General features: G+C 35.4%; 4 protein-coding genes across 5 annotated transcripts; all 4 read right to left on the bottom strand.

Moving 5' to 3' along the window:
• Positions 1-42,655: 42,655 nt before the first annotated feature.
• Positions 42,656-50,564, bottom strand: LOC141592255 (uncharacterized). Its single transcript, XM_074412860.1, has 9 exons — positions 50,128-50,564; positions 48,284-48,345; positions 46,456-46,510; positions 46,233-46,331; positions 46,063-46,149; positions 45,509-45,625; positions 45,306-45,398; positions 43,644-43,674; positions 42,656-43,128 (listed from the first exon to the last, which is right to left on the bottom strand). Exons 1-9 carry the CDS (start codon positions 50,233-50,235, stop codon positions 42,935-42,937), a joined length of 846 nt encoding a protein of 281 aa, XP_074268961.1. The 5' UTR covers positions 50,236-50,564; the 3' UTR covers positions 42,656-42,934.
• A 13,839-nt stretch (positions 50,565-64,403) lies between these two features.
• On the bottom strand, positions 64,404-67,642 carry LOC141592254 (protein WHAT'S THIS FACTOR 1, chloroplastic). 2 transcript variants are annotated; one of them, XM_074412858.1, is made up of 2 exons: positions 66,110-67,642; positions 64,404-65,630 (listed from the first exon to the last, which is right to left on the bottom strand). In XM_074412858.1, exon 1 carries the CDS (start codon positions 67,605-67,607, stop codon positions 66,369-66,371), a length of 1,239 nt encoding a protein of 412 aa, XP_074268959.1. In that variant the 5' UTR covers positions 67,608-67,642; the 3' UTR covers positions 64,404-65,630; positions 66,110-66,368. The 2 variants fall into 2 exon arrangements, with proteins under 2 accessions (XP_074268959.1, XP_074268960.1); XM_074412859.1 differs by having other exon boundaries at positions 66,276-67,642.
• Positions 64,788-65,285, bottom strand: LOC141590170 (uncharacterized). Its single transcript, XM_074410778.1, has one exon. The coding sequence runs from the start codon at positions 65,283-65,285 to the stop codon at positions 64,788-64,790; it is 498 nt and encodes a 165-aa protein (XP_074266879.1).
• Positions 67,643-68,893: 1,251 nt separating the features above from the next.
• On the bottom strand, positions 68,894-71,028 carry LOC141592252 (uncharacterized). Its single transcript, XM_074412857.1, has 3 exons — positions 70,662-71,028; positions 69,578-70,113; positions 68,894-69,200 (listed from the first exon to the last, which is right to left on the bottom strand). The coding sequence occupies exons 1-3, from the start codon at positions 70,824-70,826 to the stop codon at positions 69,110-69,112; spliced, it is 792 nt and encodes a 263-aa protein (XP_074268958.1). The 5' UTR covers positions 70,827-71,028; the 3' UTR covers positions 68,894-69,109.
• Between the last annotated feature and the right edge of the window lie 1,061 nt (positions 71,029-72,089).

Below are 72,089 nucleotides of genomic sequence, written 5' to 3'. Positions count from 1 at the left end.
GCTGGTGGTTTGTTTTCTTCCTGATTTCTCCACGGCTGAAGTACTAGAAATACTCGGTGTGCTCTGCAAGCTGGCTCTAGCTAAGACATCTTCCTCCAACCTGATTGCGGCAGCTGCCTTCTCCTGAACTGCTTCGAAACTAAGACATGGATGCATGGTTAACTGCTTGTATAGGTCAGAGTCGTGGTGGAGGCCTCTTCTGAAGACTTCTACTGCTGTTGAGACATCACACTCTCGAACTGCTACCTTCTCATTGTTGTACCTAGTATTGTATTCTCCAATGCTCTCTCCTGCCCCCTGGACGATTATGTATAAGTCTCCTGCGTGCTTCTGTGGCTTTCTGCTGCTTGCGAACTGTTGAGTAAATGCGTTCACCAATTCAGCAAATGTAGATATCGATCTGTTGGGCAGGCTTACAAACCATCGAAGTACTGGTCCTGTTAGGGTGGACCCGAACCCTTTGCACATGCAAGCCTCCTTGACTTGCCCTATAGCTGTTACCGTCATCATTTTCTGCTTATACTGGCTGATATGATCAAAGGGATCTGCTATGTCGTCGAAGAGAGGCATATTCGGATTTGTAAATCCCTTTGGCATGGCTGTGATAGATATAGTGTCCACGAATGGTGAGTCGGCGTAACTGTCTAGAGCTGCTTTCTCGAGTGGAGGTGGTAGCCCTGGAACCCTGCTCAGCATCTCCTTTAGTTCCAAGTACTGCTGATTAGTTATATTGGCTGAATCTGGGGTCCGCCTGTCAGCTGTCTGCATATTTCCTCCTGATCCGGGTTCTTGAAGATTCTGATAAGCTCCGGCAGCCAGGGGGGTTGTGGTAACGATTGTCCCCTGCTGCTAGTTCACTTGCTGGTTTGAATCGGATCCTGCTACTGTGTGTCGATTCGATTGTGGTAGGATGGCGATGGGGAGGCCACCTGTTTGTATCCCTACGCAGCTAGCTGGCTGCCAGCTATCTGGTGTGAGGTATCCTAACCCTCGCGGGGTTATTCTTCCATCTGACGGTATCGTAGCTAAATCCAATCTTGTAATTATTTCGGCTGGTATCTGCCTGCTGCCTGATGCTCCTTGTGTCAGATCTACCAAGGGAGATCTCCCTTCACCTGTCATGTTCGCTGGAGTGTTGGACTGCTGCTTTAGGAGATCAATTTGTGCCTAGAGCTCTCTGTCTCTCCTTCTTACCTCAGCATCTGCTCTCCTTTGGTCTTCTCTCATGTTTTCCATAGCTTTCTGAAGATTTTCCACGCCGGCGAGCAGGATTTGCGTGGGACTGCGTGGCGGAGTGACGCCTGAGCTTGATGTTCCTTTGTCTGATCTGGTCTGAGCTGAGATAACAGGGGTCTTAGGAGGTAAAGAGGCTTTTGTTGTCGGTATGACTCTTAAGGTATGTCCGGGAGCCTGCGTGGCCACTGTTGACGTTGGATTTTGAGTGGATGGTGGTGGTGGCGATGGATGCCTGCTCCCTGACATGGCTTCAGATGCTTGCTTATCCATTGTGTATCTAGAATATCAACGATTGACGACCACAATGCCCCACGGTGGGCGCCAAACTGTTTGGGTAATTTTACCCAAATCGATTAATTAGGGTCAATGTAGTCTATATTCGTTGGTTGGATGTATGTTCGTTCGTACGTTGTTAAGTAAATAGGAAAATAAAGTGCGTAATGTAAATTGACACGTAAGATTTTGGTGACGCGGAAAACCCAATGTGGGAACAACCGCGGGAGGGACGGTACCCTGCCAAGTATTGCACTATATGAATAGGAGGATGATTACAATGGTAACGTTTATGCTAATCTTGCTGGCGCTAGGTGTCAAGCGTGCAAGATCTTAGATGGGTGTATATTTGTAAATAATATGCCGTGGCTTCAATGTAGATGTGTAAGTGCGGTTGTCTTGAGTATGATGTTGAATGTCTTCTTGATTTCCTTCCTTGGCTATTTATAGGGTAAGAACCCTAGATATGTCCTACCTCGAATATGGAAAGGGAATATTATTTCCATAAGGACTTCTTTCCAAACCCGGACTCCTTTGCCAATTCTCCCCGATCTCCCTAACTTCTCCCTGACACTCCTTTCCTTAACACGGGCACCTTCTATGGCGGGCTCTTGATCCTTCTCAAGCCCATTTCCCCTTTTCCTGACCGCGGGCTCCCTTCCTCCTCATCATTCTTCCATAATCTTTATTTCATCAAATGGCCTTCTTTATTATGCTATTTTTAGCCCAAACAACATATATATTAAAAGCATTCAGCTTTTGATCCTTGGTGAAGACTACAACGATGAACTCAATCATCTTGTCGTGGTCATAGTAGGGAGCGTCATGAATAGAAGAACCCAAATTAGCCCAAACCCTTGTATCATCGTTGGTTGCAGCAGTGAGGACAGATAGTTCTATCCAGCGCTTAGTGAATGGGCTGCACACATATAAAATACCGTAGATGGGACTACGATGCACAATTTGGGCATATGTAAACAAGGCTTCGAGTAAGACAATATCACCACAAGTGCCCTTTAAATCAACATTCCGCAGTATCCTTGTTACTGATAAGATTATAAAGGAGGGAGTATTTCAAAAGATAATTGTATTGATAATAATGTAATTCTAATGATAACAATACATGTATTTATAGAATCATCAACCCAAACCCTAATACTCTAAACCCTAATGATAACCGACCTTAATGGGCCTAATATCCTAATACCCTCCCACAATCATAAAGACAGTACATAGTACGAACTTTACGATTGGTGAATACAAAGAAAAAAAAAGAAATTATCATCTATTCTTCTTCATTAAAGATATGTATCTCCGTAAGGCTGGTAAACAAGTATATCATAAAGGGAATTGTATTATTGAGTTATTAACAATAGAATGAACGATATTTATAATCGTCATTGCTCATTCATGGACAACTTTTACTCTTTCACGGACTTTTTACCATTATGTTTCCTTACCTTACCCCTTCTTCTAAAAAAACAAATTCTTTTTAACTCTCTTCCCCCCAAAACTCATCAAATTCGATTCAAATAATTCAATTAGGATACTAGCTCTCTTGTTAAGCAACTAATAATCCTGATTTAATTAAGTATGTATGAATGACATTAAAATAGGGAGATTTAGTTAATTATGGTTAATAAATTAGAGTTTATAAACTTTTGTGTTAATGAAAATTAAGAACATAGGAATGCCAAAGGGCGGCTGGGATGGAAAGGGAAGGGGTGGAGTTCGGAGCGAGGCATGTGGTGGCCGACATCAGAAGGCGAGGGTGAGGGACGACAGGATGTGGATGATTTGATTCTGGCCAGAGGGAGGCGACATGAAGGGAGGCGATGATTGTGGCGTGAGGCATGGGTTCGTGGTGTCGGCCGGTCGGAGGTGGTGCGGCGGTTCTGGTTGTGGTGAACATTGATGGTGGGTGGTGGTGGACTGGTGGTTGGTGGGTGGTTTTGGAGTGAGTAATTTTAAAGGTTTATTGAAATTGCTACAAAGTGATAAATGAGATTTAAAAGTAAAGGTATAATGGTCATTTATGTCCATGATTGAGTAAATCATATTCATGAATGACCATGACCCTTTATAATATCTTACAAGAACCCTAATTATTACCAAAACCCTAGTAACAGCCGTTGTAACGTAGCCGTCACTCGATACCTTATACTAAACCCTAGATTCCCTAGCAGTTAACCCCAACAGGGGGAATACCATAAAACAGATAATCTTTATAATTAACTGGTTTTAGAGACGGAATGAAGTCAAAAGACGAGGAAATATCCATATAATCTTCGTCATTAACAATTGGCAAGCAATGCACCCGTCTACGAGACCGGAAGATCAACAACTGAGGTGAAGGACAAAGAGGAGGACGAGGAGTAATATTATATTATGGAACTAGATAAACAAAGACGATTTAATAAGACGGTTAAATCTAAGCAAGATTTCAATCAATACATCATTAGTTGATTTAACCAACAATGGTAAATTTGAGTAAGTCGAGATCTTCGAACACCAAGATAATTTCCGCCTTTTTATTGGCGAGGATTACATGATTGTCATGTAAACTTGATAATAAACTACAAGTATATTTGCTAATCTAATTGCACAACTAGAGCTTAATGATATGATGCCATATCATGAAAGCTTAATCCCCTATATATATATATATATATATATATATATATATATATATATATATATATATATATATATATATATATATATATATATATATATATATATATATATATATATATACTAAAAGATTAACACATCTCTAAAAGTTTCCGCTTAATTTTCCCGCCTAAGTGACACTATATAATAAAATATTTGCCTTCTATTTAATTGATCTCACTATCTATATTTACTCTTATTAGAAAATTTACCTCCTAATTTTAACGGTAATTATGGTTATAATCCTCCTATATACAAAGAGAATAAAATTTCTCTAAAGTTTTCTTTCCAGAGTGCTCAAGCTTAAGGCTCCGTTTGGCAAGACATTTCAGGTACCTGTTTTGACTGAAGTAGTTTTTTTGAGAAAAATTTTAGGTAGTTTATTTTTCTGAAAGTGTTTGGCAGGTAGCTTATTTGCCCTATTTGCCCAAATAAGATACCCAAATAAGCTACCTGAAATGACATACTACCTAGAGTAGCATTTCACATTTCAGGTACCTGATTCTTGGTAATATTACCTTTTTACCCTTCCAATTTATAATATAAATAATTATTATATCCTTTTACGTCATTTTACCAAAATAAGCTACTTTTTCAGTTAGTTTGCCAAACATTTTTTTATACAATCAGTCACCTCATCAGCTCCTAATTTTCAGTTACCTTATCAGCTACCTTTCTAGATTTCAGGTAGCTTTTCAGTTTCCAGGTACCTTATCAGGTTTCAGCTACCTATTCAGTTCGTTTTACCAAACAGAGCCTAAATATGGAAATAAATTAGATTTTCATTCATTAAACTAATTTTTCATTAAAAATAATATTTTCATCATCAAATTTAAAAATATAATCTTTTAACTAAAATAATACAAAATTGGCATAAAACTATAAACGACTACTATAAATAAACATAAATTATTACAGTATTAGATACAGTCTTCACTGAAATATTGCCACTATGGGAAAACTGGTATGGTGGATTTATAGCAAGCCTGACAGTTTATGGGTTAAATGGGTTCACCAAATATACTTGCGAGGAGAGTCTTGGTCAAATCGCCTTCCTAAGACTCATATATGAGTGGGAATTGGAAGGCCATTTGTAATACTAGGGATTTGTTCAAAAATGGGTATGCTAATGGAGTATGGCTTGCTGATCAGAAAGATTATAGTGTTAGGTCTGGGTACGGATAAGACATAAAGAACCTAAAGTAGGTTGGGCAAAGCTAGTGTGGAATAAGAGGGCTATGCCTAAGCACGGTTTTCTGAATTGGCTTATCCTCAGGAATGCACACAATGTCAAAGATAGACTGTTTAGGATTGGAGTTAGCGCAGATGATAAGTGTTGTATCTGCAATACTGATAAGGAAACTGTCACTCACATATTCCAGCAGTACAGGTATACTAAAGAGATCGTGGCTGAAGTCTGTGTATGGCTTAATATTCCTACACCTCAGGGTAATGGAATAATATGGCTGGGTAGGAGGAACTGGCCACAAGTGAAGAGAGACATTGCATTGCAGTCTTTATGGCTGTGTATTGCGCTATTTGGCAGCAGAGGAATGCAACAATATTGGATGGTGTGTTAATGAGACCTGGTATTTGACTTCACAATGCAAATCCCTAATGAGAATCAGGCTGATGAACCAGATGAATAGAGTTATACTTCCTAGAGATAGAGAACGGTGATAACGGGGTAGAGGTCGTCGTACCCGATCAAACAATTTACTCAACTAGTAAAGGGTAGTCGAGGTCGAACCACAAGGAGCAAGGGTGATTACTAATTGTTTAAATTCTTATGCTTAGCTGAGTCGACAATAAAAGATGAGGTTGTTATACTAATGCTACCTAAGACAAAATGAAATACAAACTAAACAAAAGAAAGGTGAATGAGCAAGAAAGAAGGACAAGTTGTAATTCAAATGATTAAAAGGCCTAGAACTCGGTTCTCCCACAACAATTCATAATTCCACATATTGATTCCCTAGGCTAATCGTTTAGGTAAACGGGCAAGGAGGAGATGACTCTAATTCGCCTAAGACCCCCCTCTCGGGTTCGAAATAGGACACTAGCACTACCCACCAACCCCCCTCTCGGGTTCGAAGGTCGGAATCCCTAACTCAACACCCGACAACCCCAAAAACATGCATATTTCCAAGGTGGTCAAGAACTTGGTCAAGGTCATTAGGTACTCATCGTATTCCAGGTCATCCCACTCCTCCTCTCGGAGGTCGATTTCAAACGCTAAACGGGAGGTACTCTCCCTTGGTTCTCCCTTTCGGTCTCAACCTAGGTTAGCAATAGGGTCAAATTCCGGGTACCCGATTCCCAACCTAACCAACTCTCGTTGGTGGACAAGGGTCACAAATCAACATTACCCAAAAAATGGCCCATAAACAAATCAATCCTCTAGTCTACCCTTACCAATCTCCCCAACAATTAGCCTTTATGTGAATCAATTAATGAAATTACTCATGTTGGGTTAAACCGAGTCCTAGTGAAAGACTACTCACTACTCATTACTAATCTAACACAAGACACATAACTAACTACTCTAAACATGGTATTACACAAAATAAACTTATAAAGATTAAAACTTTAACTAATCTAATGACTAAATATGAATAAACTAACACTAAATATATATGGTAAGAGGATTAAAGACTAAAACTTTAACTAATTAAAGTAACTAAACTAATTAAATACATAACAATAATTAAATAACAATAAGAGAAAGAGAGAAGAAATGATACCAAACTTAGAGGAAAATTGTATATATGAGATGAAATTAGTCTTATAAACCCAAAAGATTACATCTTGAATCACTAATTGATCTATTTTTAAACTAAATTTGAGTGTGTTTATGAGGAAAATACCTAAAACTAACTATTCCTACTATTCCTGTTCGTGCTCTCTACCAAGAACCCAAAAACAAAAGTGAGAGCTGCTCTCTCCTTCCGTTTTCTCTGCCCGAACAAAGAAACAAACAAAAAGGAAGGCCCCTTGACTTGTGGTGCTAGTCGCGTTTTTATGTGAATGCTAGAGACAAAAGTTGGGCTTTGCTTTTGTTCACTTGTTGCTAAGAAATCTTGGACATGTAGAGGCCCACATCAACATGCCACAATCCACACCCACAAATAATTAGCATCTGAATTCCACTTGATGGTTCCATTCGGCTTTCTTTCACTCGGTTTTCTTCGACATGGTACCTACAAGTCAAATAGATAGAAGCAGTACCAAAATCTCGACAAATAATATAGATTGACATTTATTAACATAAACAACTAATATTCTATTTTATTATAAATTGAGTGAATAATGTTATAGTCGAGTCACTAATTTGACAAAATAAGAGATAAAATGTGAGGTAAAAAACGAGTAAAATTGAGTGTTATCAAACGGATTCAAAACATCCTAATGTAATCTGTGTTAAATTATGATGTATCTTGTAACATTGGTTTGAGCTTAATGAGAATTACTTACATTTCACACAAAAAAAACTATTACAGTATTACCCTTATTATTAACTTCGGGACGAAAAAAAAATTAATTAAAAGAATTTTATATAATTAAAATATTTTCATAAAAAATACATGATAAGGCTAAAGTCGTATCACCAAATCAAAGTAAATCTATCTCAAGACTAACAAGAATAGCTAGTGGTAAGACAGGTATCGAATCCACAGGGAGGCGGTAAAAAATAAGCCTGTAAATATCTAAATTGTCTAAAGGTAACCGTTTTCTGGGGGTTTGTTTTGTTGTTTATCTAACCAACTAATTGCGAGTAATAAAAAAAGGTTTAAACAATGATATTAAAAGTCTAGGATTTCCGGTTCACTAGGTCAATTATATGGGGTCTATTAATCAATTGCTAGATCTACCAAGTTGTCTAAGGTCATAAGATCGGTCGACTCTATTATGCCCTTTAGATCGATTCTAACATGCGGTCGCTATAATTAGATACAATCTATTTGATTATCGCAGCCTATATTAATTCTAACCCGGTCGGTGAAAGGATTAATTCGCTACACTAATTAGCATCTCAGGCCTAAGTTAATTAACTAAAATAAGAACAATAATCAAACGGCAACTTAAACGATTTCACTAACAATTAATCAATTTCCCCTTTCTAATTAACCTAGATCCTCTTCATCCTAGATGAGGAATTTAGCTACTCATGACTAAAGCAATAACAACAATAATAATAATTGAAGACACGATTAAGAACATGAAATAAGAACAATAATTGAATAACATAAACTTGAATGATTAATTGTTGAAGAAAGATTAGTACCGTAGCAAGGAAAGATTGAAGCTAGAGAGAGTATTCAGCCGTATGAAAGAAAAATAAAGCGTAACCTAAATAAAAACGTACGAGTCTCTAATTTATAATACAAATAACTGTTTTAGGAAAATCTGGAAAATAATCTGCCAGAGAGGTTCCTCGATCGAGCCTGAGGTGACTCGATCGAGGACGATTGCTCGATCGAGCCTCATGGGACTCGGTCGAGGAACCAGCTTCACATACCGTTTCTTCGTTTCTTTCACTTCTAGCCTTCATGCTACCTTGTTCCTCGTGCCATGCTTCGTGTATTCTACTATGCCATCTCTGCTACGCTCATCTTAGCTTGATTATCCTCATAATGCGTCATTTCTACATTGAAACACAAAATAGCGTCAGTATCGACAATTCAATGAAATAAGGCATATAAATGATATAAAGGAACGAAAACGGTACGTAAAATGGTATGAAAGGAGCTATAAAAGTATATATAAAAGTGATACATCAAACTCCCCAAAACCAACCCTTTGCTTGTCTTCAAGCAAAGCAATCAAACCAACCAAAGGACAACAAACAAATGGTGAATGAATAACTCAGAGCAAATGTCTAGGCACATGCAAATCCCAGCTATCCACATCTATAACAAAGTAATGACCAAAAATTGTGCCAATAAAAAAAAATCAAATACACGGGTAACAGATTAACGCAGCTCTTACTCAAGATGTGACATGATACCGACACTCAGCCAAATGCTTTTCAACCTTGCAAGACAATTTTGTTGGATTCTCGCGGTTTCACTCATGCACTCTAAAGGGGTGAGATATATGTAAGATAGAAAGAATAAAGACACTCACTCAACTTATGAAACATGCATGCAATCTAATGTTATAGAAGATTCTCCAACTAGTGCGCATTCACAATACAGACCAAGTACATGTATCAAGGACAGAATGTTGGTAAAGTGGCATGGGTATAGAAGTGGCTTGTGCAAAAGCACGTATGGATATGTGAGGCTCAGACGGTAGTTGCAGCGCTAAACCAATAGTCAAATCTAATAATAAATGTAAAAATCATCCAACTGGAGAAATTATCTCAACTTTGACAACATATGAGAGAATGAAAAGGCTCTACAAATCTATATATATATATATATATATAAAAGAGAGTTTTTTCGAGCGATTCTAGAGCGTCCACATCATCAACAATTAATTTAGGAAAGTTTCATAAATAATATTTTCCACATAAAAAATAAAGTGGAGAATCTTTTAATTATTATAATATCTATATTTCCTATTTTATATTCATGAGAAATTTCTAATTTTTATATAAAAACTTTGACATTTCATTTGACAAACAAATGTTGTTATAAAAATTATGAAGATTATATAATTAGATTCGTGGTAAAAAATGCTTTCATTAGAGTATAGATTTCATATGATTTGCACATACGAGTATTAAAGATGGTGTACTTCTTTTAATATGTTATATGTCCCACATCGAAAAACAATGTTAATGTGGTGATTATAATAAGTATAAATTATAACATTGTCCCACATCGAAAGATTAACATAAGGTGGGTGATCCTATGATTATAAATAGGAGTCATCATTGGAACCTATATACCAACCAAAAACCTTTTGAGTCTCTTAAGTATTGTTTTAGAGAGCTCTTAAGAGTTTATATCATTATCTTCACAGTATGATATATACATATTTTTTTTATATTATGTATTATATTCAAGTGATGTTTATAATCTTTATATAAAAACTTATATATCTCATTTGCCAAAAAAGTATTATAAAAAAATGTACGATATTAATAAATAGTACTCCCCCCATTCAAGACCAAATACAACATTTTCATTTACACACTTGCCAAGACACAATTACAACGTAAATATCTTTAAGTTTACATTATAAAAAATTTAAAAATTTGATATTCTCATTGTACTTTATAAGTGAATCAAATAAGATCCTACATGACCATATTTTGTCTTACATATTGCAAGGAATCGTAAAGATTCTATTCGTTCATGAATAGTGTAAAAAAGGAATGTTGTATTTGGTCTTGAATCGAGGGAGTATAGTATTTGCTCATTATTATTAACCCGAGTTAGATGTCGAATTATGTGCGAAACAGATGGTGTATTTCTAAGTATGTTATTTGTCCCACATTGAAAAATATGTTGCTGTGGTGAATATATTACGTATAAATAATAGAATTGTCCCACATCGAAAGTTTAGCATATGATTATAAATCGAAGGCATCCTTAGAACCTAAATACCAACCCAAAACCTTCTAAGTCTCTTAAGCATTGTCTTGGAGAGCTCTTAAGAGTTTATATCATTATCTCCACGATATGATATATATGTTTTATATTATGTCAAAGTGATGTTTATAATTTTTGTATAAAAACTTATGCATCTCATTTAGCAAAAAAGTAACATAATTTTTTTTTTTTTTGAAAAATTATATAATTAGAATCGTGGTAAGTAAATGCTAACATTAGAATATAGTATCATATTATTTGCACATATTTGTTTGTCCCACATTGAAAAATAATGTAGATGTGGTAAATATACTACATATAAATAGTTGAATTGTCCCACATTAGAAGATTATCATGAGGTGAGGTATCACATGATTATAAATATGAGTTATATTTGAAACTTAGGGGTATCAACCCAAAATCTTTTGAATCGCTTAAAAATTATCTTAGAGAGTTCTTATAGGAGTTTGTATTAATGAAAAACCTTAGTTACAACAATACCATACAAATATTAATCACGTAAATATTTATAAAAGCGATTATATATTACTATATTAGTGATATTATAATGTTTATTTTAAGACAATCGATAGTATAATAATTTTATTTAAGATAAAATCATAATAAAAAAATAAAATGGGTGCTAAATATACATAAATTGGTTATTAATGTGTCATATAATGATAATCTCTGCACTAAATAGAAAATTTAAGAATTATAATAAAATCAAGTGCTGCATAAAAAGATCTTGAATCTACAAACAAATCAATAATGAGCTTTTTTTACTTTGATAAATAGAAGAATTAAATCTTTTTAACTTTCAAATATAGGTAATATTATGCCTCATTACATTTGAGTAACTATAACACATCATAATTTTTAACCATTAATAAAAATCGCACCAGAAAAAGAAAATATTTTGCATTTTTTTATACATTTTATTGCTCCCTCAGTTACATCTTAAAAGTCGTGTTAGGAAAAAAAAATGTAATTTAAATTATATCATTTGTACATATTTTAATTGTGACAAAAAATGGAAAAGATCGTACGAATATAAATAGATAGTATAGTATTTTCTCATTATTATTAAACCGGGCTGGATATCGAAATAGGTGCAAAAAAGATGGTGTACTTTTTCGTGTGTTATTTGTCCCACATTGAAAAATAATGCAGGTGTGGTAAATATACTACATATAAATATTTGAATTGTCCCACATCAGAAAATTATCATAAGGTTGGGTGATCTTAAAAATTAATTTAGGAAAGTATCATAAATAATATTTTTTGATGTAAAAAATAAAGTAGAGAAGCTTTTAATTATTATAATATATATTTCCTATATTATATTCAAGTGATGTTTCTAATTTTTATATAAAAAAATTTACATTTCATTTGGCAAAAAAATATCGTTAGGAAAATTATGAAAATAACATAATTTGACTGGTGGTAAAAATGATATCATTTGCGTATAAATTTCATATAATTTGTATATATATATATATATATATATATATATATATATATATAAAATTGTGTATTTCTTAGTATGTTATATGTCTCACATTGAAAAATAATGTAGGATTATATAAAAATAATATAATTGTCCCACATTGAAAGATTAACATAAGATGCAGTGGTCTTATGATTATAAATATGAGGCATCCAACCTAACATCTTTTGCGTCTCTTAAATAAGATGTTTTGACTTTTGATCTATCTAAATAAATGATAAGACATAAGATGTAAATATTAAGACCTTATAACCAATTTTTGTTTACTAAGTTAATTACCCCGTTGCAACGCACGGGCATCCAAACTAGTATGCATTAGACTCCAGTAATTACCACTCACAACCTCCTAACAAAACTTAATGAAGCAAGAATTTCTTTTTTCTTTTTATTTTTCTTCTCTTTTTTTTTTCTTTTTGTGCTTTTTTTTTCGAATTCTTTTTTTTTTTTTTTTCATTACTTCATAATATTTCTCTTTTCAACATAGGAGGTCACACAATTGCTACAAAAAGATAGCTACTACCCACATGACAATAAAAGTCCCAATCCAACCAAAGCAGCTATAACAATAAAGACTCAAGCAACTGCGACTGTCCCGAAAAAGGTAGGCAAATTCTGGAATGTAGCTAAGAAATAGGATATAAAATGGCTACATGGTTCAAACGGGCTAACAAAAACTGGGTAATGTATGGCATATTTGAACAAAAAGAACCATCTTTCCTCATGTACTCAATTATATGAACGCGCAAAAGCTAAGAAACTAATGTCACATTTATGCAATTTGATGTTACATATTCCACAAGGAGACCACACTCTTCAGCCTAAATAACAATGAGACCGGTTTATTGATGTTCCCGGCCTATGAAGCTCTAAAGACCTCAGAAATTTAAGTGGTTTACCAACAAAATAAAGTCAAATCTACTCCGCATAAGGCATATTGTGACGGTCAAGACTTGAGTAAAGAGGTTTGTTCATCATAGCTAACGGGTCAAAACAATGTACATGGACAACTAGATGGGATTCAAATGCAAAGACAAAGCAAATTATCATCATTGTTAAACAATTCACCAAGACTCGACTCAAAATAAATAAAACATGTTTTTTGTATTTTATAAATTTTTCAATTTTTTTTTACACACAACAATAAAATAAACACAACAATAAATAAATACTCTCCCCCAAACCTAAATGTCACAGTGTCCTCATTGTGACGCTTACAGCTTAGCAATCACACAGAAATCCAGCAACCTATGGGACACAACTAACAAAGGGAAGAGGGAAAACAAGAAATGCAATAAAACAACAAAAAAAAACAGGAAAGATAATACCAGCTGTAATGCAGTAGCCTCCCCCAAACCAACTGGAAAGTGAGGGATGTAGTGACTAGCTGTCACTACTGGGCTCCATCATCATTATCAAAGTTGGCTTCATCGAAGCCATCAATCTCAGCCTACAAAGACAGCAGCTCAGGATCAGAACGACCAGCTCGTCTAACACGGCCTCTAGAACGGCCACCTCCCGGGATAGCTGTAGCGAAAGTAGAAGCTCCAAACTGACCAAACTGTCCACGCTGAGATAAAGGGACACCGACATCCTCGGTAAAAACAGAAGAAGGCTGATGGGGACGGACTGGAGTGTAGAAAGGACGACCCAAAGCACCATAATCAGTACTAAACTGTCCAAACTCAGCAGGAGTCACTCCATAAAGGTGGAAGACACGTCTATCATCACCGGGTGTGGTGTAATAGCTAGGAGAAACGCCCGTGTACTGTCCCCCTCGCAGCAAGATTCATAGCCTCCATCTGCTCCCACATACGCCGCTCAGTCAATGCGGTGGTAATGCCCTCATGAATCCTCACCTCTCTCGTAAGGACTGGATCAAAATGATAGCCCTGGGTAGGATAGGCTGTAGGAGGTGGAGAAGGAGGAGTAGGCTGGTAAGAACCAGGTAAGTGGGTGGCAGACTGACGACGTCTCCGACGCCCACCAGTGGTTGTAGTAGTATTGGAACTGGAAAAAGTGACCAAGAGGTCCTATGGGATCAGATAAGTGACAGGTGGGGGTCTCTCCCTAGCTGTACTCTCCTCAAGAGGATCCACAGCTGGCAATCGGTCACAAGGCAAAAGCATATAAGAGTGACCCCAGACTTTCCAATAATGATCATTCACGTTCCTAATGTCAATGTAGGAGACATCACAGCGCAAGTGGTCGTCATCAGCTAAGGGCTCATGGTCATCCATAGGCTCGTAAGGGTTACCCCCCCCCCCCCCCCCCGAAAATCACATACAACCCGAGCAATCCTAGTGATGAGGGCACCACAATCTAGATCCCCATATCTCCCGATCAAACGGTCAAAGGCTGAGCACACAAGAGCAGGGGGAGAAAACTGGAATGTCCTCTCCTGAAATGGGTTCAGGTAACTAGCAAGAATCAAGACCTCTATGGTAGAGGCCTTGCTCTTGTAGTACCTCCCGTAAAGCAAGTAGCTCAAATACCGTAGAAAAAATCGAAGACAAACATGTTGGACATCCAACAAAGACATACTACTAACATCTGCATCCGCATAGCCAGTAAACAAGAGAAAATATCGGATTGCAGACATCCCACTGGCATTATATAAATCCCTCTCAGTGTGCTTATCAATCCCCAGGATTTCTGAAAGACGGTCAAAAGTCAAAGACCGTTCCACATTAAGCAACCTAAACCGAATAAGGTGGTCACTGGGGAAGTAGGCATATGAGCTCAAAAACTCAAGAGTCGGGGCAGGATAAGACAACTCGTGAAGCAGAAAAAGACCCTGTAAACCAATCTCAACGAACATGCCTAACATAATATCATCAATCTTCAAAGTTCTTAAAATTTTCCTATCCACACATCTAGTAGCACTCATGGATTTAGTCATCAAAAACTCGAACCTGTCCCTATGTTCCTTGTCACGGAACTCAACAAAAGGATAATCATCAAAAGGTGATAAGTCCTCCTCCTCGGAAGACTCCACTACCTCCGGTTGACGAATGGGAGCGCTCCTCTCCCGTGTCCTCTTGTTTTCTTGCCTAGTAGAAGATATTATCTGCAAAATAGACAAGTATACAATCATACCCCAACTAAGAAGCAAAAACAGACCCGTTTTTTGGCAAATATGGGTCGAAAAATCGATTTTTAAGACCGAAAATCACAATTAAACCATCCAAAAAGCTAGGGGATCATGATTATATATCAAATAATGAAGATTCCAAGAATAATAACACAATTTCTAACCAATTTAATGCATAAATTCAACCCGGATTTTGAAGAACCCGAATTCCCAAATTAGCAAATTAGGCATTTAATTCAACAAATAAAGGGCTAAAAAGCAAGGAAATAGCAATTGTATATAAGCAATGTAAGATTCAAAGCAATAAACCCAAGATTTAAGCAAGAGATTTCAGATTTTCCGGGACAATAAGAGAGCAAATCGGGACTTATGTTAGCAAATAGAGCAATGAAATTGCAAAAATAAGCACAATAGATTGATGTAATCACTTAATAAGCAAACAAACACAAGTTTTATGTGAGATTTGATGATGATTGATGATGAATTAAGAGAGAAAGAGGGATATGGCAGTCGAGATATGCAAGAAGAGTGACGGAATGAAGAAAAGAATTGGAATTATTAAGAACAAATAAAGCATAAAAACGGCTTGGAAAAAAATCGCGGAACCCGGTTCAACTTGGTGCCTCGATCGAGCCTGAGGTGACTCAATCGGGGACGATTGCTCGATCGAGCCTCATGGGACTCGATCGAGGAACCAGCTTCACAGACTGTTTCTTTGTTTCTTTCACTTCTAGCCTTCATGCTATCTCGTTCCTCGTGCCATGCTTCGTGTATTCTACTATGCCATCTCCGCTACGCTCATCTTAGCTTGATTATCCTCATAATGCGTCATTTCTGCATTGAAACACAAAATAGCGGCAGTATCGACAATTCAATGAAATAAGACATATAAATGATATAAAGGCACGAAAACGGTATGTAAAATGGTATGAAAGGAGCTATAAAAGTATATATAAAAGTGATACATCAATACACTTCAAGAAATTACTCATTTCTCTTTATTATTTCAAGAAAATTCATTAGGTATAAATCTAAAATCTATAAGTAATACAGTAAAAAATTTAAAGTTCTATATATACCGCGCATTTGCGCGGGATCTATATTAGTTTATTAACAAGACATTACAACCTATATATAATACAATGGTTCTAGGTTAATGAGAATTACAAAATACTCCATCCGTCCCGTTCATTTGTTTACCTTTTTTATTCTTTATGAAAAGTATTTTAATCAAAGGTAAACAAATGACTGGAACTAGTATAGACCCGTGCAATATATGCACGGTATATATAGTTTTTTAGTTTTTTTTAGAGTATTATTTATAAATTTGAAATTGACAATTTATTTTTCATGTTTCATTTCATTAGATTTTGATTTGAAAAACTAAAATTAAAATCTTAAGAAGTCATGAATTTGAGTATTTTTAATGAAAATTTTTCTTTTACCGAGAAAATAATGATGTTATTTTGTAATTTTTTTACTAATAACATATTTTTTAGCCGCAACTTCTTAAAATGTCAATGAAATTTTATCGTAACATTTTTTTTAAGAACTTCTTTATCACAAAAAGGCTGGAGATAAATTTGTGAGAAATGTAAAATATTGAATCTTATAAATATTTACATTTAAAAAATTATGCCTATTTATAATTCATCATATGATTCATATCTATAGTATATGCTAAAAATATAAAACCCATTTTAGGAAATATTTTTATTCGGGAAAAATAGGAGTTTCACCTATTCATTTATTAAATAGGGGATTGAGGGAGTACAAAATATGGAAACGGTTACAAAGATTATTAACTTGTAAAAACAATAGGAAAGAATATCACTAAATACTAGTTTCCTTAGCATATTCTCCGTTCAATTCATAATATTATTATTATATAGTTTTAGATTAGATATATAAAAAATCACAATATTTTTATTATACTATTAGGAAAGTAATTATATTATACTCCAGTTTCATCTTTTTTTCCAACTTTTTAATTTAGGAAAAAACTTCAATTTTAAGAGTGTAGTCATATCATAAATTAAAAAGTTGAAAAAAGATGAAACTGAAAAGACAACTTTCCTTAATATGATCGGCTCTATAAAGATTTATACAACTATTAAGTTATCGAGCCAAGCTCGAGCTGCTCATTGTTGGAAATGATGGCTTGCTAAAGTACTTTTCAACAAATGCCCCTGTTTGTTTGACATCCCACATCGGTGGAATATTGCTTCCACCCTTGGCTTATATATGAACTAGTTCTCTATTGGTCAAGTGAGTGGAGCAAAGGGGTTTTTGTTGTAAGTCTTGGGCCTGTGGGTTTGGGTCCAAACACACGCGCGCGTGCCGGTCCGGCCCGGCTCGAGCTCGGGCTCGGGTTTGGGTTTGGGTAGAGCACCTGTGTATGTTGAATTAGTCAGTCAATGAGACTGTTAGTGCCTGCGATTAAGGAGATTAATCCGTTGCTCTATTTTTGCTATAAATAGAGCAACCTGTTTCACTTCTAAAAATACAATTCAACACTCTCCTCTTTCTCTTATTTCAATTTCCGACATTATATATTTATGGGTAAAGTATGTCTTCGTTCCATAGCTCCTGGCCTTAAGTGAGCAAGTCTAGGCGTTGCAGTGTCAAACCTTGAGGAACTACCGGTGTTTGCTGATCGCCACCACGGTCGCGCTGAAATAGTTTTCAAGGCAGAGGTCTTCTTACCTCGTCGCTGCAAATCGGTTCTAATTTCTGATCTCTTTCTTTCATTGTTAATGCACTTCGTGATAACAATTTGAAAGAAGGCCTCGTTCGTGATATTGCTTATGCAGTTAGTAGACTGAGTCGTTATACACATAACCCTAGTAGTGAACATTGGACTGCTCTGCGTCGTTTACTAAAATACCTAAAAGGAACATCTGTTTTATGTTTGCATTATAGTAAATTTACTGTTGTGTTGGAAGGATATTGTGATGCAAATTGGGTTTCAGGTAACGATGAGATCTGTTCTACTAGTGGTTATGTCTTCACCATGGGTGGAGGTGCTATATCGTGGAAGTCTACTAAACAGACTTGTATTACATGCTCTACCATGGAGTCGGAGTTCATAGCTCTTGAGTTGGCAGGACAAGATGTTGATTGGTTGAAAAAGCTATTGGCAGATGTACTAGTGTGAGGAGGACAACAGAGTCCGGTCTCCTTACAATGTGACTCACAAGCAGCTATTGGTGCTGCTAAGAATAGTGTCTATAATGCGAAGAAACGACACATTCGAATCAGACATGCTGCAGTTAGACAACTCCTTGATAATGGAGTTATCGCTTTGGACTATGTGAAGTCCGAAAGCAATTTGGTTGACTCCTTCACTAAGGGGTTGACTAGGATATTAGTTGCCAAAACGTTGAGGGGAATGAGGCTTAAGTCCTTAAGTCAAGAGTGACTAGGTCTCAAGCTTCTATTCCTATGGCGATGTATGATTCATAGCCTTAAACGGTGGTGCTTTTGAGACGCACTTGATGAATTGTACACCGGGTTGGATTTATGTCCTTAATGGCTCGTGTAAGAAGTGCTATTGAGAAGCACTTGAGCCACCTACCTAGGTGTGATGATCATAAAGACTATGAGAAGTCTTGTGAACACATCTATAAGAACCGAGGTAAACGCATGGCTTTAAAGAGCGCGTTGCACTTTGAAATCGCGGAACGATCATATTTTGAAGGTATGATATGTGTTGTGGGGGTATAAACCGTAGCTCAGTTAGGAATTCAAATCGCAAGATATTCTAAGTTGTTTCCTCATTTCACTAAAGTGTCAATTCAAATCGAAAGATATTGATACCGAAGTATCCAATCCTTCCTTTACCCAGGAATTTCTTCCTCTCTTTCTCTTCGCCATCAGTGGGGGATTGTTGGAAATGATGTCTTGCTAAAGCAATTTTCAACAAATGCCTCTGTTTGCTTGACATCCCACATCGGTGGAATATTGCTTCCACCCTTGGCTTATATATCAACTAGTTCTCTATTGGTCAAGTGAGTGGACCAAAGGGGATTTTGTTGTAAGTCTTGGGCCTGTGGGTTTGGGTCCAAACACACGCGTGCGCCGGCCCGGCCCGGCTCGAGCTCGGGCTCGGGTTTGGGTAGAGCACCTGCGGTACGGGCCTTGGCCCACTTTTACTCTTTTGGGCTCGTGTGTGTAATGGGCTGTCTACATTCTTTCTGGTGGTTGTGTGTGTTGAATAAGTCAGTCAATAAGACTGTTAGTGCCTGCGATTAAGGAGATTAATCTGCCCCCCACTAAGTCGGTCTTGACTGTTGCTTTTGTGGAGCGGTTTTGATGTGTTGTTGCTCTATTTTTGCTATAAATAGAGCAACCTGTTTCACTTCTAAAAATACAATTCAACACTCTCCTCTTTCTCTTATTTCAATTTCTGACATTATATATTTCTGGGTAAAGTATGTCTTCGTTCCATAGCTCCTGGCCTTGAGTGGGCAAGTCTAGGCGTTGCAGTGTCAAACATTTGGGAACTACCGGTGTTTGCTGATCGCCACCACGGTCGCGCCGAAATAGTTTTCAAGGCAGAGGCCTTCTTACCTCGTCGCTGCAAATCGGTTCTAATTTCTTATCTCTTTCTTTCATTGTTATTGTACTTCGTGATAACACTCACGAACTTTCTCGTCTCATTATCACCCATAGTAACAAATAGCTTGATAGTAATGAAAGTAATATTATAATAACATTAATAATGAAAATAATATAAATGTGTATTATAATTTGCTTGATAAATTATATCTTAATCATAATTTTAAGAGTAATTGCCGGGTGTGTTTGTTGTAAGAAAGTGATGATATGTGTGGTGTTATAACTTATAAGTCTTCAAAAGTTTATTAATGAAATTCACATTTCACCCAAAAAAAAAATTATTATGAAACGACTATGCAAACAATGATTATCTAGTTGTGATTGAATGTTGAAATAGGAAGTTCAACTTATCCTAGTGAGTAGTGACGAATCTATGGACTTTAAAGATAATGACATCATGCTAACGTACTTTCAATATATAGTTGAATAAATAAATAAGTTTAGAGACGGAATATCCTAGCCGAAAAGGGTGACGGTCTCCATGTGTAAATCATATACAACCAGGGTGACGTTTGAAAATTTCGAAAGTTTTTTAGTTAAAATTTTCGAATTTTTTCAAGGTCCCCTTATAATATTACCCTTTCGCCGCGTACTTAAAATCCTGGCTCCGCCATTGTATACTACTAACATTTTGCCAGACAACAAAGCTTCCAATGCTAAACTGAGTACCAACTTTGAGACATCCTTCATTTGTGAGGGTCATATATCTCTTGATAAGGGGATAAGTGCTCTCGGGATAATCCAACGGCGGAAGGGGAATAACATCACACTGGTAAGGCCTATGAAAAGGGTCATATGAAAAAATGTCACTGTCACCATTCAATAGAAACAGTCCATTACGGAACACGACACTGCGTCCTGCACCATCAGCTGCGAAAGTGAACTCACAAGGAAACGGTACCCAGAATACGCGCCAATCATCAATATCAGAACCAGAGTCAAAAACGTATATATTCAGAAAATCCTGCTGTTTATCCTTGATGAAGACTACAACCGTGTACCCAATCTTGTCGAGGTCATAGTAGGGAGCGTCATGAATGGAACCCAGAGTAGCCCAAACCCTAGTATTATGTCCGTGTGGCTCTTGTCGTAAGTAGTAACAAGTGAAGCCAACACGAATTAGATTATCGCTGGTTGCAGCAGGGAGTGCAGGTAGTTCTGCCCAGCGGTTAGTGAACGGACTGCACACATAAAAAATATCGTACGTGGGACTACCATATAACTTGGCATCTTTAAACGTGGCTTCTAGTAAGACGAAACCACCACAAGTGCCCTTTAACTCGACATTCCGCAGGATCCTCGTTAACCCAGTAGGGGGATTACAATGGGGATAATTGTTATAGTTAACTGCGCTTAGAGACGGAATGAAATCAAAAGACGAGGCAATATCCACATAATCATCGTCATGAACTAGTGGCAAGCAAAGCACCTGTCTACGCCAAGGCCGGTACAGCAACATCTGAGGTGAAGGAGGAGTAGTAATATGATGGAAGTCGACAAACATGGACGAGTCAATAAGACGACAAAATCTCTTACACACACATCTGAGTTGTAAAAGTAACTTGACAGGCAGCTTAACCAAGATTTCAATCAATACATCAGTAAATTTAAACAATGGTGAACTCGAGAAAGTCGAGACCTTCGAACATGAAGAATATCTCCGTCGCCTTTTCATTGCTGCGGATTCCATGCTTGTAATGTAATGTAAATTTGCTAATAAACTAGATTAATAAATAAAAACTACTACTAAACCCTAATTGCACCCAGAGCTTAATGATACGATGCTATATATATTTGCTAATCTAATCCAATATATACACACAATCTATATTTATCAATCTATCAATCTATCAATCTATCAATCTATCAATCTTAATAAAGGAAGCTTTTTTCGAGCGCTTACAGAGAATCCAATTTTTATGAACTACTAAATAATAACTAAAAACTTAATAAATCATAAAATTAATTGTTAATTAGTCTAATATGAGTACCGTTTATTAATCACAAGGGATGGTATCTTGGGTTATTGTATTTCAATTGGACAAGGATTGTTTAAGATAAAACTTCTTTTTACTGATGGTAGACGTTTTCAATTATAAGTGTTTAATGTAGTTATAATATAGGAGTAATAGTTAGTGGTTTAGTCTTCCAAGGAATTTTATATTTTTTTTGTTTACAAATCCTAACTCAATCCAATTACTCTCTTTTCTAAGGAGTATAAATATAGAGCTTTTAGATTCCCTTCCGTCCATGATAAATTTTGATATTGATATTTATGTTTTTGGTTTTAATAATCATGGAGATTAATTTGTCTTTCAATATTATAGTTGTTTTTATTATTTTTTAAACGGATTATAAGATATACATGTCAATTTTGTCATGTATACGGTTAAATTGGGCATCTATTTTATTTATTGTACTTTTGTGTATTTACATTCTCATAAACGCGCGAATTGTTTATAGTGTGAATTATACTAATCAATTTATCCTTATTATGGTCAGGTTATTGTGTAAGCGGCAACAGGAGATGAATAGAATAAACAAAATATAAAGTGAAAAGGTATTTTATGATGATGTTTGCATATTTATTGTCTATTATTTGCGTTAAAAATAAATTACGCTTAGTTGGTTGGATTCTTCACTTTAATTTTTAATTCTTTAATTATTCACAAGTTCTAGAAAGAGACAACTTTTTCTATAAAAAATCAATTATTTACTATTGAAATAAAAGAAAATTTATTATACAAATGAATAGTCTTGTGAAACCGTCTTACATAATGATTACTGTTAATTATTTGAGATGTACCTAGGATTAGCGGTTTATCACTCCATAGTATATTGACTTTGATGTAATAATTTAGCTCACATAACATTATATGTACTTTATTTTTCCTTAATTTGCATGTTATTTCCCACACATCTAGGCATCTCCTACTACTATAAATTTCACGTCTTTTGCTTTACCATTAATTTATACAACACTATCTATAATGTGCTTTGTGTTTATAGTACTCTGTATACGAGAAGTCACGTAAATTCCTTACTTCAACAATGACAAAAGCAAACGAGAGACCAAATATATGGCAGAGCATATAAAAAACTCGCTGAAAAGCGAGTCGGAAAGATGGACGTTGCTAGCTGAAAGAAGCATACCCTTAGCCGGCCAAACTCATAGAGTCATAGTCATATTCAACGGAGTATTTGTTAATTTAAAAATACATTTATCTCATATTGTGAAACTGGAATTGTTTGATTTAAGTTCAGAAAAGTAAGCTTCGACCAGTTCAGTTCAACTTCTATATAACTTCTATATTTTCAGTTTAGCAAAATTAAGTCCAAGAACGGGACAGTAAAGTATTATTACATCATAATCATACGATATAGAGTATAAAACACTTGAAATTGACATAGAACTCCTAGCTAGGATAACTTTAGACCGTAAATAAATAGGAGAATAAAAATTATTACATTATAAAACAAAAACATTTACACTTATTTTCATAACATCTTTCACGGAAAAATATTTCAAGAATAAAACATATAGACTTCAAAAAACAAGGTCAAAGTGTCGTCTTAGAGACCGCAATAAAGCAAATGGGATAAAAATAAGTTTGTGAAGGGAGTATTTGTGATCAGATTTGAGTTGTCGGACATCACTAGAAATTGATAATTGATCAAGCACTTTATTTAGAGATAAGCTACATCTAAATTATCAAAGTTAATAATAGATGAAACACTTTGTTAAGAGATTAAAGTCAGTCGGCTTCTTTTTCCATGCTAATTTGATTGTAGGTTTACACGGCTACACACGTTTTTTTTAATGGTGTCTTATGTTCTTCGTACGGAGAAACATTCCTTTAGTTGGAAACTTCATAGAAAAAAATAATATTTAATTACTATATCATCTTTTAGTCAAATTTAAAATAATAAGTCTTTTTTGACGAGTCAAGTATTACCCAGATGGGTTGATAAAGCAAAAAGTAAAGTGTTTAATATCCGTCACAAATGGGAATTTATGAATTAAAACTACGTTAGTCTATTATTTCCGGTATTTTTTTCAAATTTGGAATCTCTCACATCGCTCAAAAACGTACTTGAAAAGTTTGATTCTTTATAATCGCTCGAGAAAGGAAGGGCGGAAGTATACAATTAGTTTGATGACAGTTATGTTGCAAATTAAGTTAGTATAAATATCACCGGATACTTTATATTCTATGCACCTTTTTATTTTGAAGGAGAAAAGGTGTATTACACTATTACTCAGTATTTCAAAGAATATAAAGAAGCCGACTTAAAAGTCAGTGGAAAAAATGTTAACAATGAGTTAAGAATCAAATCTATCAAAACCCAGGTAAGTCATACGCCGTAACAGGCAAAAAGATTATACCTTCGAATGTATAACAATATCATACAATTATAAATCTAATTGACCTTATGTCAAAACCAAATTAAACTGAGCCAATTGGCTCTATTCTTTTGGACTTAATTTCACTTATTTTAATTCAGTTAAGCTCTATTCAGTTCAATTTCAGCTTCATTAATTTCAATTCAGTTCATCTCTTAACCCAGTTCAGTTCAACTTCATTCAGTTCAGCTCTGCTCTTTTCGGCTGAATTAACAGAGCCTTATATATATATGTGTATAATTTTTTAGTTATGCTTTAATTATTGGGAGCCTAATACAAATTGGCCCGTGCATCGCAATATCAATATCAATATCAATATCAATATCAATATCTATCTATATTAATTCAAATAAAGATTCACAGGCTTTGTTTATCGGCACAATGTAGTTCAATTTTTTATGCACAAACATACACTGATTTATGAAAAATCAATATCAATATCTATCTATATTAATAAAGGAAGCTTTTTTCGAGCGATTACATAGACTCCACCTTTTATGAACTACCTATGATAAATCTATTAGTTATATTTTATTATTTTACAATTTAAGAATAATATATGAATTTCACCTAAACTTATGCAAGCTTAACACTAACACATTTACCCAAACGATAGAGTTTAGCACCAACACATTCACCCAAATGATAAGAGTTTGTATAAACGAATATTTCAAGAATGTGACTATAATAGAATAGCTTTTATTTTAACAAAAATAAATAAATAAATAAATAAATAGACTATTCTAAATAGCTATACTCCGTATATGGTTTATTTTGGGTAGGACACAATGTGTTTATGTATATATAAATGCTTCTCACGGGGAACTCATGGTAGACTTTAACACAATTATTATTTGTCTTTCTGCTTAGTAATCTCATTTTCTATATTACGTGTACAGGATGTTGGTTACGATGTTTTTACTAATGAATTTCTTTTGTTATGTTGATAGGACAAACTATAAAGACGTTAAATTTGGTTTATAGAGACGTGATCAGTCAATAATATTGTAAGTGGACTATCAATCTGCCTACTTAATTCATTCGCTTTTTTTTATAATATCCACGATGCGATTCTGACGTTGTATCGATGATAAGAAACGCGGTATTTTTGTTTCTTTGGCAGGTAAATAATCCCAAACCAATGCATATAGTTAATAGTGCACCATCAAAGCTTTCCTAAAATAAAAAATAAGATCTCTAGAAGAGGATATGTTTATAGCACGTAATAACCGATTGTTCAAGTTCGTAATTTTGATATTTTGATGTATTGGATCTCACATCTATATTTCAGGTAGCATGGTGCAAAATCATCGTAAATGAATACATGTTCAACACTTTATCGATATGTAGTTTTATTTAGACCAAACCCTATGAGGATCTGAGCATAGATGAAATCGATACTTAAGAGTATTAGTCTAGGTCTCTTTAATCAATATGAGCGTAAAAATAACAACTTAGTCTAAGGTTTCCTTTTTCTACTATCATTCATAAACTACGCTTTGCATGAACTTAGCTCATTGTACATTGTATAAATCTTTATATTTTGGATAATATTAAACAATAACACGACTGTGAACTCTTGGGTGTCTTTTGCATCGAACAAACATGAAAAGGACAAAACACTCTTAAATATTTTTAAATAATACTCTATATGAATTTCATTATGAGATGAATATTGTCTAATTTAACTAAAACTAAAATAGCATAAAGTTGATTCATTATCTGGACAAGTTGAGCGTGTTGCATTATTTAACTTCTAGATATGATTATAATCCAAATAATATAATAATCAAAAAGTTATTCAAATAATCAGCCTTTAACTATAATTGATTAACTTAACGTAAGAATTTAAGAGACAAAGATTTGCCTGTAAAGCATTGATTTTTGTTACTTTGGTGACAATGTGCTATTAACAATATGAAGTGTGTATTAATATGTAGTATACATTAGTGATTTAACAAAGATTTGTCGTGAGGAGATGCAAAATTTAAGGGTAAACGTGATAAGAAAATAGAGAAATCAGAATTTTTGATTAAAAACTCAAAAATTATTCATCAGGTACTCAGGTTAGATCAATTGTTTATGGCCTGGGCATTAATAAGAGACTAAAGGGGTTTAAAAAGTTAGGGAGTATATTGTATTACAGTGTATTATTTTGTAGAGATTGGTTGATATAACAAGTAAATTAATGAGATTTAGATAATAAAAATAGAAAGAATAACAAGACTTTCCGCAAAACGATAAGCTTTTGGCATTCATAAAGAGCTTCAATTTGCGGCGGGATATGTCGTACCATAAATCGAAACATTGAAGGTTATGTAACAGAACACAAATGATTGTTACACACGTTAGACAAGTTTAACGGAGTATAGCGGGAGCCGGGAGGTATGAGCAAGAGTCTGACATATGTTTATATTATACACCTCATGACCTCACTACACTATAGAACATTATGAATAGGCCTATCACTACCTAGCAAAATAATTTTTTTATTTTTTATTTTTTGCATATAATGTATTGCGAGCCTTTAAAGGAAACTTAAGCAAGACGATATTATTTCTAGGCCCGTGCATCACACGGGCATTAAATCTAGTATATATATATAAAAGAGAGTTTTTTCGAGCGATCTGAGAGCGTCCACATCATCAAAAATCAATTTAGGAAAGTATAATTTTTGATGTAAAAAATAAAGTGGAAAATCTTTTAATTATTATAATATGTATATTTCTTAAATTATATTCAAGTGATATTTCCAATTTTTATATCAAACTTTTACATTTCATTTGGCAAAAAAAATATCGTTAAAAAAATTATGAAAATAATATAATTAGCTTTGTGGTAAAAAATGCTATTATTAGAGTATAAATTTCATATTATTTGCACATATTAAAGATGGTGTACTTCTTAATATGTAAAATTGTGTAATTTTTAGTATGTTTTGTCCCACATTGGAAAATAACGTAGGTGTGGTGAATATACTACATATAAATAGTAGAATTGTCCCACATCGAAAGATTAGTATAAGGTGATGTGATCCTATGATTATAAATAGGAGGCATATTTGGAACTTATGTATCCACCCAAAATTTGTTGAGTCTCATAAATATTGTTTTAAAGAGCTCTTAAAATTTTCTATCATTATCTACGATATGATATAAAAAATAAAGTGGAAATCGTTGAGAAATACCCGGGAAAGAGTTAAGAACATGAACAAGAAAATCAAAAAAATACAAAACAACAGGTTTTACTAATGGTAGTCTTCTGACACAGTACAAAACTAAAGATTTTACTAATGGTTGTCTTCTGAATGCAATAATAAAGCGTTAATGAGTCGTTATATATACGATGTAGAGATCCCTATCTAATTAATGATCGAGACTAAGTGGTTTTACCTTTAAAGAAAAATAATATGTATACACTAGTGGGTTTTTTAAGAAGAGACATGTAATTCTTAGTATGTTATATCTTTCACATTGAAAAATAATGTAGGTATGATGAACATACTATGTCTAAATAATTAAATTATACATCTCACATCGAAAGAATAGTATACGGTAGAGTGATTTTATAAATATAAATATGAGGGATCCTTGAAACTTAGATATTAACCCAAATTTTTTTGATATTAAAAATATACTTTTTAGTATGTTATATGTCCCACATTGAAAAATACTGTAGGTGTGTGAATATATTATGTATAAATAATAGAACTGTCTCATATATATACATTTTCTATATTATATTAAAGTGATGTTTATAATTTTGATATAAAAACTTTATATTTCAATTAACAAAAAAATATCGTATGAAAATTATATAATTAGATTGTGACAAAAAAATGTTATCATTAGATTGTAGATTTTATTGTCATTTCTCATTATTAAATCGGGTTGATGTCAAAGTAGGTACAAAAAAAATGGTGTATTTAGTATGTTATTTGTCCTACATTGAAAAGTAATGTAAGTGTGGTGAATATACTATGTATAAATATTAGAATTGTCCTACATCGGAAGATTACCATAAAGCAAAGTTATCTTATGATTATAAATAGAAGTCATAACCCAAATTTTTTTTATTCTCTTAAGTATTGTCAGAGAGAGCTCTTAAAAGAGTTTGTATTACTGTCTCTAGAATAATGATCTCTAACCTAAGTTAATCTTTGGAAAATCTTTTAGTTAATATATATAATATATACTCTGTATTTTTTATTTAATATTCAAGTGGTAATCTGGGAAAGAAAAAGGTGAACACATGGGTACCATTTGTAGAAACTAAAAATTAGGGGTACCATGTGTAATCTATCAAAATTCAAAGTTACCATGAGAAATTTCCAATATTATAATGATATAGTAGTTAATTAAATTTTCATTTAAAAGAGAGAGAAATCTGTACCAATAAAACAATAAAAGTGGTATTGTTTTTTAACTTTTATTTTATTGTCACGCTATCAAACTTAACGTCCATTTAACAACCTTTACATTAGAGGGTACTATGGGAAAAAAAAAGGAACCTCAAGGGTACCATAGGCAGATTCTTAAAAGTATGGGTAACATGAAAAATCTGACAAAATTAAGGGGTACCACGGGAAATTTCCGTATCTCAATTATGATAAAAAAAATTGAAGAAAAACAAAATACAAATATTAATGGAGAGTACTTGATCATATTATTAAATTTAAATATAACTATTAGATAAATGAGTAGCAATTGTCCGTATTCGGTATTCAGGATCTGCTTGGATGTCGAACTAAGTGCCAAAAAAATGGTGTAACTTTGAGTATGATATTTGTCCCACATTGAAAAATAATGCAGATTTGATGAATATATACTACGTATAAATAGTAGAATTGTCCCACATCCGAAAAGTAATCCAAGTTTGGTGAATATATTACTTATAAATAGTAGAATTGTACCACACCAAAAGATTAGTATAAGGTGGAGTGATTATATGATTATAAATAAGTTAACCCACGTATATATTAATCCTTTATTTTTTTTTAAAGAGATATTTTAATAATATGTAAACATATCATTAGACATAGTCTCACATAGAATATAAATATTAAACCCTTATAACGTTTTTTTTTTTTGCATTATAAATAAGTTAATTACCCCGTTGCAACGCACAAACACTCAAACTAAGTTAATGTCGAACATTATTAATGGAGAGTACTTGATCATAGTATTAAATTTAAATATAAATATTAGATATAATGAGTAGTAATTGTCCGTATTCGGTATTCGGGATCTGGTTGGATGTCGAACTAAGTGCAAAAAAAATGGTGTAATTCTGAGTATGATATTTGTCCCACATTGAAAAACAATGCAGGTTTGATGAATATATACTACGTAAGTACGTATAAATAGTAAAATTATCCCACATCAGAAAAATAATCGAAGTTTGGTGAATATATTACTTATAAATAGTAGAACTGTACCACACCAAAATATTAGTATAAGGCGGAGTGATTATATGATTATAAATAAGTTAACCCACGTATATATATTAACCCTTTATTTTTTTTTGCAACTCATGGGCATTCAAACTAAGTTAATGTCGGAACATTATTAATGAAAAGTACTTGATCATAGTATTAAATTTAAATATAACTATTAGATATAATTAGTAGCAATTGTCCGTATTCGGTATTCGGGATCTGGTTGGATGTCGAACTAAATAATGCAAAAAAGATGGTGTAATTATGAGTATGTTATTTGTCCTACATTGAAAAACAATGCAGGTTTGATGAATATATAGTACGTATAAATAGTAGAATTGTCCCACATCAGAAATATAATCTAAGTTTGGTGAATATTACTTATAAATAGTACAATTGTCACACATAAGAAGATTAATATAAGGTGGGGTGATTATAAATAACAGTTAACCCACGTATATATTAATCTTTTATTTTTTTGGAAAGAATATTTTAATAATATGTAAGCAAATCATTAGACATAAAATGTGAACATTAAACCCTTATAAAATTTTTTTTTGTATTATAAATAAGTTAATTATCCCGTTGCAACGCACGGGCATTCAAACTAGTTCATAATACTATCTAGTTTTATATTAGATGTATAGAAATTCATACTCCGTATAATACTTGTAATCAATATATATAACTAAAGGAGGCTTTTTTTTTCTAATTATACTATTAGCATTAGAATTAGGAGATAATTAATTATTTACAATTTTTCTATTATAATTAGAAATATAGTTTTCCTATTAGAAATGAGAATTAATTAATTATTTTACAACTTTCCTATTAGAAATAGGAAATAAATTAACAATTTATTAAGGCTTTTTTTTCCTAATTATACTATTAGCATTAGAATTAGGAGATAATAATTATTTAAAAATTTTCTATTATAGTTAGGAATATGATTTTCCTATTAGAAATGAGAATTAACTAATTATTTTACAATTTTATTATTAGAAACAGGAAATAAATTAATTATCTACAATTTATTAATATTAAAAAAATTATTCATTAGTATTTGTTCACTTTTTATTAAATTAGAAAGAAAAAAACCTTTGATATATTTATAATATCCAATTTTATAACAACTTTCGATTAAAAAAATGAGGTAGTATGAGGCTAAAAGGCCCTAGGCCGAACTGGGTTGTGACAAATGTGCATGCATAATACATAGTACATGGAATTAACTCATGTAAAGAGTAAAATGAACGCTGAAATATAACCCTACGTCTTTTGTTATTGCTAATGTCATATTTAATTATACATAATATGAAGTTTATTTTTCAAATGTCATATGTATTTCTCCTACTAATTTTAAAGTTATTTCCCTCACAATACACTTCAACTTCTATTGAAAATTTATTATTATATTATTTACATTCATTTGTCATTATATAAAAGTATATTAATAAAAATTTAAATAAGATTTTCACAAATTATTGATAAGTACAAAGTTTGATATCTATTTTTCAAGGAGTATTAAAAGATAAGAAAGTTGCTGCTAATTTGCGAATCGAAATATCATATTATGACGAATGAGTAAATGTTTTGAAAAACTTTATTGTGCGATTGTTTTACAATTTAAAGTAAAAATGGTACCACGAGTAATAAAATAGATTTGAATGAGGCTTGAAGGTAAATTAGATACACTTATTATAGAAATATGTATAAGGTTAAGATTCAATTCAAGCAACGATCAACATTAAAAAAGGGTAAGAGTAGTCTTTCCGTAACATAGTGAAGACCGTCTCTATCAAGCTTTTCTTCTGACAAATTTACATGCATAAAAAACAATACTATTCAATTATATGAAGCAAACTAATTATTGTTGATGCTATATATTGTTTTTTTTTTGTTCTTGTGTAAATTGAGCACATCATTATTATAATTTAGGGAGAGATACAAATTGGGGGAAGGGCGAGGCATATTCGTCATGCATAATACGATGCTTTAACCACCTTTAGGCAAAAATATAAAAATAAATGAAAAAATTTAAACCTAAAAGGGGTCACGTACTTGCCAAATCTTCTATAGTTCGCTGCCGCATTAATATTCTCATGAAATTTATGACATTTATTTCATATTAATAAAAAAAAAATGATTATACTACTTCGTACAATTTGTGATTTATAACTTTTAGCTAACTTATTTGAACTTGCTTAAATTTATATATTTTAAGTGAAAAATATTAATTATAAATATGAAGAATACTAATTATAAATATGATAAAGATAAAGTTTCATCTTTAATTTCCTCAGAGATAAAAAAAACTCAATTTTTATTTCCCTATAATATATTAATTAAAGGTCATAATGTAAATCAGGAAATTACACCACAATCTACTATTTCAATTTGTCGATGATCAACACTCAAAATAGCACATTTGTTATTTAAATAGTGTAAAATGCTTTAAAAAATGTTCAATCTGTCATTATTAAACAAAACCTAAGTTTCTGCATTTTTTTTTGTCATGTTCAACTTAATCTTTACGGGATGTAAAAATGATGAAGTTCAAAAAGCAGCAATTAGTTTTCTGTTAGTTTGATGGACTTTTAAAGAGAGAGTTGAAAGCTTTGCATTTTAGACCGTTTTATGTGTGAACCGAAAGGATTAAGTAGTGGGCTAAAGGTTGTTTCGAGTGGGAATGATGATTGCGACGAGTTGGTTAACTAAAGTTTTATTTTGCGGGTAAATTAGTGGGGTGGAGGGAGGGTGCATTTGTGGAGGGTGATGAGTTTAACGAGGATAGTACTGATAATAAATAAGGTTATTTATCATCAAAATATCGCTTGCATTAAAACATATAGATAACATGAATAATAACAAGAAACCTCAAAAGATCATACTGATAAACTTAATCTTGATCCCATCAATCCAAATTAAAGTAAAATCTTAATTCTAACAACATTGTCGGGAGCAAGGGTTAGTTTCCATTGGATTGTGGATTTTTCTAGAAGTAGGGGTTTAGTTTTTCACTTGGTTGGATAAATTTGAGAGAAGTTTCGAAGATAAGGATCGATCTTTCAAGAGATGAGATTGTTTTAGATCATGTGTGTGAATAGGGAAGAAAAATAGGGGTCTGCGTAAAGAATTTTGTTTCAAATGAGAAGATGGGGGCCAAGACTATTGTTATAGGGGGTGTCATAAGCAGCCCCAACCATGTAGTATTGCGTTGGAATTTGGTTCACATTCAAAGGTACGTTTATAGTTTGACCGGGAGATATAACATTTAACTACCTGTAAATGTTTTTACGTAACTACCATTTGACCCAACAATGATTAAATTATGGTTGTTATTCTAAAGAGTGAAATTTGTTGCATCATTGAGTTGATTATGCAAAGTATATATTATTGTTTCATTGACCAATTGAAAAACAAACATGTATTAATGAACAAAATCTAAAAACTACCAGTCTCAAGTATCATATATATAAACTTCATATTGGTTTTATTTTCCTAAAAAAACAACATTGTCGAGAGCAAGTGTTAGTTTTCATTGGATGGTGGATTTTTCTAGAAGTAGGGGTTTAGTTTTTCACTTTGTTGGATAAATTTGAGATAAGTTTCGGAGACAAGGATCGATCTTTCAAGGGATGGGATTGTTTTAGATCATGTGTGTGAATATGGAAGAAAAATAGGGGTCTGCGTGAAAGATTTTGTTTCAAATGAGAAGATGGGGGCCAAGACTATTGTTATAGAAAGGGGGGGAGGGCATAGGCAGCCCTAGCCATGTAGTATTGCGTCGGAATTTGGTTCACATTCAAACGTACTTCTATAGTTTGACCGGGAGATATAACATTTTAACTACCTCTAAATATTTTTACATAATTACAATTTGATACAACAATGATTAAATTATGGTTGTTATACGAAAGGATATTTGTTGCATCATTGAGTTGACTATGCAGAGTAGATATTATTGATTTTTCCTTGACCAATTGAAAAACAAACAGGTATTAATGAACAAAATCTAAAAACTCCAGTCTCAAGTATCATATATATAAACTTCATATTGGTTTTATTTTCCTAAAAAAAACAACATTGTCAAGAGCAAGTGTTAGTTTTCATTGGATGGTGGATTTTTCTAGAAGTGGGGATTTAGTTTTTTACTTGGTTGGATAAATTTGAGATAAGTTTCGGAGACAAGGATCGATCTTTCAAGGGATGAGATTGTTTTAGATCATGTGTGTGAATAGGGAAGAAAAATAGGGGTCTGCGTGAAAGATTTTGTTTCAAATGAGAAGATGGAGGCCAAGGGGGGGCATAGCCAGCCCTAGCCATGTAGTATTGCGTCGGAATTTGGTTCACATTCAAACATACTTCTATAGTTTGACCGGGAGATATAACATTCTAACTACCTCTAAATGTTTTTACATGATTACAATTTGATACAACAATGATTAAATTATGGTTGTTATACGAAAGGATATTTGTTGCATCATTGAGTTGACTATGCAGAGTAGATATTATTGTTTTCCTTGACCAATTGAAAAACAAACAGGTATTGATGAACAAATTCTAAAAACTATCGGTCAAGTATCATATATATATATATATATATATATATATATATATATATATATATATATATATATATATATATATATATATATATATATATATATATATATATATATATATAAACTTCATATTGGTTTTATTTTCCTCAAAAAAAGTATTTTATTAATCAAACACTCTTTTATTCTTAAGTCAATATTATGTTAACGAGAATTATTTGTTGGTCATGCGGCAGACATAAAATCTTAGACATGAACGATGTACTATATATATGTTTATATTCCATTTTATTGTGAATTATCACACATTATTTTAATATCCGTGCAACGCACGGGCAAGAAAACTAGTATTAATACTATGTCAGAATTTAATTTATTAGAAAAGTTGAAAAAAGATAGACAAAGGAAAAATTGAAAAAAAAATAATTAAAGTTTAAGAGTGTAGTCATAAATAAGATTAGAAAGTTAAAAAAAATAGATAAAAAAGGAAAAATATTATACAACTTTCCTTAATTAAAAATGATCAACACATCAATGTTATTAATATGATTTTATCTTTCCCGTTATATAGTATTTGCATTTCAAATATGATTAAATATAATATATTATTATAGTGAAACTTTCGAGAGGTACTTTAACATGAGTATAATACTCCCTCCTATTCTAAATAACTAGTTTTTTTGCCCGTGCGTTGCACGGATATTAAAATAATGTGTGATAAATTTCACAATCAAATGAAATATAGACATATAGTACATCGTTCAAGTCTAAGATTTTATGTATGCCGCATGACCAACAAATAATTCCCGTTAACATAGTATTGACATAAGAATAAAAGATTGTTTGATTAATAAAATACTTTTTTTTTAGGAAAATAAAACTAATATGAAGTTTATATATATGATACTTGGACTGATAGTTTTTAGAATTTGTTCATTAATACCTGTTTGTTTTTCAATTGGTCAAGGAAAACAATAATATATACTTTGCATAATTAACTCAATGATGCAACAAATTTCCTTTCGAATAACAACCATAATTTAATTATTGCTGGATGAAATTGTAATTATGTAAAAATATTTAGAGTTAGTTGGAATGTTATATCTCTCGGTCAAACTATAGAAATACGTTTAAATATGAACCAAATTCCGACGCAATACTACATGGTTAGGGCTGCTTATGAACACCCCCCCCCCCCAAGTAATAGTCTTGGCCCCCATATTCTCATTTGAAACAAAATCTTTTTTCTTCTCTATTCACACACGATCTAAAACAATCACATCCTTTGAAGATCGATCCTTGTACCCGAAACTTATCTCAAATTTATCCAACCAAGTGAAAAACTAAACCCCTACTTCTAGAAAAATCCACCATCCAATGGAAACTAACCCTTACTCTCGACAATGTTGTTTTTTTTAGGAAAATAAAACCAATATGAAGTTTATATATATGATACTTGGGACTGAGAGTTTTTAGATTTTGTTCATTAATACCTGTTTGTTTTTTAATTGGTCAAGGAAAACAATGATATCTACTTTGCATAATCAACTTAATGATACAACAAATCTCCTTCTTTAGAATAACAACCATAATTTAATCATTGTTGGGTCAAATGGTAGTTACGTAAAAACATTTACAGGTAGTTAAATGTTATATCTCTCGGTCAAACTATAGACGTACCTTTGAATGTGAATCAAATTCCAACGCAATACTACATGGCTGGGGTTGATTATGACACCCCCCTATCCCCCCCCTCTCCCATCTTCTCATTTGAAACAAAATCCTTCACACAAACCATTATTTTTCTTCCTTATTCACACACATGATTTAAAACAATCTCATCCCTTGTAAGATCGATCCTTATCTTCGAAACTTCTCTCAAATTTATCCAACCAAGTGCAAAACTAAACCTCTACTTCTAGAAAAATCCACAATCCAATGGAAACTAACTCTTGCTCTCGACAATGTTGTTAGAATTAAGATTTTACTTTAATTTGGATTGATGGGGTCAAGATTAATTTTATCAGTATGATCTTTTGAGGTTTCTTGTTATTATTCATGTTACCTATGTGTTTTAATGCAAGCGATATTTTGCTGATAAATAACCTTATTTATTTATTATCACTATCCTCGTTAAACTCACCACCCTCCATAAATGTACCCTCCCTCCTCTCCCACTAATTTACCCGCAAAATAAAACATCAACCACTGTGATTAGTTCTTACTACTTGAAACAACCTCCAATCCACTACCACTATCACTACCTTTATGCCACGTTTTACATCTAAGAAGTCATAAATCACATTCACCTCCATAAAACACCAATCTTTACTTCAGATGATATGGATCCTCGTCTCCCTTACCGAAGACAATTTATTTCTCCTTCAACAAAGAAAAGTTTAAGAAACAATCTTCCCTCTTATCTCTCCCTTTCCCTTCTAGTCTTTTACTCGCCCCCTCCCCTACCTCCATTCCAGATACTCAAACAAAGTGTTTGGGTACTATGTTTGAATAAATCTTACTTCCTCCATCTCATTATTATTGTCCTTTTTTCATCAAATTTTATTATCTCATAATTATTATCCCGTAAAGATTAAGTTAAACATGACGAAAAAAAATGCAGAAACTTAGGTTTTGTTTGATAACGACAGATTCAACATTTTTTTTAACATTTTGAGAGTTTTTTACACTATTTAAATAACAAATGTGCTATTTTGAGTGTTGATCATCGATATATTGAAATAGTAGATTGTCGTGTAATTTCATGTTTTACATTATGACCTTTAATTAGTATATTATAAGAAAATAAAAATTGAGTTTTTTTTAATCTCTGAGAAAATTAAAGTTCAAATTAAACTTTATCTTTATCATATTTATAATTAATATTTTTCACTTAAAATATATAAATTTAAGCAAGTTCAAATAAGTTAACTAAAAGTTATAAATCACAAATTGTACGAAGCAGTATAATCATTTTTTTATTAATATGAAATAAATGTCATAAACTTAATGAAAATATTAATGCGACAGACAACTATAGAAGAGTCGGCAAGTACGTGACCCCCTTTTAGGTTTAAATTTTTCATTTATTTTTATGTTTTTTGCCTAAAGGTGGTTAAAGCATCGTATTATGAATGACGAATATGTCTCACTCTTCCCCAATTCGTATCTCTCCCTAAATTATAGTGATGATGTGCTCAATTTACACAATATATATATATATATATATATATATATATATATATATATATATATATATATATATATAGTAATAAGATCATCTAAGTCCACCTCTTACATTTGAGTCCATAAGTTCCCTTTAGAGCCATTGGATGAGGAAGATGGAGGGTTGAGATTGAAAGCAAAAAGGAGGGGATTAAAGCTCATTAAACCCACTCTCTCACTACCTATACTAATTAATCACTAACTCTTCCTAATTAACTACTAATTTAATATATATACTTTTCCAAACACCACTTCTCTCTCATATCTCATAATTTCACTCATTTTTTATCTCTCAAAAACCTCTCCTCTCTAAAAAACCAAACAAATTCAAAAACAAAAAAATCAAAAAATTTCCCCCCTCTTTTCTCTCCAGCCCAACCCACCGGCTACCACCACTTCCCCACCCCGCTGCCACTGATTCCCTTCCCACCGCCAATAACCCACCACCACCGCCGCATACCCACACCCACCACCACCACCGCATACCCACACCCACCACCACCACCGAAACTACCCCACACCTACTCCACTCCAGTCGCAAAAACCGCCACACACCACCACAACACCTCACGACATCAACAACACCACCTTACGACATCAACAACAATACCACCACCGCCGACTCCTCAAAAAATTGAGATCTCGACCACCGACATCAACAACAACAATAATATGTAACACCACCGCCACCTACAACAACCACACCAACAACACCATCCTCCTCTTCACAACCCCGACCTCCACCGTTGTCAAACCCACCACTCACGGCCCTACCCGCGCCAACCACCACCTCACTGACCAACCATCAGATCTGCACCCGCTCTCCACCTACCGCCAACAACAAGAACACGTCCTCCTTAGTTTTGTCTTTTTTCTTCTTTGTCTTGGTTTGCTTTTCAAATACCGTCTTTCAGTTGTCTTGGTTTGCTTTTCCTTTGTTTTGTCTTTTTTCTTTTTCTCCTTTTCTCCTTTTATTCTCCTTTTTTCTTTTTTCTCCGTTTTTTTTGGTTCTCCTTCTCTCCTTTTATACCCGTTTTTTGTTCTGTGTTCCTCAATGTTTTAATTTTTTTTTTTGTTATTTTAGTTATAAATCTTCAACAAATGAAGATAAATACTAAAATCGGAGTATATTGGTGTTTATGTGTAGATCTTCAACAAATGAAGATGAAATACGCATGCCTCCTCTCCTTTCATTTTGTCTTGGTTTTTTATGTGTAGAGATGGGTGTTCCTTGCACCTTTTTCTTTTAAAATTACACTTTTCTCCATTAAAATTGCACTTTTTTCGGCCAAAATTACACTTTTTGTTGTTAGAATTACACTTTTTGTTGTTAGAATTACACTTTTTTCTGTTAAAACTACACTTTTCTCCATTAAAATTACACTTTTTTCTGTTAAAATTATACTTTTTTCTGCTAAAATAACACTTTTTTCGGTTAAAATTACACTTTTTTCTACTAAATATGATATATTTTAATATTAAATCTACTAAATATGAAATATTTTCTTTATATTTTTTTTCTTAGTTCTTATTTTTATTTTGTGAGATATTTTTATTTTAGTTTTAGATGTACAAAATAGATATAAGATTATTTGTTGATTTTAATCTTAGATATATTTAAAATATAGTCTTATTTTTAAGGTATTACACTTTTTCCACTAAAATTAGACTTTTTTTTATTAAAATAACACTTTTTTCGGCTAGAATAACACTTTTTGCGGCTAGAATAACACTTTTTTCTGCTAGAATAACACTTTTTTCGACTAAAATTACACTTTTTCTGCTAAAATTACATTTTTTGTTGTTGTTAGGATTACACTTTTTTCTGTTAAAATCACACTTTTCTCCATTAAAATTACACTTTTTTCTGTTAAAATTATACTTTTTTTTGCTACAATAACACTTTTCTCGGCTAAAATTACACTTTTAGTTGTTAGAATTACACTTTTTTTTGTTAAAATTACACTTTTTTTTTTGCTAGAATAACACTTTTTTTGGCTAAAATTACACTTTTTGTTGTTAGAATTACACTTTTTTCTGTTAAAATTATATTTTTTTTGATAGAATAACACTTTTTTCGGCTAAAATTACACTTTTTGTTGTTAGAATTACAATTTTTGTTGTTAGAATTACAGTTTTTTCTGTTAGAATTACACTTACCTCTATTGGACTAATGTTACACTCTCAATGGACTTGGTTATATTCTCATTGGACTAATGTTACATTCTCAATGGACTAAAATTACATTCTCAAATGGACCTGAATTACACTTTTCCTCGACTAAAATTACACTTTTCTGGACTAAAATTACATTCTCCTTGACTAAAAATAACAATCTCATTGGACTGAAATTACACTTACCTGGACTAAAATAACACTTTTTGTCATTAAAATAACACTCGTAATATGCTAAATTACAATAACTTGTGATAAAATTACAAAAATTCCAAATATTATTCGTTAAAATCACTCGGAAAAGATTGAAGTTAAACTTGTAAAACGCTAAATTCTCGAAAATATTCCTTAAAATTACACTTTTTGCTGTTAGAATTATACTCGTAAAATTCTAAAATGTTGAAAACTTGTCTCGAAAAAAAAAAACAAAAAAAACAAAAAAAACGAAACAGTCGAAAACTTGTCTCGAAAAAAAAAAAACGAAAAAAAAACCAAAACAAGAAAAATGTTAACAAAATGTTCATAAACTTTGAAGTATAAGACAAAATATGGTGTTAATTGTATATGATAATGAATTAGTGAATGTATTATTAAAACTAGAGAGAGAAGTGAATTAATTAGTGTTAAGTGTGTTTTTTGCTTTCAATCTCAACCTTCCACCATGCATGATCCAAGGGTTGTGGGAGGGACTTATGGACTCAAAAAAAAAAAAAGGGACTTAGAAGAACTTGACACTATATATATATATATATATATATATATATATATATATATATATATATATATATATATATATATATATATCATCAACAATAATTAGTTTGCTCCATATAATTGAATAGTACCGTTTTTTATGCATGTAAATTTGTCAGAAGAAAAGTTTGAGAGAGACGGTTTTCACTATGTTAGGGAAAGACTACTCTTACCCTTTTATGTGTTTTTCATGACTTTTTTTTTTAATGTTGATCGTTGCTTGAATTGAATCTTAACCTTATACATATTTCTATAATAAGTGTATCTAATTTACCTTTAAGCCTCATTCAAATCTATTTTATTACTCGTGGTACCATTTTTACTTTAAATTGTAAAACGATCGCACAATAAAGTTTTTCAAAACATTTACTCATTTGTCATAATATGATATTTCGATTCGCAAATTAGCAAAAGAACTTTCTTTATCTTTTAATACTCCTTGAAAAATAGATATCAAACTTTGTACTTATCAATAATTTGTGAATATCTTATTTAAATTTTGATTAATATACTTTTATATAATGACAAATGAATGTAAATAATATAATAATAAATTATCAATAGAAAGTGAAGTGTATTATGAGGGAAATAACTTTAAAATTAGTAGGAGAAATACATATGACATTTGAAAAATAAACTTCAAATTATGTATAATTAAATATGACATCAACAATAACAAAAGACGTAGGGGCATATTTCAGTGTTCATTTTACTCTTTACATGAGTAAATTTCATGTAGTACGTATTATGCATGCACAATTGTCACAACCCAGTTCGACCAAGGGCCTTTTAGCCTCATAATACCTCATTTTTTTAATCGAAAGTTGATATAAAATTGGATATTATAAATATATCAAAGGTTTTTTCCTTCTAATTTAATAAAAAGTGAACAAATACAAATGAATAATTTTTTAATATTAATAAATTGTAGATAATTAATTTATTTCCTGTTTCTAATAATAAAATTGTAAAATAATTAATTAATTCTCATTTTTAATAGGAAAATTATATTCCTAATTATAATAGAAAAAGTTTAAATAATTATTTCTCCTAATTCTAATAGTATAATTAGGAAAAAAAAGCCTTAATAAATTGTTAATTTATTTCCTATTTCTAATAGGAAAATGGTAAAATAATTAATTAATTCTCATTTCTAATAGGAAAATTATATTCCTAATTATAATAGAAAAATTATAAATAATTAATTATCTCCTAATTCTAATGCTAATAGTATAATTCGAAAAAAAGCCTCCTAATAGTATAATTAGGAAAAAAAAGCCTTAATAAATTGTTAATTTATTTCCTATTTTTAATAGGAAAATGGTAAAATAATTAATTTATTCTCATTTCTAATAGGAAAATTATATTCCTAATTATAATAGAAAAATTATAAATAATTAATTATCTCCTAATTCTAATGCTAATAGTATAATTCGAAAAAAAAGCCTCATTTAGTTATATATATTGACTCTCCCTATTTCCTTTTTTGTCTATTCACAATACTCTCCCTATTTTCTTATTTGACAAACTTTTATACTTATTTTAATCACCCCACCCCACAACAATACCCCCACAATAATACTTTATCTTATTTTAATCACCTTACCCCATAACAATACTTATTTTAATCACCTAACCGCCACAAAAATACTTATTTTAATCACACAATATCTTCCCTTTCTTCAATCTCCTACCCCACTACAATACTTTACCATATAATACTCTCATCCCTTAATTCCCGTGCCCTCCATGAAAGGGGAGGGTTATTAAGAATAGGAGGGAGTATTAGTTATGTCTCAAGTAAAAATAACAATGATAGCAATGAACGTAGTGAAAGTATTATTACTGACAATGAGATAATGAAACTTGACTGTAGGTTTTGAATTGTATTTTGATTTGAATTATATAAAACAAAGTATTGTTATTATTATGTTGATGTCTTATAGAGTTATAGTAGTAATATTTCATTTTAGATAAGAAATGGGTTTGGCTGGACAGGAAATCAAAACCAACACAAAACCAAACCAAATCAAATAAAAATGAATCAGCCAAAATCATTCTTAAACCAAACCAAAACGGATCTAAAATAATTCTATAAATAATAATAATTTGTAATAATAATAATAATCAATCCAAAACTAAACCAACCATTAGAAAATATAAAAAATAAATTCTACTACTCTATTTTAATTTCATAGTAAAATTAACAATTCCAAACTCATGCTTCTCCCCTAACCAAACGGTTTTAAAGAATGCTTGATTAAAAAACGTGAATGAAGCAATATTGTACATTGAAATTCAAATTTAGAGCAACAAAAATTGGCTCACTTTGCCCCCTCCGGAACACTCGCTTTTCTGTATAGTAATCTAATATCGGACCCAGCCTAACTCAACTATTATAGGGACTTGCAAATATATGTACACGTTGCTTATTATTGCGCAAAATCATTCCTAGATGAGTCAATCTTGATAACAAGAGGTTGCCAGAGATCCGAGGTTTGCTTACTCACAATAGGCAGATTTGGCGCGTCTTCTGAGGCCAAAATTCCCTCGAGATCGCCATTTTCAGCTAATGCTTTGTCCAATGAAGCTTTAGCAACTCTCATTACACACATTATTAGAGCCACTGAACAAGAAGAGAAATAATAAGGCCGATAATCACAGGAAAGAAACAGATGAGATCTTTTATGTCATGATGTTGGTATTATCTCTGCCCCCAATATTATTATTGTCCTAATTTTTCGTTCATTTTCGGATACTCAATGAACTGCTTTGTCAAAGTTCTCTTTAAGAATTTTCTTTTTTCCAAGGTTTTATATTTGCATATGTCAAACATCTAAAACCCTGCAATCGTATGTTAAAATTCTATTTTGGTAGCTATATTCTTTATGGTCAAAAGGTCTTATAGAAGAATTAAAGAATTTTGGTAGGTAATAATGGACTAAATATGAATTTTCTTTTAGCAAGTACCAACAAACTAAACAACCTATCTACTTTGGGTCGAAACAAGAAAACACCGATGTGTGCCATCATTTTGGGACAAAGGTAATACTGAGTATTCAACAGAAGTCTGAAAAACTGGGACATAGACTTTGTCAAATAAACATCATTGAAGATGAATACTGAATAGTTAAAACTTACCAGATACCAATAGACCTAACCCAATGAATACCTGCATCACCAAGATTCTCAAATGAGATCATTTTCAAATGGCTGATGAAAAGCAAAATGAAGTCAACGAAAATAAATTATACGCTGCAGAATTTGAAAATGGCAGAAGTTCAGCAATGGAAACTTCTCAGGGAGATTAGTTTTCTGCCTGGTATAATTTATCACATGCTCATCAAAGATCCACAAAACTGCAATCTAATTCTTCTTAGCATTGTACTCTGTAGTTCTTTATTTTCTTATATTACCCTTCCCAAAACTTGTATACAATACTAGTACTAGAGGTGGCAATCGGGTCAGTCGGGTCAGATTTGGGTCCGGTCAACTCGGGTTCGGGTCATATCGGGTCGGGTCACTTTGGTCAAATGATGTGTTGGGTTTGGGTCGGGTCACTATCGGTCCGGTTACTTTATCACATTACGTCATTTTTTTGACCATTAAATTAAGTTTTTAACCATTATTTGGCTTAATTACTTCATTATTAAGTCAAACGTATCAATCTAAACACAAAATCACTTTCATTTTGATCAATATTAAGCTTAATAATTGTCGGGTCATCAAAATTTAATCGGGTCGGGTCAATATCGGGTCGAGACTGGAACCCTGATTGTCAAGTCATGTCGGGTTACGGGTCAGTTTCGGGTTGCACAATTCTCGGGTACTATCGGTCGGGTTTGCACGAGTTCGGGTCGGGTCAGACTTGCCAACTCTAACGAGTTATATGCAAGTTATTTAGGTAAAGTGTTGAGTTTTCCAGAAATCTAGCATACAACTTTTATGACATCCTATTCCAGTTTTATCTTTAAAATTCAATGGTTTGAGCAGAAGTTATGGTTAAACTCAAACTTATCCCTCTAATGAGGAGGCTATTTTTGTCAGAGGTTAATGAGAATCGCATAAAGCTCGTAAGCTTAATTCCATTATACACCAAATCTTAGCGCGATTGAGTCTGCTGGCTCTATTGCAGATGGAGACATGGTAAAAGACGTCTTTTGAAGTGGGCAAATATGCAGACAGAATTGTCATACTAGCAAATAATTATCGGCAAGGAGAAGAATAAAGCTTTCGGAGTTAAAATCACTGAAGGGGGCATCCATCTAGACTAGCAAAGACTCGATCAAAACAATGTGACATCAGAAAGGTCATGCTCTCACAGGTTTGTTTTCTGATACCGACGAGTGTTCAGTTCCTTAAGAGCATCCGCAATGATGAGGTGCCCCATATTTTATCTTTCCTTTTCTTATTCGTCTACCTCATTTTCCACTAACTTTTCCATTTACCCTCCCCATTTTATAATTACATCTACGCAATAATGAGGTTCCCCAACAAAACTAATATACATGTAATCTTTTGGGAACCTCCCCAAAAGAACACACATTTTGCCTTGTATTTTGTTGAGGACCTCCTCTAAAACTAGTAGAACCCCATATTATGGGAATGTATGTGCAATAATGAGGTGCCTCATATGAGGAGAGAGAAGGTATATGGGGAGCTAAAATCCCACCTTTGCAGATGCTCTAAGCATAACAAGGATCAGTACTGTGTACTAATATTGTTTTGACTCCAACACAGTGTATACTGAGGATAAGACAGGTACTACGAAAGACTAATTGATTAAAAGCTGATGGTACATACCAATCTAGTTGAAGAAACATCGTTCCATCCATGTGTGACATCAGAAAGGTCTTTCAGTGTTGTTCCGACATAAACGAAAGCAAATGTGATAGGCTTCACCAAAAGAAAAGTAAAGATTTCAGAAATCAGAAAAGGTGGGGTGGGAATGAGAAACTGTGAAAGCGCTAGAAAACAATAAACCTCCATTGAATAGAAGAGCATACCATCATTCCCAACCAAGTAGCCAACATGTAAGCCCCTAAGCTGACTGGCGTTACAGACAAAAGGTAGTTTAACATATTAAACGGTAAGAGTGGTACTAGTCGAAGAAGGAAAACAATCTGCAAAGAAAAGAGTTCAATACAATAAATCAACCACAAAAACAACACAACATAAAGAAAAAAAGGGAAAAATCTTTTTATTAAAAAATTCACACAAAAACACAATAAAGTATTAGTTTCTCCTTCCACCCAAAAGAAAATGTCTCCTCTCGCATTTCACATACTATAGATATACAATTCATCTTCTAACAAAACAACTTCTATTACAGCGATACCAGCTTCAGTGTTGGCCTTTAGATAGTTGGTCAAGAATGTTTTCACAAGAACTCCCCTACTTTCTCCCCGGGTAAGAAATGATGACATCTTTTACTCACTTGCTTGAAGTAGCAAATATAATATAATCAAACAAAACGAATGTGTTTAACTTACACATTTAGCTTTTTTTTTCCCAAGAGACTTAATCATGGTCAGAATTTCAAAAATAACTAATAGGATACCTTAAAGCCAGATCTCTGAATAGCAATAGCAACTGCATGGAACTTGGGGTAATTCTTCAGCTTTGACATAACATAAGATTTTCCAATCTGCCAAAAGTCCAAAAAAGTAAAAGTCAGATTTTAAAAGATATGTTGGAAACGTATGAAGAGAGGGATTAACTGAGACTAACTGTTCTGCCAAGAAGAAAAGCAACTGTAGCACCGAGTGTGGCTCCAACTGAGTCAGCAATAAATCCAAGAGGAAGCCCAAAAAGATAACCTCCACCAAGCTGGAAAACAGAATAGGGTGAGAATAAATGCTTCATGCATTCAGCCAGATATACGGCTAAAGGGGGTCAGCAGATTGACCAGAATGTATGGAAAATCTAAAGGCCAAAAATAACAATCACAGACCGTGAGTACTGATGCCGGAACTGCTAGAACTGTGAGAGGGATGTATGCAACTGCCCTGGAGAAATAAGACACTTGTCTTTGTTAAGCTGCAGTATCAAGAGAAAAGCATTGGCGTCCCTACTGAAGTAATTATTCTGCCTTATGTGATTTGTCATGTAGGGCGTTTGACAAAACAAATAAAAAGAGCTAAAAAAGAACATTCAGATGAGGAAAACCTTCCTGGCCTTTTCCATGTACACATTATATATTTCGCTAATGATTCTTTTTATTTCGAAGGCCGCCCCCCATGGCGCTTAAATGCCAACACTTGAAGTTGAATTTTTTACTCGAATCACCCATTCACCTGTACCAAGTACTAAACTTGCTGCGTAAGTCCGCCCCTTTGAGTAATTATCTGCAATCAGTCCTGTTTCCATAGGATTTGATTTCACACAAACAGAATCTAGAATACTACTCCCTCCATTCTCTGGAAACATACCACTTCTTTTTCGGCCCATTCACAGGATTCATATCATTTCCTTAAATGGCGAAAGTAAAACCTTTCAAATGACCCAAATACCCTAATCATAGTACTAACCCCTTATCCTAAAACATACCCCCTCATCCCCCCTTTCTCCCTCCCAATTAACCACACACCATATGGATAGAAGTTAGAACCACCACATCCCATCACCACCATCCTCACCACCTGACTTACCACCTCCTCATCACCACCAGAATTACCCTCATCCTCAGTTCCTCACCACCATAACCGCCGCCTCCTAATCACAGCCAAAGCACAACCTCATCACCTTGTTGACTCTAAAGTCTAAACCAGCGCGCAACTACCCAAAGAAAACCATGATCTCGAGACACAACCTCCTACCACCACCACCATGATGCTGACCACAACTACAATCATCCCCTCAACCTTCACAACCCTCCCCAAGCCCCAACAACGAAACAACCACCCCCAACAACCAGAAATATTCCCCAACTCCCTGAAAGACTACCCTCAACCACAAAAAACCCATCCCCCCACACAAAAACCTACCCCGCCCTCGAAATCCCTAGCCCTAGTCCTAGATGGGGAAGGACGTGTCATGAGTGGGGATGGGTTTTCGGTGGGGAGGTCACCGAGGGAAGGCGGTGGAGAAGGATCGTTAGGCGAGAATAGTCAGAGGTGGGGTTATGTGGTGGCTGGAGAGTGGGTTATGGTGGTGGGGGTGGACGTGGGGTGTTCGTTGGTGGTGGAGGTGGGTTGTGGTGGCCAGTTAAGGAGGAGCTTCCGCTGCCACCAGCTGTGGTTTGTGGTGGGGTGGGATTTGGGAGGTGTTATGAATGATGTAGACGGAGAGGGTTGTATTAAGGGTAGGTCGAAGGAAAGGTATTTTGGTCATTCCATCACATGCCTTAATTTTTGTTACATTTGCTAATGGTACCTTTCCATAGAATGAGAAGGAGTATATAACAAGAAAGAAAGAAGCACATTACATGCATCCCAAATTTAATTACATTTCACTTTTACTTCCAATTAAACAAATGAGTTCGATTCTTTGGCTTTGCAGTAGGATGGAAACAAGCTAAACTATAACGTAGCAGTCAATAACTCATTATCAACACACAATTCTTGAAGCCAACTTTAATGTAGGCCGTCCGGAAACAACGTCTTAGGTTTTCAATATAGGGAATAGACTACATATCTCCACCCTCTTTTCTCTGTCTATGGCGGGGAACATTTGAGACACTGGGATAATATTGTTGTTGACCTCTATGTCTTCTTACACATTAAAAAAACATACAAAAATTTTTAAATGGGAAGGAAAAAGTGTACTAGGAAGAAACTTACAGAACAAAGGGACCCCAAGGGCCAAGGTCCTCCTTTACCCATTGCAAGAAATCCTTTAGATACTGCCAAGACAATCTTTTGCGTGTCAATATAAAAAGCCAAAACAATGGAAAATCTATACAAGCAAGCTTGAGAATTCATTGAAAGATGTTCTCTCTAAATGATCGTAAACCTGATCATATATTACTTGCCAATGAGCCAAGCTCATTTTCCTTATGATGTGAAGATTCTATTCTTTTTTTTTTTTTTAAATAAAAAAAAATTGGTCCCAACTATGGAGTGACACCAAAAGGTCAAGAATACTTGATTGTCCAATAATCCCTCAGTACAATCTTTTCACAATGGAAGAAACTAACACTCCTAAGTCCTAACCAACAGTTGGAGCAAAAGATGGCCGCACAATGATGACTGTTGAATGCTGATAAAGAATTCATTCTTCTGTTTCCCCAAACAGTAATTAGCTAAATTATGGCTCATGTGAAACTGAAACAGACAATCCCACTGAATCAACAGGTAGAGTCGCTCAAAGTTGTCTTCTAAAAATGTTTTCCACATAAAACTACATAAGCTTAAAGGTAGATGACGAGCACTCTTTCAAGAAACAGAAACTCCACATTCGTTATCCCTTTCCTACAACCTCTCAAGTATTATATCCCCTTCCATAACCACGAAATAATACACCATTGTTAAAACTAAAGGTATTCTATGCTTCATTAAGCAAATGGTATTACACTGTATTGTCAATTTGTCAAGAATCGAGGTTGTTATTCCACAGATAGAGTCGTTCATAGCCGTCTTCTAAAAATGTTTTCCGCGGAAAACTACACAAGCTTAAAGGTAGATGCCGAGCACTCTTTAAACGGACATAACTCCCTCGTTTGTATTCCCACATATTAGTCCCCACCATGCACAATAGTTCACTGATGACACTGTTTTTGCGTCGTGAATTCGGTGAAATGATACAGATGAATCAATTCGCGATTGTGTGATACTAAATTCGTATGAATAAATTCGCCCGGTTTGTTTTGAAATAGCAAAACCACATTGAGCTATAAATGAAATTGGCAACCTTGTCCACAATTAGACTTTCTTCCAATGTACTTCCTCCTATTCCCTGGAAAGTGAAAATGCTACATTTTCTGTTTTAGCTATGATTTTGAGTGTAATATGACACTACTTTATCGGGTGAGACACCTCCCTCACACAACCATAATATTTGGATCAAAAGCCAACATTGTAATTCCAAAGAATAGAAGCATGGCTAAAGAAATAGTCTGGGATATCTCTAACATGTATAATATGAGTCGGGGCCCAACTGTCAAGTCTCCAAAATACTACTCCCGTATATATCATATCAAATTGGTAAACTTTAGTATTATCACATAAGAATAAGTAAATATGAAATACAATGTACTATGTTCAATCTCTTTTACCCCCGTAAACTTATGTGAGATAACCTCTCATCAAACATGTCTAAAGTTTACGGAATCAAGTGAAGCATCACACACACGTAATCTAGCAAATACCAACAACTGACTTGAGAGCTAACAGTAATAGTTAACGGATTGTTTGGATGGAAGATATAAAAGGGAAAGGGACGGATAAGAATTCTCTTATTTTGTACGCAAATATGATTGAAAGGAAAGATTTGACGGAAACCTTCTAACTCCATTCCATTTCCCCCTCCCCTTCTCAAATGCTATCCAAACTTGATCAACGGATAATGCAACATGTTGATCATAAACTAATTCCGGCAATTGAATCCAAAGTAAAGGGAATCGCAATCAAAACCCTAAAAGAGCGGAATAAGGAGTAATACTAACTAACAGGTAGGTAAGGAGTACCTGTTCGATAGGGAGAGAATAGAGGAAAAGGAGAGCGACGAGGAGGAGGAGGACGGTGGCGAATCGGCGGAGAGCAGAAGGAAAAGAAGTGGGGACGACGAAAGCCATAGAGCGACGGAGGAGTAACAACCACGACCGGGTGGTGCGGCGGCGGTCCTCACCGTCCTCGGTGAACTCCGCCTTCAATGACGATCTTGCCCTTAAGCTGCTCAGCCCACCTATGTTTGCCAGCTTTATTGTAGAAATGTAGATGAATTATAATATGGTTGAACTACCTTATGAGTTATGATCGCTACGGATCTAGAATTCTGTTATTGTACGGTTGGGTGATTTGGGTTGCATTTTACTCTCGTATTCTCCCTTTTTCTGGTAGTTACTACCTGTTTTACGACTTACGAGGATGGGAGACAAACCACCTAAATCAACACCGTGTCATTATATCTCCACAGATCCGACCCGTTCTTTTGTACCTCAACTCTGTATTTGTTCTGTGTGCGGAAACTATCTGAATTAAACAAAACAAAAGGAAAATTAAATTGAATGGAACTTTTATCAAATGAATTCAAGTTCAAAAAGACATGGTCTTAAACGAAAAATTCAGAGCCAACTCTTATTATTGTTAGAGAATTCTTAGAATTACGGGTTAATAAACGGGTCATTGTAACTGTTTTGGCAGGGATTTTGCTAAATGAGAACGGCCTGCCAGGAGAGTTAAGGAGGGGTGATCTAACTCAAATAACTTGCCTCACTAGTGCTACTAAGTAAATAAATAAATGATAAGTAAAGACACAAAGATTCTATACGTGGAAAAACCCTGGGAATAAGGGGAAAAAACCACGCGTACCAAGCTAGAAGTGATTGTTACTATGATTTTGTATAGCCTGACAGAGTATTTATGTATCAGGCATGACAGGCAAAAATATTGCTAAATAATACAAGAATAGAAGTGAGAATGAGAGTGTCTTTCATGTCCCTTTTGTTTTTATCTTCTCTTCAATTTATATTAGCTTCCCCCGTCTTCTTTTTCTTCCATTTAGGGTTTCCTGGTAAATAGGGCTTGTGCCCTATTTATCCGGAGGTAGTTGACAGTATTTTAGTCGTTGCCTTTGACCCTTGCCTCTATCTTTTCCTTTTGAACTAGTCTTCCTTGTTTGTAAGGATAGTATTTAAACAACTTGGTTGTTGCCTGCTCAGCTTGTGCGACGCTTTTCTTGTGCCTGACGTGTTCTCCTTTCAGGCTAGTGGTCAGTTATTGTCTGTCTTGTATCAACTCCTACTTGGTGCTTGTCTATATTCTCTTAGTGTCTGGTTTCAAGTGTCCTTTGCTTGAGTCTTGGTTTTGATTATTGCCTGGCCTCTGTCAGGTCAGGCAAGGTAATTCTGGGCCCAACAATTGCCCCTTATCTGCTTATTCCATTATTGGGTCCGGCCAGGAATAAGGAGATAAAAATTTGGGTCTGACAAAGAACTGTGCAGGGATCTTTTTATCGGATTAGAAGTTGTGTTTGATTCAGCTTCTTGTAACGGCTATTTGTCATAAATAGGGTAGGTTCACAAAACCCTAGGAGAGTCATGATTAGCCTCAACCACTTACTTTCCTAGCCGTTTTGATTTTGCGGTTATAAATACTTTGCCTTGCACTGTCTTGTTTTCATATTCCAACCTCAAAATTTCTTCTTTCTCTTTCTAGAATTCTCTCTTTGCAAAAAAAATCAATTTTCAACAAGAAATAAAATATGGCTGGTGGTAGAAGAACGACGGCTGCTTCCAAGGCTGTTGTTGAGGCTGAGAAAGTTCCTGCTGAGATTGAGAAGGTTCCTACTGAGGTTGAGAAAGTTCCAGACATCATCCCCGAGGATGAAGTGGTGGAGGTGGTTCTTTTGATTTTATCCATGTCATATAAAGGGGTTGAATATACTCCCGTTAAGTCTTTGCGACTTCTTTCAATGAAGCCAATCGATTGAAACCAACTTTTGAGCATTATTTGAAGGGTAGGGGCCTTATTCCTAATGAGGCCGAGGTTTGGATTCCTGAGAGTGGTCCAGTCGGGGCTAATTGGGGTAGTCCAGTGGTTCGTATTTTTGAATGGGCATTCAGGGGTGGATGTCAGCTTCCTCTTTCTTCTCTTATGGCTGAGGTGATCAGGGCCATTAGGGTTCCATCGTTTCAACTCATGCCAATGGTTTGGAAAATTGTTCACTCAGTTGAGCAGTTGTGTGCTAAACATAAATTGGTTATCACCCTGGACGACTTCAAGAATGTCTACCACTTGAAGAGTCATTCTCTTTTGGACGGTTCAATCTTGAGTCGGTCAAAGATGGCTCACCTGATTACTAATTTTGATTCAGGAGATGATAAGGGATGGGCTCAAACTTATATGTTTATCAAGGCCGATTCAATTGCCCCCGACTGGATTATCTCAACTATCCTACATTGAAGGAGGTAACTTTCTTTTCTATTGTATTTTGATTTGACACTGATATATTTTGGGAAATCTACTTACTTGCTTTTGTTTCTTGTAGTGAATGACTGGGTGAACAATCCACGATCTTGAGGGGCCTACCGACCGGATAGCGACTTTTATGGCGTTGCCTGAAGAGGAGAGGGCATGGCCTGCCTGTCTGGGGCAAACACCTATGCCTCGTTTTAAGAAGGCCAAATTGAGTACTTATAAGCCAGTAAAAAGTGCTAAAGCGTCAGGGGCTTCTTCGTCAGGGAGTAAGTTTTGCTTTCTTTTGTTTTGTTGATTCCTGCTTTGGACATGTGTTTATATTGCTGATTTAGAGTCTCGTCGTGCAGCCACCATGGCTTCTGCTAGGATAGCTAGTTTTGGTTTGTCTTTGGTGAAGGCAGGGGTTTCCCAAATCACAGGGGAGAAATCTAAAAGCAGCGAGGCCACATGGAGTGATAGTGTTGTTCAGATTCAGGAGCCTGTGTAGGAAGTCCAGTTGGTGTCGCCTGAGAAGGTTGTAGATGAGGGTGGTCGTGCTGAGAAGAGGAAAAGAGTAGATGAATCATTAGGAGGGGTTCATGAGGCCAGGGGGGTTAGGGCTCGGTTGGATGAGGTTCAGTTTGCAAAGGAACAAATCCAGGCACATGCCTTTATGGTTGACGATCCTTATTACCAGTATCAGGCAGAGGATTCTTCTGCCCGTGCCTTGGCTGCTATGTATCATACCAGGGATTATGCCGCCAACCTAATCACCATGCTTCAGGAGGTATATATTTTTTTGTCTAATTTTGTATGGGTGTTTGTGTGTGTTTATTTGTTTTTTTTGTTCTGTGGCTTAGATGGGTATGTTTTCTCTGCTAGAATGTCAATGATATGTTGAGGGGTGCCTGTCAGCTAGATTCTGTCCATAGCCTAAAAAATACCCTGGATTGGGAGGTACAGATTTTGAAGAAAGATACTGCAAAGTTTAAGGCTAAATTGTAAGTGTCAAAAGCTGAGAATCATTCGTTGAAGGAGGATAATGAGGCAGGGAAGGCTAGGTTGGTGGTGGAGTCTTCTAAACTAAAATCTGCTCAGGATGCCCTGAAAGCTCTTCAGACCAAGTTTGACACCGTTCAGGAAGAGCTGAAGGCTGAAAAGTAGGCTATGCAGGAGCAATTGAAGGTGAATGAAGAGTTGGATGTGGAGAGGGATCTGGTATAGGCCAGGTATAAGGATGCTGCACTTTACTTCTTTGGCAGGGGTCGTGTGGATGCTAGGGGTGTTCAGAATAAACCGAACCGCAAAACCGAAAAACAGTCCATTTTTAAGGTTCGATTAACCGAACCGTTTCGACAAAGTGGTTCTTTGAAGCGAACCGTTAATTTTATTATGGAAAAGGTTCGGTTAAGGTTCACAATTTTAGATAACCGGTTAACCGTGAATCGAACCGTTTGACAAAAAAGTAAGGAAAAAATTAAAATATTATATAAAAAACTGTTCGTTCGTTTAATTTTCTTACTGAATCCAAATTTAAAATTTCTTAAATTAATTAATGCTAAAGTTTAGCTTATTAACTTTATTGTTGGGTATAATATATAATGAAAATTAAATTAAACTATTAGAAAAAATTCCCAAAAATTAACGAAAACTGAAAAAAAGTAATATAGAACGATTATCGGTTAACCGGTAACCGAACCACTAATAACCGTTTAAAGTGGTTAACCGAACCGTTTATAACCGTTTCTAACGGTGCGGTTTAGGTTCGGAGTTTTGCCGAATTGAACCGTGTGCGAACCGAATTAAATTAGAGGTTCGATGAACCGAACCACGAATGAACACCCCTAGTGGATGCCATGAAGGAACCTGTTGAAGTCAGGCCTTTTTGGAATCCTGATCAGGAATTGGCCAATCTCAATACTACCTATCCTGAGCTTTGCAAGCTGCATGCTGATGAGGAAGTGGACTCTACACCTTCCAAGGAAAAAAGTGGTGATGCTGAAGAGGAAGGGGGTGAGGACGAAGAGGAAGAGGAGGCTGCTAATAAGGGAATTGGTTCTGCTACGGCTTCTAAGGCAGGCTGATTTTGTTTTTGCTGTTTTTGTGATGTTTTTAGTTTGTGTGGTTTTGGCCTATCTAGGGGGGATGTTCCCTGGACAAACAGTTAGTTTTTGATTTGTTTTTGGAGGTTTGTTTTGTCTTGCCCCTGGAGGAGTGTATCCCTGGGTAAACATTCTGTTTTGGTATAAATGTGTCATCTTCTTTCCTTGATTTCTTTGACTGACTTGACTTGTACCTGAAAATAATTCATTTGACGTTTTTCTGTTAGAATAATGCCTGTTAGAAGGGCTTATGGCCCTCATTCCATTTATGGGAAATGATGGCTTTGTTGCCTGTCAGGAGGGCTTTTTGAGAGGAGGGTGGTTGCCAGTCAGGAGAGCTTATGGCCCTCAGCCTGTCAGGAGGGCTTATTTGGACAAGTAGTCTGGTCTATTCCATCATTGGACTTGTCTTTTATGTACTGAGCTCGGTTTAGTTTTTAGGTCAGGCAGACAGGTGCCAAATTTATTGTAGAGCATTTCAGGAATGCTTTTCAGGTTGGGTGGAGTGGCCCTCAATCCTGAATATTTGTTTAAACCTAAGTGTAGCATATAACAAATGAAAAGAAGGCGTGAAACAAGTTTTCAGGATTTTATATAAAATGATCTAAATAAGCAGACTAGGCAGAGCTAAAAAATGACAGGCATGTTGTGCAGGCAGCTGGGTAAATAACAGGGAGGTACATTTTGTAGGGGACTTATTTAGTTTTGTTGAAACACGTAAGAAGTTGATAGTTTTACCTGTTTGTGGTTTAAGTATGAAATAACTTTAAGTGGGTGATGTTCCAGGATCTGGGGATCATTTCTCCTTCCAAGGTTTGCAGCCTGTAAGCTCTTTGTCCTACTATTGAATCAATTAGGTATGGTCTTTCCCATGTTGGAGCTAGTTTGCCTGCGTTTTTCTCTCTGGTGTTAGGGAAGACTTTTCTTAGGACCAGGTCTCCTTCCTTGAATACTCTAATGTTGACATTCTTGTTGTAGCTTCTGCCTACTGTTTGTTGATAGGAGGCTATCCTAACCTTAGCTGTATCCCTTAGTTCTTCGGTTAGGATCAAGTTATCTTGTAATGGTGGTCTGTTCTCCTCTATGGTATTCAGGCTGCTTCTGGTGGTTGGTATATGAATTTCTGCTGGGATTACTGCTTCACAGCCATAGACCAGGAAATAGGGTGTCTGGTTTGTGGCTGTTTTGGGTGTAGTCCTGTCAGCCCATAGGACTAAGGGGAGTTCTTCAGCCCATCTTCCTTTTTTCCTTTTCAACTTTTTCTTCAGGCAGTTAATTACTACTTTGTTGCTTGATTCCGCCTGACCGTTGGCTTTTGGGTAGCCTGGTGTGGATGTGACTAGGTTGATATTCCATTGTGCACAGAAATTTGTTGTCCTCTTTCCCACAAATTGTGTACCGTTGTCACATACTATTTCTGAAGGTATTCCATATCTACATATGATATTTCGTTTCATGAATGATATGACGTCCTTCTCTTTGACTTGCCTGTATGCAATCCATTTGGAAAAGTAATCAGTCATTGCCAGCATGAAAAATTTTTGTCCTGGTGCTTGAGGTAATTTGCCTACTATGTCCATGCCCCATTTCATGAATGGCCAGGGGGCTGAGATGGAATGTAGTAGCTCTGATGGTTGGTGGATATAAGGGGAGTGAATTTGGCAGGCTTCACATTTAGAGCTGTATGCTATACAGTCAGCTCTCAGGGTTGGCCAAAAGTAGCCTGTCCTGAGAACTTTACTTGCCAAGCTTCTGCCACCTTTGTGATTTCCACAATATCCATCATGTATATCTTCTATAACTTGTTTAGCATCATGTGGTTCCAGGCAGCGTAAGTAAGGTCCAGCCTGTGACTTTTTAAACAATGTGTTATTGATAATGGTGTAGGTAGAGGCCTTGACTCTTAGGGCCCTTGCTTCGTTCTTATCATTAAGGAGTATCCCCTGTAAGAACCAATCATAGTATGGTTTGGTCCAGGAAGTTGTGTCCTCGTGGATGGGATAGATTTGGTCAGACCTTTCTATGGTTGGTTCCAACAGATGGATAATTGGTATCTTATTAAACACAGCAGGGCTGAAGTTTGATCCCAGGTTGGCTAGGGCATCAGCCTGGGTATTTAAAACCCTTGGTATTTGGTCAATGTCAAAGGATTTGAATTTTTTGCAAAGGTTTTTAACGTATTCTAGATAAAGCACCATTTTGAATCATTTGCTGCATATATTCCTTTGACTTGATTGAAAATTAAGAGAGAGTCAGTTTTTACCTTGAGGTTTGTTACACCAAGTTCTATACATACCTTAAGTCCGGCTATCAGGGCTTCATACTCAGCTTCATTGTTTGTGGCTTTGAATTCACAACTAATAGCCTGTGCAATTAGGTCTCCCTGTGGTGATTTCACTACTAGTCCTAGGCCAGTCCCTTTCATATTTGTCGCTCCATCTACATGTAGGGTCCATTTCTGGTCTGATTTATGGGTGTCAAGGTGATTGACCTCTTTTATAAGGTCGTTCCGTGGTAGGGATCAATTCACCACGAAGTCTGCTAATGCCCGAGACTTAATTGCTTTGTTGCCGGGTTCAAAGGTTATGTCATAGGTTTGATTTGCACCGACCATTTTGCCATTCCCGCCGATAACTCAGGTTTTCTCAGGACAGATTTGATAGGCAAGTTAGTTCTTACAATGATTGGGTGGCTTTCAAAATAAGGTCGAAGTTTGGTGCAGGACATGACTAAATCAAGTACATATTTTTCAAGTAAGTCATACCTGGTTTCTGCATCTAGGAGGCTCTTACTTACATAGTAGACTGGATGTTGTTGGCCGTCAATTTCTTTGGTCAGGACTCCACTTACCGCTGTCTCTGCGACAGATAGGTAAACCGTCAGGGGTTCTCCTTTGTCTGGTTTGGCAAGTAGTGGGGGTGTAGTCAGGTATGCTTTAAGATCTTGGAAGGTTGTCTCATGTTCAGGCAACCATTTGAATGACTTGTTTTTCCTGAGTAGGTCATAAAAAGACCTGTATCTTACTGATGATCTGGATATGAATCTGTTTAGGGCTGCAACTCGTCCTGTCAGCTTTTGAATGTCTTTGACTGATTTGGGAGATTCTAATTCCAGTATAGCCTTTATTTGTTCTGGGCTGGCTTCTATTCCTCTTTTGGTCACCATGTAACCTAGGAATTTGCCTGAAGAAACTCCAAAGTGGCATTTAGAAGGATTAAACTTCATGTTGAACTCTTCCAGGATCTTGAAAGCTGTTTCTAAATCCCTGACATGGTCTTCAGCCTTTTTTTATTTGACCACCATATCATCAATATAAACTTCCATTGTATCCCCTATTTGGTCCTTGAACATCATATTGACCAGGCGTTGGTATGTTGCCCATGCGTTCTTCAGGCCAAAGAGCATTGCTGTGTAGCAGTATATGCCTCTTTCTGTGATGAATGCAGTGTGTTCCTTGTAATACCCGCCCTTTTTAGAGACCCGTTGACCAGCTTTGACCGACCTTGGGAGCAGTGATGGTCCTTAGAAGTGCGTACCAGAGTTATCTTGTGTTGTGATTTAGGGGTGGTACTCGATAGAGTAGAGGCTACTCGATCGAGTAGCTTGGATACTCGATCGAGTAGGGGCCACTCGATCGAGTAGGTGGGCCACTCGATCGAATAGCGTCTTTTCAGCGAAGGTTTATAATCGCGTTTTGTCAAATCCGCAAATCATTTCCGCCTCTTTCTCCTAAACCTAAATGTCGCCCTTTCCACTTCCCTTCACCATATGTCCTCCATAGAAGCCCTTGAAGGTCCTTATGCCTTAGGAGTGCGTAGCTTGAGTCGAGTAGCGGTCCTTTGCCAAGTTTTCCTCATGTAGGTATGTCGTCATCATCATCTGTGTCTTGTGGTTTCAGTTGCGATTAGAATGGTAGTAATAGATGATTGTTTTGTGTGTATAGGTGTTGCTTGATTGCTGGGTCTTGCGTGTGTGGGCATGGAATCGTTGCAGTCGCTTAAAGGTAGGTTCACCTACTCAGTTCTGTGGATGGTATAGTGTGTCGGTTGTGGTGTCGTGGTTGTTGTGTTGTTGTCGTGTTTGTGTGGCAGATTGTATGCGGTAGTCGGTTGGTGTATACGGTTTGTTGGTTGTTGTTGTATTGCAGCTGTCTGTGATTGATTTTCTCTGGTTCTCGAGGTGCGTCCTCGGCTGAGTGGAGTCACTTGCGGGAGTGGCTTCACGCCCTAGTTTCGCCCTCCGTGGAACCCGCCACGGGAGGGGATGTGCATATTAATGGGACAGGGTTATCGCTCGATATGATGAGCGGGGCTTAGGTGGGAACGGCTACGGTCCCCCACTGGCAGGGCTGGTCCAGTGGACAGTCGGTGACGGATATTGATTGGAGTATGTGATTGTGTGTGACTAGTTGTGTTGTATTGTGTTGACAATTGTTGTTGGTTTATGTTGAGTCTTGCCTCAGTTATTGACCTTGTGTGGTTGTCTTGTTTGTTTATGTGTCTGCCGTGATCCCTTATGGTGAGCAGTCAGTCTTAGCAGGTGTTGATGTGGTTGATAGCTGGAGTCCTGGCGGGAATGAGTCGTCACGAGTTCTGATAGCGATAATGTGTAGCTGACGAGTTGTATCTGTAGTTTGTTAGTTGGTTGTATCACTTGTAATATAATTATAATTGTTCTTTTATCGACTTTTGATGATTACTTACCTCGAGCAACCGAGATGGTAACGCCCTTATATACTAAGGAAGGCCTAGCTAAGGCTCATCTGAATATGGGGGTGTTACATTCCTGGTCAGATGGGTACATCTTAATTTGGTTGAATCCACTTGAGGCGTCCATAAATGTTAGGAGTTCATGTCCTGCTGTAGCATCTACCATTGCGTCTATATGAGGGAGTGGAAATGGATCTTTTGGACAGGCTTTATTGAGGTTTGTTTAGTCCACACAAACTCTCCATTTACCATTCTTTTTCTGTACTACTACCACGTTGGCTAGCCAGTCAGGGTACATGACTTCTCTTATCATTCCCATATCCAATAGTTTATCTACCTCTTCATTAATAATTTCATTTCGTTCAGAGACAAATTTTCTTCTTTTCTGTTGCACATGCTTATAAGATTTGTCAATATTTAGTTTATGTGTAATGATATTTGCATCTATACCAGTCATATCAAAGTGAGACCAGGCAAAACATGAAGATTTAATTTTGAGAAAGCTTATTAGTTCAGGTCTGATGTTGTCAGGGACATCAGATCCTATCAGTACATGCCTGTCAGGATACTCAGGGTCTAAAATTACCTGATCTGTCTCCATTTTGGTTTCTGCCACGTAAGTTGTCCTGACAGGGTACTGTAATTGCTAGGCGAGAGACTTACCTGCCTTGGAGGGTTTCAATGACTTAGTGTAACATTCCTGAGCAGACTTTTGTTCACCTTTTATGATTGCTACTCCCCATTCTGTTGGTATCTTGATGCATTGATGGTAGGTTGAAGGTATGACCCTCACATTGTGGATCCAAGGTCTTCCTAAGATGGCATTGTAGGATGACAGGCAGTCCAGGACTCCAAATCTTTCGTATGAGGAGACTCCTTCCACATATGTGGGCAGGTGTATTTCTCCCAGTGTATTCCTTGTCTCTCCACTGAATCCTACCAGGACATTGGACTTCTTTATGATTTGACTTTCATCAATCTCCATTGCTTTGAGGACATCAAGCATGATCAGGTTCACCGAGCTGCCTCCATCTACCAGGATTCTCATGACTCTTGCAGTTCCTATTTGCATGGTGATAACCAAGCTATCATGGTGCGGATCAGGAATGCTCTGCATATCAATGTCGTCAAAAGTAATTTGAGGTAAATTTTTAAGTTTAAAAGGAGATTTCATTTTTGACTCCCTAGCAATTTTCTTTGCAGCTGAGCTGGTTAGGCCACAAATCTCAGATCCTCCATTGATAAATTTGACCTCATAGATGGGTGGTGCTTGGGGTAGGTCACGTTGTTGCCTTTCTGGGTTTTTTCTTGTTCCATCATCATCGTTGTTCCTTGTAGGCATTAGGTCTTTCAGATATCCCTTCTTTAGCAGGTAGGCCACTTGCCTGCGCAATCCCAGACATTCTTCTGTTGTATGCCCTATATCCATGTGGAATTCACACCATCTTGTAGTATCCTTCCTTGAGTTGGGGTTGTTTGACTTCTTTGGTCATTTGACTATGTCTCCCATATTGTCAAGTCTCTTGATTAGTCCTGCAATGTCAACAGAGAAGTTATATTCTTGGATAGGGGGATAAGTATAGGAGTTACCTCGTTGTTCATGTGTGTAGTTGACTTCTGATCTGTCATGTCTTGTGTATGGGGATGGCAGCCTTTGTCTTCTTCCAGCCGAATATAGCCTATGGCTAATGCCTGGACATCTTCAAAGGTATGACAGAGCTTCATGGTCATTGCATCGTAGAAGTCACTATCCAGGGGTAACCCTTGCCTGAAAGCTTCCACGACTATTCCAACATCACATCTGAGGATTGATACCTTTTCCTTGTTGAATCTTGTCATGTAAGACCTAATTGATTCTCCAGGCTTTTGCTTGATCCTGTACTAGTCACTGGATCTCTTTTCTAGTTCCCTGCTGCTGGCAAACTGAAGGTTGAAGGAATTGACCAGGTCAGCAAAGGACTTGATGCTTCCGTTGGGCAGGTTTATGTACCATTGCAAGGCAGGCCCATTCAGGGTTGTGCCAAACCCCTTGCACATGCAGACTTGTCGTAGTTCATTGGGAATGGATGCTGCCAACATCCTTTGCTTGTAATAGGCTACATGATTTTGTGGATATGTGGTCCTATCATAGATTCTCATTGAGGGAACCACAAATTTCTTTTGCATGTCTATTTTTGCTATTTCATCCACAAAGGGTGAATCAACATAACTTTCTGGATTTGCTTCCTCAATTGGGGTAGGGACTCCAGGAATTTTCTCAAATCTTTCATGGAGTTTCTGGATTTCCTGGAGTATAGCCATCATGATTGCTGTGTTGGTTTGATCTGGTGAGGTTTATTCATTTTGGAATTCTTCTGAGTCTGTTTCTTCTCCTGCTTTGGACTTTGGTGGGGGTAGGAGTGCCAAAGTTGGAGAAATCGATATTCCTGATGATTGAAGAGAATGGCATGCCAGGCTGAACTTTCAACTTTGATCCTGAAACTTTTTCTCCTAGTTTTACTTTCAGGCTAGATTCTGATTCTTTTAATTTTGCAACTTGACTTTCACTGGGCCATCTTCTGCTTTAATTGCTCCATCTCCAACAATTGTTGTTGGGCGGCAGCCACTTGTTGCTCAATGCTATCTCCTGCCATTTCTCAAGTTTTTGTGTTATTTGGTTATGGGTTTTGATTATTTTTGAGCTAGATGCCCCACGGTGGGCGCCAATTGTTTTGGCAGGGATTTTGCTAAATGAGAACGGTCTGCCAGGAGAGTTAAGGAGGGGTGATCTAACTCAAATAACTTGCCTGACTAGTGCTACTAGGTAAATACATAAATGATAAATAAAGACACAAAGATTTTATACGTGGAAAAACCCTGGGAATAAGGGAAAAAAAACCACGCGCACCAAGCCATGAGTGATTGTTACTATGATTTTGTATAGCCTGACAGAGTATTTATGTATCAGGCGTGACAGGCAAAAATATTGCTAAATAATACAAGAATAGAAGTGAGAATGAGAGTGTCTTTCATGTCCCTTTTGTTTTTATCTTCTCTTCAATTTATATTAGCTTCCCCCGTCTTCTTTTTCTTCCGTTTAGGGTTTCCTGGTAAATAGGGCTTGTGCCCTATTTACCCGGAGGTAGTTGACAGTATTTTAGCCGTTGCCTTTGACCCTTGCCTCTATCTTTTCCTTTTGAACTAGTCTTCCTTGTTTGTAGGGATAGTATTTAAACAACTTGACTGTTGCCTGCTCAGCTTGTGCGACACTTTTCTTGTGCCTGGCGTGTTCTCCTTTCAGGCTAGTGGTCAGTTATTGCATGTCTTGTATCAACTCCTGGTTGGTGCCTGTCTATATTCTCTTAGTGCTTGGTTTCAAGTGTCCTTTTCTTGAGTCTTGTTTTGATTATTGCCTCGCCTCTGTCAGGTCAGGCAGGGTAATTCCGGGCCAATAGTAACTACGAATTGGGTTTTAAGTGTTTGTTACATGTTTCGAGTTGAATTATTTCGAGTTGGTACCAGAGTATGTTGTTGTCGAGTAATCTTGGGCACGAATAACTTTTACTCAGTCTACTTTGGGTAGAGTTAAGTTTATGACACTTTGCAATCTCGAATAATCATAGAATATTCTATACATGAAGTAAACGTAGGTTTTTTTTTCCCTAGTGGGGTAGCATTTAGAAATCTCGAATAATCATAGAATATTCTATACATGAAGTAAACGTTATTTTTTTTCCCTAGTGGGGTAGCATTTAGAATGCAACACACTTAAATTGATAATCATGTCAAGGCTATGAGTTCGTTCTTTTGGAATGAAACAGTGTAACTAAATTAAAATAACAAAACTAGAGGTTGTTTCATGTTTGTATGTGTAACGTGTTCAAGTCAAATTATGTCTTGTCATGTCTATTTGGGTATGGTTAATTTTAGGGTTAGTGGTTATGGATCCAGTCCATCCTACTTGATTCGTAATATTGTAGGGCCATGATGAATTTTGTTAATGTTAATGTAGATTCAAATTTGTTATTTTAAATTAGCTAATCTTTAGGTAGAATGTTTTTGGATCAACTCAATTTAGGTTACTAGTCAATTTCAAGCCTAGTATAGTTCAGATTGCATCAATTCAAGCTCCAAGTTTTATTCGAATCTATTACAGGTCTGGGGTTAGAACCTGGTTATCAAACTGCATTAGCTGTTAGCTTTGTCATGTGATGCTAGCCGTTAGCCTGGTTATTAACGTCCTAACTCTAAGATTAGTTTGTTTGGAGAGAAGAGAGCAGAGAATGATGTAGGGTGTGACTCATGTGAGTAAAGGAAGCCTTGTTTCTTCACGAAAACCAATTCCCATTTCACCCGTCTCAACCTAAAAACCACCTGTGAATGTGTCATAGAGTTTCGCTACTTGCATAAGTTCGTCTGAGGGCGAAAAGCTCAACGATTCAACAAATCAGTTGCTCGTTAAAGAATACCAAATCATAGACTTCAATGAATTGAACGCACAAGTATCTGTTATTTGCGAAAGTGATAACCATTGTGTAGTGTAGGACTGATATATTTGCCTCTGCCTCCCTTTTAGACCTGGCAAACGGGTTAATCGGGTCGGGTTTGAGTCGGATCATTTTGGGTTACGGGTCTGTTTCGGGTGTCACCTGTATGATGTGGGAAGGGCACATGTAGGATGGATACGATGGAGATATTGGGTAGAATCCACCCTACTCCATTACCCGTGGCGGATAACAAATCTTATACTTACATCATCGCACAACCCATTAAATCATCCCTCATATGATATATGAACTTCGACGACTGCAAGGCAGTATGCCTCTTTCTCTAAAACACCCCTAATTCTCTTGCATTTTCTCAGTTATGCAAATCAACCGTGCAACATATTGCTGCAAATTCAATGTTCCGTGAACATATTAATACGCGTATGGTGTGATGCTTGCGTCTTTGGCATAATCAACTACTTTAATCATGATGCCATAAAAAATGTCTTCGCAAAAAGTACGATGATCAATATGGGTCAAGCAAAGATTATTTCATTTAAGACAGGACTGCATGAAATCAACTATTATTTGAACGATAATAAAAACCAGATACAAGACCCTTCTCTTGAATTTAGATAACCTATAACACGACCAACTACAGCGCATTCTAACAACATTACCCTGTCCTATTGACCAAGACTTCCAGCCATGACCACATTATGTAGGGGTTAGATGTACCGAGCTTTTACAGTGTTGAGATACATTCAGAAGACCCACCTTGACAATTGTACTGAGAATCGCATCGCCTATTGTACTTCACAACATAAGAAATAAAATTAGTTTGAGTCAATACCCAATCATACACCATCATGGCCAAAGACTATTCATTCGACTCCACCAGAGCAGAAGACCTACATAACTTCCTACTAATTTTAAAAAAACAAGTTAAGCATCAAGACATGATCACTCGGCCAGGACATCTGTACGAAACAGAACAATTTGAATTGACATTGACTGTGTAAGCATGTATTGGCCTGGCCAAGAACACAGGCAAACGAACAAACATATCACACACACATTGAGCGTCCAATTCTTTCAACCAACGACAGCATTCATCTACTTGAGGATCAGGACTGCGAGTATGCCTATGTCTGTGGTGACGCCTACGCCTATGCCCATCAGTTGGCGAGCAAGGACCTTCTGCATCAGATGAAGCAGGTGGAGGAGGAGGAAGAGGAGGAGGGGGTGGAGGTGGCAGCAGAGCAGGTGTGTAACGGATCGAGGAACATGCATAATTTACAAGGGAAAATTGGGTCAGACACAAAGGACGGAGGGCTGGAACAGGTTGGAATGGAATAGATGGGGCTAACCAATATTGACTGTTTGACTCAGAAATCAAGGATAAAGACGCAACAATTAGCAGCAATCTCGCGATCTTTCTCATCTCCATCTCCAACACAAATTACGAAACAAGTCACATAAGGGAGATAAATGGCATTGTGTTCAAGTAATAAGCAAGTAAGTAGTAGTTACTACTTAAATAAGTAGAGATTCATGCGTTTTTTGTTGGTCACACGGTGTAAGTAGAAATATTTGAAAAGTCATATAAAAAGAACAATGAATAAGGGAGTGACTAAGGAATACCACTTTTATCAAAGGAGGTTAGTTCTGGGTGGGTTTTCGAACGTCGCATTCATTTTGTGTGAGTAATATTACTGGCTGTATACAGTTTGCCCATGAGAGTCTTGTCACTTTGCCACACTGCTTTAAACAATGTTAAAAGTAGAACGTCTTCCTGAATAAGAAGAAAACAATCACATAATTAGCAAACAAAATGCATGAGTCGAATATAAATATGAAAGTTCCTTATTCTGCACAATAATACCTTACTGATATAGAACTAATCACCAAATACAAAATGTTACACCAAACTCAAACCAAATAGGAAGAGTGGTGCAACAGTTGCTTAACATTAGTTTACCAGGAATTTTTGCTTACCTTAATTTCAAAAAAAATTTCGAATAACAGAAAAGGACATAATCATAATTACACAGGTCTCCTCCTAGTCCTTTGTGACATGAGCTTTGATGAAATTATCAGATGACCCATTTATTCGTTTGTATTAGACTTCAGCTCGAAATTGTGAAAACTTTGTACATGCTATCAAAAACTCAGTTATTTACAAAGGGAAGCATCAGATTCATAGCTAATCACTTTGAGGTATGCGTACATTGCATTAAACACTATTGTCCACAGATAAAAAAAAAACCCTACATGCATAAGACCAAGGTGCAGGCAGGTATAAATTTATTACTGAGAAAGTGAGATAAAGGGTCTAGCAATTACATGCCACAAGATAGGCAATTAGGCATAAACTCTTATAAGTAAACCCAAATAGCCGTAAGAAATCAGGCATATTTTGGCAGCTTTGACAACATACAGGAGGATGAAATACACATGAAAATTCAGGGGAATTTCAGACATGTTCGCAAGAGACAACACAATTTCGAACCAGTTTGCTCAGAGAACCATTTCAAAGCTGCTTATTACTCTCCTGAAGCGGGATATCAGAATCCTTAGCCACCAACGATTCCATATCATTCTTAACTGCTTCCCTTCTCAACCGAAGTTCCTCCATCCTTACCTTCCACCCCTCCTCCAACAACTCAACAAATTTATCCTTGATCACAAGCAATGGATCCCGATCGACCAACAAATCATCCTTATACGCCTCTCTCAACACCGCCGTCTTTATCCCACCTTTCAACGATATGTAAAATATTCCGGAATGTCGAGTAAACGCACTTGCAAACGCATTAGATAGCCTAAAATCCTCACAAAACTTCCCAATTATAGGCACGGGAACTCGTTTAAGCAACGACAACGATAACAACTCATGAAGCACTCCAACCATTCGTTTCTCCATTTCTCGTGAAGCCGGTTCCAAATGTGACGCATCATCATACGGGTTGATATAAGGCATTTCCATCCAATCTCTAACCCATTCCCTCATTTCCTTCTTAATGTAAAACCCCCGAGGCAATTTCCAATCAAATGAAGGCCGCATTTGAATCCCAGTCAAGCTCTCCTCCTCTTCTGCCCTCCTCATTATCACTGATTTCGCAAACTTCCCCTCCCACGAAACCAACTCCAGAAATGATTTTTCCTCATCACCCCCTACCAATCTGAAATACTCCGGGTACTTGGGCACAATGCTGGTCAAAAAATCATTCGGAAACCCGAAATCACGCTTAACATGAACCAATTTGTCAACACTAATAACATGATTTTTCGCCATCATCAACAACTTACACAATTTCTCAACAATCAACAACTCATTTTGAGCAAAAGCCCTTTTCTCATCATCCAGCAATTTCTCAAGATAATCACTAGGACGAACAAAAGGGATAAGTTCTGAATTGGGTTTGATTCTATCATAATAAATATCAAATAAAAAAGGGTTTTGATTAATAAAGGTTTTAGCTTTAACATTAAGCTTCAATCTATGTCGTCGTTTTTCTAAGTACCTTAATGGGATGACTTGATTAGGTTCGTTGAGAACTTCTTTGACGACTTTTGCGCACATTCGCCATTTTTTGTCTTCTTGAATTGCAGTATCGAGGTGCCGATCTTTGCGCCAGTGGACTTTTAGCTGGGAGTATGATGCCCATTGGAGGAGTATAGAACAAACCCTAACCCTAGAAATTGGGGGTAATTTTAGGGGAATTGTAGTGTTAGAGGAGGTGAGCTTGTTGAACAGATTAAAAAGCATTAGTAGAGATTTATGTGGGGTTTGTTTCTGTGTCCTTCGATTCGCTTAATGCCTTAATCTGTAAATTGTGTGGACAAATTGTACAAGCGGAACAACATAGAGTTATTGGGAAATCCTTTTCTCATGGGTAGTGGAGACTGGAGAGCGGGTTTCAGCAAAATTTGCGTCAATAATTTATCCACAAATTTTCGGTTGCGACCATCATAAGCTTGTGACAAATAAACCCGTCATAAGGAAACATACCATTATTTACCTAGTTATTCTATTTATATCTGCACATATTTTGTACGAGTTAAACTTTTATCTCTTGTTCGTTAATATCCGTCCAATGACTTGTGAACATTGCTCATATTTCCTTTACATTCTTTGCAATTGAGATAATCTTACTATAGTTACTTCCGCGATTTTTTTGTTTTCCGTTTCTGCCTTGTCATGTCTTTGTTGCATCCTTTCATGTTGAATGTATCTTAACTTCCTCTAATATACTAATATCCCCACCAGAAAATGTTTAATCTTCACACACAATTTGTTATTATTATAGACGAGTGATCACTGACTTCCTTATTTTTCTTATTTCCCTGGATTCATTTGTCTTCTATATGGTGCCTAATTATAGGTCATACATGCGCGAAGTTGAACTTACTTCCTTACATTTCTTGGTACAACCGTTTTAATTTTTTTGGGCTTTATAGATTCATTATATCATCTCAAGGTATATTTAGTATAACAACATGTAAATTTACCTGCTACTTGATTAATTGGGTGTTAGTGTCGTGTATAATAAGATTGATTCTATTCCAATATATATAAACGACTTATTTTTGCTCATTACCAACAATTCTATCCTTGCTAATATTCAGCAGGCGCTAGTGGTGAACATTAGCATTGGAACAAGAAAGGAACCCGCTAAGGAACTATCAAACAACTCAGATTAAATTTCGTACTCCTTTGGGGAATATTCATTTGTATTCAAAATGTTCAACTTGACTCATGCGACTTACACGGAGAAAGTATTATAAACCTTCTAAAGGTAGCGAACCTATTAAAAAAAGTTTCACGGCCCCCATAAAAGATATTTTCAAGTCATTTTGGAAAATAATTAAAAACCAGAGTTATATATGTAAAAATTTACAGTATCGATAAAAAATGTTGACTCTAACACCATGTCATTTTTTGAACTAAAAATTTCCCTATAAAGTTATGACAAGTAGCCCTTGTTACTAAGTAACCCCACCTCTAATCTCGTAATAATTACCCTTAATCTAAAATCTTAATCTAACACAAACTTTTAAGGGTGTGATTGTTTTACTTTTTACTCCAGAATTGAATTTATGAGCCAAAGACGGAAGGTGTGTACAAACTACAAAGCCATGTCTAAAGCTCAAATTTACATAATATCATGTCCCTGCTCTATTCTCTTCAGCTTCCAACTGCTTCGTTATCTCAGTGATCAGCCTTCAATGTGTCAGGGTTTGGATACAAAACACACTCTTTCTCGGAAATTAGCTCAATACATCGCTTGAACCGGAGCAAAGCGTTGCATCTCCCAACAATGAGCTATGCAGGTTTGAGTCTCTTGCTATGCTTATATTCCTACAAATCCATGCACATTGTTCAGATATACTGTATATTTTATGTAGAGCTGCCGAAATGTCTGCATACATACATTACTCGCTAATTCTTGACTAAGACCGTCCTAGGGCAGAATAATGTAATAGAAATAAATATAATTGTTGGACCTCAACCATCAGCTTAAGGTTTTGTGACTAACGGTCACGGGTTCGAATCCTGTCAATCCCAATAACTCACTAAGTGGAAGTTTCAGCACATGATATGAGGGGGCCTATGCACTAACCACTCTTCGAGGCCAATGGGCACTCGAGTGAGGGAGCATAATAGGAGGACCATTACCTGAAGGTTTTGAAGACTTTTTTAAAGTTTGGTGCTGAGTTTTAAACATTGAACTTTACCTGGAGTCAGCTCGGGATTCGACATCAGCATTGCTGTTATACTTGTGTACATATCCATTGGAGAGATTCTTTGACACAGAAGTAGAAGAAAAATCCAAGAAATACAATAAAAATGTCATCAAGCAGCTACAAGCAAACATAGCAACCGGGCCAAAAATCCAAATCAACAGAGGAAACGCAAAGTAGAATGCTCGGAGTCCAAGAGACCAAAACAGGCTGCCCCGGTTCAATTGGCGAGCCACAAATTGGATGTACTCAGCACGTCCTTGAGGCGATGGTACGTTAATCAAGAAACTTACGTGAGCGTAGTATCTGACACATTGCATACTGCAGAAAAATGCAACCAGGAAGCATACCAGAATTGAGAAGTACTTGACAGTGTGAACTGTGTAGATGAGAGCTGTTGTTTGGCTTGCTCCGCTAACGACAGCACTGATTAGAGAACTCAGTGTTATGGCTATTGTTGCCAATAATGTTGATGCCATTAAATTGTTCCGTAAGGTTTGCACTGCTAGAACGCTGTTCTTCCCCGGATCCTGTAAAGAGGATCATATCGCACATTAGTGATCGGTTGGTTCACTGTTGGAATTTTTAATGTCTTGCACTTTTTATATGAAAATTGACGAAATTTTGCAGGAAAATGGACAGATCACATGAGCGACAAAAATCTCGCTATTGAATTTTAGTATTTTACCACCGTCACATGACTGGTGGAGCTACCTAGTAGCAAGGGGTAGCACTCGCTGTCCCAACTCCCCTCAAAAAACTTGAGATTATTGACTTTGCTACTCAATAATTCTTGAACATGAGACCTTAGAATAAACACAAAACAACACAAGGAATATGTTCTTAAGACATTTATTGATAAACTGCTAACACAGAAGATACGTTTAAAATTCACAAGTCAACCGATTCATATTGAAATAGAAATGCAATGAATGTTCCATAAACATCAAAGATCACATCAAACATTTGAAAGGTAAGTTAGAATTGCTTTGTAAAAGTCAAAAGTTTAATTTCAAACATGTAAGCAAAGAGATGAAAAACAGGATTGAAATAAAGAATGAAGGTAAAAGAAACTAACGCTCATCATATGGCAGACCCATTGGTGGCGGCTAATAGCGTTGAGGCCGACGACGGTGCGTGTAGGATGGTGAACAATAACGATAAACAGCCAGACGTGGTATGCACCCAACACTAGCAGTCCGCTAGGAACTAATACAATGTCCAAATACTTCTCATCTATCATATTCTCAATTTTCTCACATACAAATACAACAGTATTAATTTAATTCACAAAAATACAAACAAAACTAAAATTTGTATATTATAGCTAGCTTGCTTATATAATGTACGACAAGTATTGAAAGGTGACTTATATATAATGTACACAAGATCAACTGTGTGATGATCGACCATAAATTGACATGTAAATATTATTCTTTTCTTGTTGAAGTAGCAAAATGATTGAATACTAAAGACTTATTATTATTATTGCATTAAAATAATTAGCAAGTCTTGTTTAAGACGAAGTATCCGTCTACTATCACATGGTGGTAATAAAGACAACTTTTGACTTATGCAATGTTCTATATAATTTGGTATATATTTGGCGGATAATGTCCGTCTTAAATCAGAATTTGTGTAAAATAAAAATGAATAAGAACTGTAATACTTTGTATACATTATTAAAGGTGAAATATACAGATGGCGAAGGCTTTTTTGGTGAAAGTTAGTTGACAAGTTCCGACCACATACATGAGTGGTGACTAAGAAAGAGTTAAAAAGTTTGGTCTTATAATTGGGAGTTTGGGACCAACTTTTGTTGTATGTATTCTGTCTGCATGGAGCCTATGATCAGTTGATCACTAGTGCTTGTGAATAAGAGAGCTATAGTGGGTGTGTAAAATCGTCTTCATAATCTTATCCATACCTCAAGAATAACTTTTATGGACATTACAATTTTTTCTTTTCCTTCCCTTTTTTGGCCGTCCATTAGGAAGTATCATGCAATCTGGAATTTGAATATAGCGGCCAATGCAAAAAAATTAACAATGATTTTGGTGATAATAGCAAAAATTTGAATTAAAAAAAAAGTGACGCTAAACTACTAAAGGAACACAAGTCAAAAAATTTCAAGTAGATGTAAAAAAACAATTTGTGAATATATAGTTTTTTTTTATCGTGAAAAGAATACGTTATGACGTTATGTAATATCCTTACATCTTAAAAAGAGCCAACTTTTTAATCAGAAGAATGAATAGACTTCAAGCAATATCCTCTTCCACCGCCGGATTCCTCATCAAAATCTCATCCTCCATATCTCCTTTACTCACAAAAACCACATCAGAATCTTTTTCTTTCACTCATTCTACTCCACTCATTCTCATACGTCTCTCATTTTCACTCCTCACAAATCTCTCAACAAAGCCTAGCATCTGACATCGTCTCAAAGGTATTTACTCTTAATCCTATTTTTGTTATTTATTTCAATCTGATCTTTGATTTCATT

This window comes from Silene latifolia, chromosome 7, assembly GCF_048544455.1.
Source record: "Silene latifolia isolate original U9 population chromosome 7, ASM4854445v1, whole genome shotgun sequence".
Lineage (NCBI taxonomy): Eukaryota > Viridiplantae > Streptophyta > Magnoliopsida > Caryophyllales > Caryophyllaceae > Silene > Silene latifolia.
Note: the sequence above shows the minus strand (reverse complement) of the source record. Positions and strands in the feature narration are given on the sequence as shown.

Excerpts from the sequence above, each read along its gene's own strand:
- LOC141592255 (XM_074412860.1), bottom strand. The coding sequence starts at position 50,235 with ATGGCTTTCGTCGTCCCCACTTCTTTTCCTTCTGCTCTCCGCCGATTC. Across the intron at positions 45,626-46,062 it reads TTCAGAGATCTGGCTTTAAG|ATTGTTTTCCTTCTTCGACT; the intron begins GTATCCTATTAG and ends TTTTCTTTGCAG. Across the intron at positions 43,675-45,305 it reads ATGTTTCTTCAACTAGATTG|GTATTCATTGGGTTAGGTCT; the intron begins GTATGTACCATC and ends TTGGTGATGCAG.
- LOC141590170 (XM_074410778.1), bottom strand. The coding sequence starts at position 65,285 with ATGGAGATGAGAAAGATCGCGAGATTGCTGCTAATTGTTGCGTCTTTA.
- LOC141592254 (XM_074412858.1), bottom strand. The coding sequence starts at position 67,607 with ATGCTTTTTAATCTGTTCAACAAGCTCACCTCCTCTAACACTACAATT.
- LOC141592252 (XM_074412857.1), bottom strand. The coding sequence starts at position 70,826 with ATGATAGATGAGAAGTATTTGGACATTGTATTAGTTCCTAGCGGACTG. Across the intron at positions 70,114-70,661 it reads GGGTCTGCCATATGATGAGC|GATCCGGGGAAGAACAGCGT; the intron begins GTTAGTTTCTTT and ends TCCTCTTTACAG. Across the intron at positions 69,201-69,577 it reads GAATCCCGAGCTGACTCCAG|GAATATAAGCATAGCAAGAG; the intron begins GTAAAGTTCAAT and ends ATGGATTTGTAG.